This window comes from Pristis pectinata, chromosome 27 (assembly GCF_009764475.1).
Source record: "Pristis pectinata isolate sPriPec2 chromosome 27, sPriPec2.1.pri, whole genome shotgun sequence".
Classification (NCBI taxonomy): domain Eukaryota; kingdom Metazoa; phylum Chordata; class Chondrichthyes; order Rhinopristiformes; family Pristidae; genus Pristis; species Pristis pectinata.
Window position 1 is genome coordinate 27,266,220 of NC_067431.1, and position 54,170 is coordinate 27,320,389.

Consider the following 54,170-nt stretch of genomic DNA (forward strand, 5'->3'; position numbering starts at 1 on the left):
AAGACCTCAAGATGTGGGTGCATGGAAAACTTTCCATTTGTCAAATTCTCCTGAGGTTGGAACAGAGACACATTCTGATGCTCAGCAGTAACCTTACTCCAAAGATAATTCTCCTGAACCTAATCCAAAGTTCACAAAACAATGACCAAAATAAAACATTTACTGAAAATCACTGGGTTAGGAAATTAACAGATAGCATTCTACATTTAATTTACATTACTATTTAAATATTCTAGGATTTATTTTTTCAGAACATAAATCAACCCAGATTAGTAATTCATAGAAAACTAATTACCCAAGTTCTTTATCATAAATGTTTTTTGACAAAAACAATCGTCAAAATATATATGAAAAAAATACAGATGCTGAACAATTCTGCCTGTCACCTGGAAATGTTTTCTTTGGATATTGTCACAAAGCATAGCAGGAATTACTATAACTCCATTAATATGCAGAATCTGTTTCATATCTCGCTAACTTGAAGAAATATCCTGGCATATCTGACCAGAAATGATTTTAGATGATGAATTAACCAAATACTGTGCTGGACAAACATCAATGTCAATACTCAGTGCAAAAAGAACAGAAAACACACTAAATTTAGCAAATTGATAGAACATTCAATGATTATTTTCAAAAAATGGAGCAGGCACGGTAGTGTAGTGGTTAACGTAATGCTATTACAGCGCCAGCGACCTGGGTTCAATTCCGGCTGCTGTCTGTAAGGAGTTTGCATGTTCTCCCCGTGTCTGCGTGGGTTTCCTCCGGGTGCTCCAGTTTCCTCCCACGTTCCAAAGACGCACGGGTTAGGAAGTTGTGGGCATGCTATGTTGGCGCCAGAAGAGTGGCGACGCTTGCGGGCTGCCCCCAGAACACTCTGTGTAATGATGTATTTCACTGTGTACATGTGAAGTACATGTGACTGATAAAGATATCTTATAAATATTCATATACATCTAGCTCATCAATTGCTGCACTGAACAGGTGAAGGAGAAAATAACTAAATAGTGGTGGAACTATGCTTCATAAAATACCAGACACTGCTCCAGTGTAGATAAAATGCAGGAGAGAAGTGTTGACCAAATACCCTTTCCAGCCTATTTCAACTCAGAATTATGAGAGTGAACATGAGAATTACCCTTGCTGAATTATTGAGGGTTGCACTTTAGTAGAACCATTGAACTTATCTTACTGAGAAGATGTAAACTTTAATGCCTTGCCTGACTTCAAGTCTCACTTTACAGTCAATGAAGTGATGTTCGAAATGCAGTTAATGTTGTTATGTAGTAAACATGGCAACTGATCGGGACATCCCAAAGTTATGAAGGGAATTGTATATGTAGTGAATGGTGGTGGAGACAGCGGTCAAGTTACTGGACTGTATACACAGAAACTTGAAATAATAATCCATAGAACTGAGTTCAAATTCTACTATAGTATCAGTGGAATTTTTATACAGCTAGTCTTTGTAACGACGACCACAAAACTACTGGATTGTCATTAACAGCCCATCTGGTTCACTTATGTCCTTCAAGGAAGGAAACGTGCCAGCCTGGCTTGGTCTTACCCATTTTGTCATCCAGACCCATCAAATGTGATTGACTTATAATTGAGCCGGCAAGCGCTCTGCTCATGGGCAATTAGGGATGGGTAATGAACGGTGGCCTTGCTGCTGGTGCCCAACTCCTGTAAAAATGAATTATCAAAATGTATCTGCAAGTTTTCCTTTTCCCTCAAGAGCCTGCAACGGTTCAAGGCACTAACTCCCCACCACAGTCTCACGAGCAATCAAGAATGATGAGAAATGCTTGTCTTGTTAGCAATACACACATTCCACGAATGATGTCATTGGCAATCTCTACTTTCAACTGACTCAGTCTCACTATAATGGAAAAAACTGTTTAGTGCATTGCACTCGAGGTCACACCCAACATGGGGAAACAGATATGACACGTCCCATTCACAAAAAGCAGGACAAATCCAATCCAGCTAAATCTACTTGCAGTCATCTGCAAAGCGATGGAAGGTGTTATCATCAGTTCTAACGAGTGGCAGTCTCTCATTTATCAACAACCTACTCACCACTGCCCACTTTGGATTTTGGCAGCACCACCCAGCTCCAGATGTCATCGAGATTCAAACTTGGACCAAAAAGCTAAACCGCACACCATCTTAACTTGCAAATACAATTTCTACTCCTACATTGTCACTGGGTGTAAATCCTGAAGCTCCCTATCAATGGCTCACATCACTTCCTTAAGGCAGTTAAGGATGGGCAATAATTACTGGCCTCATCAATGATTTCCAGTCCCAGAAAGTAAATAAGCAAACAAAAAAAATAAGTTAACATAGAACAGTACAGCACAATACAGGCCCTTCGGCCCACAATGTTGTGCTGACCTTTAAACCTCACCTAAAACTATCTAACCCCCTCCTCCCACATATCCCTCGATTTTAAATTCCTCTATATGCTTATCTAGCAACCTCTTGAATTTGACCAATGTACCTGCCTCCACCACTCCCCAGGCAGTGCATTCCATGCACCAACCACTCTCTGGGTAAAAAACCTTGCCCTGATATCTTCCTTGAACTTCCCACCCATTACTTTAAAGCTATGCCCTTTTGTATTGAGCATTGGTGCCCTGGGAAAGAGGTGCTGGAGGGGCACTTTTCCATTTTAAAATCAGGCCAAATATTCAAAGCTTTGGAGGACAAAAAAAATAGGGGGCTACATCAAATGGCCTCCAAAAATGGTCATGTGGATCAGTGTGTGACTAACACATACCCATTGTTTCTGATGTAGAAATCACATCAACTTCACTGAGAAGATCTCCATAGAGGCCAATGGCCAGAAGCCCTGAGGACCAGGATTCTCTGATACATGTTTATATATACCTCATATACAGGCTAAGGTCAGTGAATGCATGTTCAAGTGCAATTCCCCACCAGCAACAACCATTTGAGAATACATGATCCAGAATGCACTGCCCAAAAGGGAGGCAAATTCACAAGTAACTTTTCAAAGATAATTAAATTGTAAAATGGAAAAGCAAAAATGTTAGATTATAAAGAGCAGGGGAGTGGGACTAGTTGGATGGTCCTGATATGTTCCTTCTGCAACATACACAAGTTGGCCACTCAGCTCACGATTGTTCATGGATGATCTGATTGTAACTCTGCATTCCCATCTACCTGCAGTAGGGCCTTGCTCCCTTGCTTATCAAGAATCTATCTACTTGTGTCAAAAGAATACTCAGGCTTGGCCTTCACTGACTTTGAGAAAGGAGTCTCAAAGACTCACAACCATCAGGAGAAAAAAAAATTCACCTCATCTGTTTTAAATGGGAGTTCCCATATTTTTAAAGCCATCCCTAGTCTAGACTCTCCCATGTAATATCTCCTCCACATCTACTCTGTCAATTCCCTTTAGGTTCTAATATTTTTTAATCAAGACCCCACATATTATTTTAAAGCTTCTGTGGTTATAAGCCTACACTGAATATAAAATTCACAAGCAACAGATTTTGGATGAATAAACCTCATGATGGAATAGGAAGCCAATTTGCCTCAGGGTTTTAATTGTCTGGAGAGGTTGTAGCCTTTAATCAACTAACTCACTTGAAATTAATAAATCAAGACCAGCTAGTTGCAATACAATTTGTATCTGAATTCTGTCAGAATTATCATCATTTGTAGATATAACATTCATTTTTAAAATTCAAGGACATGGCCACATCCAAGTTTGATATAAAGCAAAATCACAAATTAAAATTCATATTACAAAGAACATGCACATTAAATTACATACTGAATTTGTTCCAACAGAACACAGAGAGTACAGCACAGGAACACACCCTTCAGCCCATAATGTCTGTACCTTCCATTATGCCAAGCTAAACCAATCCAATCTGTCTGCACATGGTCCATATCCCTCCATTCCCTGCCTCTCCATGTGCCTGTCTGAATGCCTCTTAAATGTTGCCACTATATCTGCCTCCACCACTTCCCCAGGCAGCACGTTCCAAGCATCTACCACTTTATGAGTAAAAAAAAACTTGCCTCGTTAGTCTCCTTCAAACTTTCCCCTCTTGTATTTGACATTTCCACCTCGGGAAACAGACTCTACGATCAAACCTCTCTATGCCTCTCATTATTTTATATACTGCTGTCAGATCACCCCTCAGCCTCTGACGGTCCAGAGAATATAATCCAAATTTGTCTTTGTGACTAATATTCTCTAATCCAGGCAACATGCTGGTGAACCTCTTCTGCACCCTCTCCAAAGCCTCCACATCCTTCTTGTAATGGGGCAACCAGAACTATACACAATACTCCAAATGTGGCCTAACCGAAGTTGTATACAGCTGCAACTTGACTTCTTGGCTTTGATACTCAATACCCCAACTGACGAAGGCAAGCCTGTCATATGCCTTCGTTACCACCTTAGCTACCCATGTTGCCACTTTCAGGGAGGGGCTATGAACTTGTATCCCAAGATCCCTCTGTACATCAATGCTCCTAAAGGTCCTGCCATTTCCTGTATACTTTCATCATGCATTTGACTTCCCAAAGTGCAACACCTCACACTTGCCCAGATTAAACTCCATCTGCTATTTCTCTGCCCACATTTCCAACTGTCCTGCTGAACCTTTGACAACCTTTCTTGCCATCCACAACTCCACCGATTTTTGTGTCATCTTCAAACTTACCTGCAGCCCACCTACATTTTCACTACTGGTCACAGACCTCCAGTTAGAATAACACCCTTCCATCTCCACCCTCTTCTATGACCAAGCCAATTTGGAAAGGATCTATGGAGATTTGGTGGATTCCAATGTACCTTAGTCTTCTGGATTAGCCTACCATGAGGCACCTCATTGAAAGCTTTACTAAAGTGTATGTGTACAACATCCACTGCCCTACCCTCAAAAATCATGTTCATCACCTCCTCAAAAATTCAATCAAATTTGTAAGACATAACCTGTCTCACTCAAGGCTATGCTGCCTATCCCTAATAAGCCTATGCTTTTTCAACTGTAAATCCTATTCCCAAGAACCCTCTCCAATAATTTCCCTACCACTCACCAGCCTATAATTTCCCTCTATAGCCAAAGGAACAACACTGGCCAGTCTCCAGTCTGCTCGGATCTCACCTGTGGCTAAAGAGGATACAAAGATCTCTGTCAAGGCCCCAGCAATCTCCTCCCTTGCCTCTCTCAATAACCTGGGATAGATCCCATCAGGACCTGGGGATTTTCCACCTTAATGTTCTTCAAGAGTCCCAACACCTCCTCCTTCTTGATAGTAACATGCACTAGAATATCAGCATACCTGTCCCTGATCTCGCTATCCTCCATGTCTTTCTCCATGGTGATGTTAAGTATTTGTTTAGTTCCTCACTCACTTCCTCTGGATCCAGGCATAAATTCCCTCCGTTGTCCTTGGGCGATCCTACCCTCTCCCTAGTTACCCTTGTTTTTAATGCACGTACAAAATGCTTTGGGATTCTCTTTAAACCTACTCATTAATGACATTTCAAGGCCCCTTTTAGCCAACCTGATCCCATCTGAGTTCTCTCCAAGTCTCCTTCCTCAAGGGCTCTGTCCGATTTCAGCTTCCCAAACCTTACATATGCTTTCTTTTTCTTTTTGACTAAACTGGCAACATTTCTTCTTCTTCCAAGAATCCAAAATCTTGTCATCCTTATCCTTCTACCTCATGAATACATTGGTCCCGAATTCTGATCAACTGGTCTTGAGGTGACTCCCACACGTCAGATGGGGACTTGCCCAATAACAGCTTCTCCCGATCTACTCTCCCCGGTTCCTGCCTAATGCTATTGTAATTAGCCCTTCTGCACCTTCCCCAGACCTATGCTCATCCAGAATGATCTAATAGTGGAGTTATGATCACTGTTCCCAGAATGCTCTCCCACTGAAACTCCCGATCGCTTGGTCAGGCTCATTTCCCAATACAATGACTTGTATAGCCCCTTCTCTGGTTGGATTATCTACATACCATGTCAAGAAACCCTCCTGGATCCACCCAGAAAATTCTACCTCATCTAAGCCTATGGTACAAAGGGAGTGTCTGTCAACATTAGGGAAATTAAAGTCATCCATTACAGCTGCACTGTTGATTTTACATATTTCTTTAATCAGCCTACTGCTGGCTATTGGGAGGCCTAAAGTATAACTCCGTCATAGTGATTGCACCTTCCTTATTCCTGAGCTCTACCTACATTGTCTCACTGGATCAACGCTCCAGGATGTCCTCCAAGTGCTGCTGTTATGTTTTTCCAGATCAGTAGTCCAGCTCTCCCGCTATTGCATCTGAACTGGTGTAAACCCAGTGAATTAAAATGAAGTTTGAAAAAAAATTGTGGGGACAGAGGTTTAAAATGAACTTGATCAAAAATATTGTTAAATTGTAAATTGAACTACAGATTTTAAAAAATCCTTTAAAGCCCAATGTATTATACTGAAAGCCATTATGATGAAGTTTAGGACTTCTCAAATCTAAAATGCCCTCCTCTTCAAGACTGCTTTCAAAAAACTTGATTTGGTTAATAACCAGATAAAAGCTTAAAATTTAATAGTCTCTTTTGCACAGTGTGGTTTGTCAGACATTCAGCAACAGCCACTGAAGAGCTGATGTTATTAAGACTATCTCAGGATTACACAAATATGAATAAGGAATCCAGAATGGTATTCAATAAATTACAATGTAATACACTTGAAAAAGTCAAAAGTACATCATGGAAACATTCCTTAGACACTTGCAAGCTAATGTATTTGGAGGATCTAGTTTTTAAAAAAATCAAATAGTTTCAAAGTGAATGCAATGGAAAAAAATAACATTGGTAAATGAACAGGCTATTGTAGCGACTCACTGTCCGAGCAAGCGAACCGGCTCGGCGGTCGGGTCACGCGTCGTCGGAGCAGCGAGGCCCAAGATGGCGTTAGGCCTTCGTCTTCCCCGAGCGACAGTGAGAACCCACGTGCGGGAAAGGTTTGATGACGTAGCGTGTACATCATTGCTGTTTTAAGTGGGCGAGAACAGTCTCTCTTAAAAGGCCCGCGCAAGGCGGGAAAATAAACCAGTCTTGTTCTGAAACCCTTCGACTAGTGTCTTGTTTTCACATCGCGGTAGCAGCCGCTACACTATATTACAATTACCCAAAAATCAAACACGATCATAAAAATGTAGCAGGCACCAAAAGCAAGTGTACATTGGGCACAAAATGTAGTAATTTCAAGGTGTCACATCTCATGGTCAGATATGAAAAAATTAATGACAATGACACATTTCTTTGTAATTACACGTTCAATTCGAAGGAAGTCAAAGCAGCAAACTTGATCAGTTTTTTTTTAAAGAAAGACTGCATTGTGGAAAGATGATGTTATTTCTATAAAAGCATACACACCACAATATGCAGTATATAATGGTAAAGAGCTTTATTTATAATTTCCACACAGATTATCAACTGCAGTATTATTTTATCAAACTTTATACAATGCTACTTGCCTCTTGTGACCATCATGAGCATGAAAATAGAATATGTGAACTTTTCCCTATTTATATACAGACAGACACACGCACACACACACACACACACGGAGATAGACAGACTGACAGACAGACAAACTCCACAACAGGATAAACAAAGTAAACCACAGCCAGGATTTTGCAATGTATTTTGCATTTTGCTCTGTTTTACAATACCCTCCTGTTATGGGGTCATGCTGGTGAAAAACAAGGATTACAAACCAAAAAAAAAATTCCAATTTACTGGCAATCATACTATCAAAAATTCCATCCGAAATCTTTTGCTCAACAGATTAGCAATATTTCCAAGTCATCAGACTATACAGTATTTACAAGCAGGTGACCGCAACAGGGACACTGAAGGCTCAGCTTTATTAATGTCCTTGAAATAGATAACGGCAGTGATGGGAATACAAATTTAAGATCACCAAAATGTAGAGTGTCAAAGTGCTGCACTTCCAAAGAATGCAAAGTAATATAAACACAATTAAAAGATGCACATTTTTGAATACAGGACAAAGGAACTACGTCAGCATTTAGTACTACCGATACACATATAATGGTTAACTTCAACCATGCCCACATAAACATACAGGACAATTACTGTAGCATCATTGAATGTACCAACAATTCTCTTTTAAGTTTTGAATAGTGGCCAACATTTACAGTTGATTTAACCATTCACCCACACTGGTAGAATAAAACCTTTATAATAATGGAAAACAATTATAAACCATTAATAAATGTAACAAGATATAGCAACTTAGTTTAACAACTATCTACTGTTGCTAGTATGTTCCTGCTTAGGCATCTGGTTCCCTTAAGTCTACATGAAGTGCTTTAGGATGTTTCTTTGTAAGTAGATGCAATTTGTTTTCCTTTAACTACTGTATGAAACTATATCACAGCTAGGAAAAGGTTTACCAATTACATTGCTTCTGCAATGTACAGAGGTTGACCAATTGGCATAATGGACAAGATTATCCTGCTGCCTACCAGCAGTAAGCCTCTGCCAGAATTGCAAGAAAGATATTGGAAGTCAGAATTAAAAAGCCTCTATACAGAGAGTAATAATTGGTATTTTGAAATTTAAATAAAACTAAACTGTACTGCTACAATGCTGGCTACCCAGATTTTATAACTGAAACCCATTGCTGTGCATGACCCACCTCTTTTATTAGATACGTCTATTTTGTTTCACATTTCCATACAAACAAACTCAATGAGTTGAATGGTCTCCTCCTATTTCAGCTCTCTGAATATTCCCACCAGTCACATCCTCAACTTGATTTGTTGTTCATCTAATAAGTGTTGATTCACATAACAAGGAGGCCTAAATGAATTCAAGGTAGTGAGCACTATTAGAAATTGTATAAAAACCGTTCAATTTTAATATCTTAATCAAGAAATAATCAAAAATTTGGGGGATGGTGGACTGTCATTTAAAGAACGTTAATGTATTCGATACTTTAACTGACCGTGTGTATACAAAATCTTTCTACCAAAAATTGGATTAACTATTCACCTTTAACATCAGGTGTTGAAACACTGAACTCAACGCATGGATCGGAGTTGCACTGTGGCCAACTCCCAAAATTAATACGTGAACAGAGGCTTTTCTGTCTACACTTCCAGCATACTTTAACCTTTTATTGCAGTACAGGATATTCTGGCCGCTACCCAGGCAGGTATTTTCCAGTATTGCTGGTCAGGACAATGTATACCGAAATGCATTTATTTGAATAAGCCCAAACCATCAATGTTATCTGTGCTTTATTCCCAGGAGTGCTACTTTCTAAATATTCTGAATACCAAGACTACAGAAGTTACTAAAAATAAAAAATTAAAACACACATGCCTTAATCAATCACAGCATGCCTTCAGATTGTCAAAATATTACATGACCCTATGCACATGTTAACAAAAGGATCAACAATTTTAATTAATACCTTTAGAAAGGTGAACACTTCACAAAACAGCAAATTTTGTAGATTGTTTAAAAAAAAACTTAACAGCTGTAGAAATCTAAGTCTGAACATTTAAGCTTAAAACGAGTTATCTGTTAGCACAAAAAACTTGTTTTAGAAAAGTTTGCAATAAACTACTGATTGAACAACAGCCAAGGCAAACAAGCTCCCTGAAAATACTCTTCACTAACGTGCCACCAACTGTGGTGTCAATGTCAACGCACATCCACAAGTTACAAGAGACTAAAAAGTAGCTAAACATATCTGAAGGAGATATGCATTCACTTTTACTTCAGATTAATAGTAAAATATTTACTGGAAAAATGTCCAGATATTTCCAGTTTTAAATCACGTCAATGTAAGAAGGTCACACTTTGGTGGCAACAGCCCAGAGCCAAATATTTAATGGCTCTGAAACCAACTCCTGACTGACCCCTCAAGGTTCACTGCATCACTTCTAGCCCAGTTGGCCAAGAAACTAATTACACATTAGTTTTACACTCAACAGGCATTAATTATCTCACTGTCCAATGCTGAATGTAGTTCTGCTTTCCTGAACTGGAAAAAGCAGCGACTGGAACTTAAAACTTTTCCCACCAGGAATGCAAGAGTCAAATGGCTTTCAGGAAGCCGGATGCCCGACTACAAATAACTCATGGCTTTTGACTCTTCCCTTCCCCTGTCTGTGTTACTAGGTGACCAAAAATCATCTGACTTTAGAAGGAAACATGGTATAATTTGGAGTGCATGAAAAGATATCCAGACTAATATTTCTATTTACAATGCCAACTTTGAATTCTTATTGATAAAAAGATTTTTATTATTGTACAAAGTTACTTTTTTTGCTGAAAACAAAATCCCATAATCTGGTGAAGATTTTGAAATTTCCTACCCTGTGAACATAATTTAGTTGTAAGAGAATATTCAATTTGTCTGTCATAAGATTATTTCCGTCAGAGAACATTTAAACATTTGATATATTTTTTCAGTGACTTAATGAGATTGTTATCCATCAATGCAGCATTTTAAACTTTGATTCTAAAATATGTTCCCGGATGCCAATGTGACAAGGCATCCAGTATTGGCAGCTTTATTAAAGTATAAAGTAAAACATTGTTGGAGGATACAGTTCTCTAGATACTGTTCAAAAGTTGTACCACAGCTTCTTCCAAAGTCCTTGACTGCTGTGTGAATTAAGAAATGTGTGGTTTAATGTGCTTGTAATTAACTGAAGGCCCACAGACTTGTCCAAAACCTTTGATAAACAAATAATGTAATGTTGACCTATTTTAAATAAACGTTCAGAGTCTGGAAGAAAAGCTCCAAGAATCATTTGACCCAGGTCCAGGCACTTTCTCCAAAAGAACGGAAGTTTAACTACCAGGGCTAATTTAGCTATAGAGGATATGAGGTCCTTCCTCTGGAGAACCCCTCTTATGCAGATCTTCTCTTACACCAAGGATTCCATTTACGTCTGAGCCATTTGTCTTCTGCTCTTCTATTATTTCATCATCCTTGTTCATGAGACCAGCCAAGTGCCCAAGGGGGAACGCGCTGTCACAGTTCTGTGTAGAGGATACCTGTGAAATGACTGGCATTTGCACCGCTGAGTTGTTATCAAAACCATTGTCTCCAATGTCATAATGAGCAAGGGCTTCCTCTTGCTCCTGTTTCAGGTAGTCTGGCACTATGAAGTCACTGGAAAACAATCAATTATAACATTTTAGCCTGTGTTCCAAAAGTTTCTCTAAATAGCCAAAACACAAACTATTGCAAGTAAAGATAAACTTGAAATGAGAATTGATTTTTGAAATAAACTTCTTTCTCGATAGTATCAGTGAATTAATATTTAATAAACACTAAAATATGAATGTGTAAACAGCAAAGTTTTATATTCCTATCTTAGAATGCCTAGATACATGATTGCTAATTTTTCAATAAAAACATTTTCTGATTTTTGTCTTTTAACTACCAATAATTTAGTCCTTGGAAACTTTCATTCTTCATAAATAACATGTTTTAATGAACTCAAATTGAAAATCCAAATTTGTGGACAGGTACTGTAGTGTAACGATTAGGTTATTGGACTAATAGCCTAGTGAACCCAAGTTTCAGGCATATTTAAAACAAGTTAAACCTACCCAACTAGAATAATAGGCTGGATTATAAAGCTAATGTTTTTGCCAATTCAATTTGCACTTTGCTTTTAAATGTGCAATCGGGACAAGAAAATCCCCTGGGATTTTAACGTTGATTAAACTGATGCTGGAATTCTCCATTGCCCAGGAATGAATTAAAAGAAAAACAATAAAGAAAATAACTATGGAACATTCCAAGAATTTACCCAATTTTTAAGACGCCTTGTTTAACTCTACTTATTCCTTCCCCTAGCTCAAGAGTTAAGGATTGCCATTCACAGAGCACATAGCAGAAATCCAAACTGAGACCTTTTCCAAACAAAAAAGATTATGGTTGGTTCTAATCTCCTGATGTGTAGCTTGATAAAATTGTGAATACCGAGTAATATAGAAAAGTGGAACGAGCTGAACTCCGGGTGCCATTACAATTTCTAAATGGATTTGAAATTGGTTTCACTGGAGGCAGTGTTACTTAGGCTGTCAAGATCTACGTTTTCAGGGGGCCTATTTAAACCTAAACTTAACAAGTATATTTTACCCCACTGAAATATTCTATAGCATGCTACTTACACCAAGATTAAAAAAAACAGAAACAGGTTCACACTTAAGATGGTGATATATATTCAACTGTTAAAAGTCAAACAGAAAATGACTTCTGCAGTACTATCTACTTTATTGGTCTTTTTATTTAAGGGGACATGTTAATGTGCTAGAAGCAGTTCAGAGGTGGTTTCCTAGACTAATATCTGGAATGTGCAGGTTGCCTTATGAGGAAAGGTTGTACAAGCTAGGCTGTATCTGCTGGAGTTTAGAAGAAGACTGAGAGAGCCCTTGAGTGATGCACACAAGATCCTGAGGAGTCTTGACAAAGTGGATGTGGAGAGGATGTTTCATCCTGTGAGAGAACCTAGAACTAAGTGTCACTATTGAATAAGGAATCCCCTAGTTACGATAGAGACAAAGCAAAATGTTTTCCTCAGAGGGTCATGAGTCTTTGGTACTATCTTCCTCAAAAAGCCAGTGTAAGCAGAGGCCTTGAATCTTTTTAAAGAAGAAATGAAAAGATAAGGCAGGAAGTGTAAAGTTACCAGGGGTAGGCCAGAATGCAGAGCTGAGATTGTAATCAGATCAGCCATAATCTTGAGGGGTCAAGTGGCTACTGTTCCTAACTTGTATGTGCATATGACCCGATAAAAAGAAATAGGAGAATGCTTTTCTTAAGAGAACAGACTAGCTTCCCCTCCAAAGCTTTTCCTTCCCACAACCAAACTCACGCCCTTTTCTCATCCACCACTCTATGCCTATCCTGCTTTAATTTTAAAATGTTCTCTACCCGCCCCCTCTCCTCATTTTCAGCATTCTTCCACTTCTGGCCTCCTCCACACCCTCAATTTAAATTGTCTCATTATGAGTGGCCATGCCTACAGCTAGCAAGACTTCTAAATTCTGGTAGTCCATACCCAACAGTCTCTTCCATTAAGTAAAACCATCTGCCCTGATCTCCTTACAATTTTTTTTACATAACTCTCTCATCAGGGGTGCCATGCATAAATAAATCGCAGTTGTTACTGGAACAAACAGTACTAAAAGTTTTTAAATTTTAAAGATGATTTTAAAAGGTGGGTCATATTAACAAAACTCAACACTAACTGAAAACACCTGAAACAAAATCATAGTGCCATCTACCACATCAAACTTGGGCCAGATCCTTACTAGGTCTACCTAATTAATCCCAATCCCCTACTTTTTCCCCCGTACCCTTGATTTCCATCTTCAAGTATCTATCCAATTCTCATTTTACAGTTTCCATTAAATCTGCTTCTGCCCTTTCATGCAGTATATTCCAGATCACAACTGTGCTATATAGAAATATTTCTTCCACAGGATTCTGCGTTAAATTTCATCTATTCACGTCCAAATGAAGTCCCAAGTTCTCCTCACTGTTTATTATACTACATTGAACTTGAAACCCATGGAGGTCATTAAGAGACATCAGGAACAATTATATAATCCAACCAAGAAAAGGATTCTCAATTCTAAATTTAAAGCATCTTGGATATTCAATATTTCTCTCCCACTTAAAACTGACAATGGAAACTAGAGAAAAATATAAAAGCTCCATCTCAAAATAAGGCATTCTATTTAAAGTGTTAACTTTTCCAATTTACTAATGATTTGCTGCTTATAACTGTGAAATGGCTGGGAATGTGTGTTTATAATACTTATTCAAACCATTAAAAATCTAATTAAATCATTGATTGATAAACAAAAAAATACAGTTTTCTGGTTAATGTTAAAAAGGGATTTCTTCTAATGAGGTACAACTTTATGCCATGTCAAAATCTGTGTCTGGATCTTCACCAATGATGTGCTTCCTATTCAGAGTCAAGAAATACTTGGAGAGCAGACCTCCAGAAGCTATTGACAAAAGTTCCACACAAAATTAAGCCGAATCTGGAATTACTGCCCACGTCTCCTCACGCCTTTAGTTAGCAGATCTCAATGTTACGTTTGTTCATCAAAGCGCAGTGGACTCCAGCACTGTGCCTCGAGTGACAACAGGCGCTCTTATCAATGCCCCTGGAAGCATTGACAGCAAAGGTCCATTCCCAGCTCTGTTTGTTGTAAAATCTGGGGACTCATTTACTTTTCTTTAAATATTTGACATTCAGTGACTTCAAAAAAACTTAAAAATAGGGAATTTCAAACAAACAAACTGAAATACAAATAGTTTAAGACTTTTGACTAAAGTAAGATAATTTTTTAAAAATGCCTTCGCTTTATACATCTGCACCTTTATAATCCTCGCAGAAACCAACAGGGTTGCAAATCCTGCACTCAGCAAGGTAAAGTACTACTTTACCGTGGAGTTACTACATCCGTGGAGTTTTCTCCACGGATGCTGCCTGGCCTGCTGAGTTCCTCCAGCATTATCTTGTTTTTTCATCTAGATTCCAGCATCTGCAGTCCTTTGTTTTTCTAAAGTACTACTGTTTGACTCAAAATGAACTCAGCAGTGGAGCAGACTGACAGATTTGGTCCTCTGACTCTGTCAGTAAGCATTTGACAATACATATGCATATGTCCTGGAGCTCTTTCTGGAACCACTGGCAGTTACCACAAGGTCAGGACCTACTAGTTAAGCTCAAAACAGTGTGGACTGAAGGTGAACCTTGAGCATGAAGAAATAAATACATTTGGCAGATAGGTAGGAAACAAATTGACATGTCAGAGGTTAGGAAAACATGGTTGATGTGGAATATAATTGGTATGTCACAGGGAGCATTGGTGGGACACCAATAACTTTTATTAATGACTTGGATTAAGAAAAATCAGCAAACTAGAACAGAAATTTCTTAGTTAGTAACTGAAATTTACTGCAGTCAAGTGTGAAGTGAAGTGCATAGGAAGAGAAGTAAATGGTAATATGTTTAATCAATGGAATCAAAATTAGCCAAAGGTGAATTTTAAGGAAATGAATGCTTAGAATACCCAATATGATAGATTTGGAATGGTGAGAGAGCAGTGATTACGTTATCAGATGGGTAATCCAGAGACCAGAGTTCAAATTGCTCCTCAGCAGTTGTGGAATTTAAAATGAGTTAATAATTTGAAAATCATCAACTAGTCTTTGTAAGGATGATCATGCAAAATACAGGACCATCATAAAAACCCATCTGGTTCACTAATATGCTTCAGGTGAGGAAATCTGCCATTTATTACCCATTCTGGCCTCTGTGCAACTCCAGACCCAACCATACGGTGAACTCCTGGATGTTCTCCGAAGTTGCCTAGCAAGCCACACAGTTGTACCATTACCATCACCACCTTCTCAAGGGCAATTATTGCTGGCCAGTAATACTAGAATTTTAAGATGCTATGGTCATAGTACTTGAGTCTTGTGTCCAATTCTTGCCACAGATACCAGGAAAAGATTTAAAGGGAGAGAACAATCCAGAAACATTAAACTTGCTCTTAACATCAAAAGATACTTGGGCTCTTCATCCTTGAAGTGATTTCAGAGCTAAACATATGGAAATGACAAATCCAAAACAATAAAAAAAATCACTTAAAATTATGCCAGGTGCCCAGGATAAAATAACCACTGGTTCAAATGTATAGAGCATATTTATAAAGTCAGGACATCTCACAGGGAGAATTATTTGCAATAAACTTGCTTCCCAAATAGGATAATGGTCAGTGAAGACCTGAAAACATTTCAATAATTAAGTACTTAGGAATTGCTAAAGAGGCTTAAATCTGGTTCACCTTCCATCCTCAGAGAGGCACAATGTAATGTAATAAGAGATGTAGACTATAGAGTACAGCATTGAAACCAACCATTCCATGCAAGTCATCACACTAATGTTTAAGTACCATATGAAACTCTCTTCAAACTTCTCTTCTTCATCTTACCTAACCTCCCCTTAAATGCATCAAAGTCAAAACATCTTGAAGTAATGACTTGCAATCTCTAATCTTTAAGAAATTTAAGTTTCTTACTAGATTTATTATTGACTGTCTTAAATATTCAGTACCTAATTTTGGACCCACTCACAGATGGAAATATTTTGTCTATCCTACTAAACACATTCATAATCTCAAACCTCTAATGGTTAGTGACTTTTACCTGTTTTATCGATGCAAATTACTCTATTCAAACCAAAGCATGTGGCTTTTTAAAAAAAAAACAAATATTTAACTGTTATGCCTCACCTGCTCTGGAAATAGGAAGCTAATTCAGATGCTTCATGGTTCAGGCTCCTCAGGTGCACAATTAGGTTTCCAGAATTAGTAAACATGGCGCCGCATGTTTTGCACTCGTAGATCCTTGGCTTTCGGATGATGTGCCTTGAAACACGCATATGGTGTTTATATTCCCCAAAGGAAGTAAAGGTTGCACTGCAAATCTGGCATCGGAAACATCGCTTGCCTTCATGCTTCAGACGATGCATCTTTAAGGAGTATGCTCTTGTGAACTTTTTTCCACATCTATCGCACTGAAAGGGTTTTATACCTAAAGAAAAACCATTAATGTCCCAAAGCAGCAATATCCAATTTATAAAATATGAAACTACATTTCATTCTCAGTTCCCAGTGAGCTCAGAGCAAGAATAAAAATAATCTACAACTAAATATTAGTTAATATACAGATTATGTAAATAGTGAAATTTCTAGACTCTGGTATAAACAATCCATACAACGAACATCGAGAATGCATTAAGATACCATTATAGTCTACTACAGGTGGCAAGGAATTTCTAAATTTTTTTTCTAAGATTAGAAGATCTAGCAATTGCAGCTTTCAACACAGAGCTTGGCTCCAAATGACTTACAAGCAAACCTGCAAATAAATGATGATCCCTTTGCAAGTGCAAAGCTTGCCTGCTATTTGGGTAAATATATACTACAATCAGAATAAAACTAACTACAAATTCTACAACCCAAGAAAAGGTGCACTACAATGGTGCTACACGGGAACCTGTTTCAGTGCTATTAGTATACTGTACCTGGGGCAGGCTATAGATGAAAGCTGATGAGCATGCATAGTATATTTGGGATATTGTCCAACCTATGTGGGATACCTAATAGAATTAATGGCTGGGCAGTGGGGAGGGAAGGTTCCAGCTCCAATTGCATATGACTTTGCCCATCTTTTCCAGCCAATTCCATGCCAATACACAAATCCAACTATGTGACAGCATCTAATAAGGTCACAAGTCCCAATGCAACAAAGGCAGAAGTCACCAACCATTAGAGTGCTGGGCCAGAAGCTCTGACTGCTGCCACCATGTTCTGATTTCCATTCCTGCAGGAGCTTTGACAGTGTCATGGCTATCCAGGGATCAGTCCTCCAGCTCTAATTATTTATTAGTCAGCATTTATTGCCCATTTTGAATTGCCTTTGAATGACATAGCTTACTAGCCATTTCAGAGGGCATTTAAATGTCGATCATTTTGTTGAATCTGGAGTCACACTTAGGCTAGACCAGGCAAGAACATCAAATGTCCTCCTCTGAAGGACACTGGTGAATCAGATTGTTTTTACAACAATCCAGTGATGTTCATGGTCACCATTACTAAAACGAGCTGTTTAATCCAGGTTATTAATTGAATTTATACCCCCTGGTCGCCATGGTGGAACTTGGGTCTCAGAACTGCCACTCCCAGCTCCTGGAGTGCTAGTCTGGTAACTTGACCACTATACCAACATTTCAGTCAGCTCATGCCTGACCTTGGGGCATGTTAATGGCTCCACTGAATATGGATCTGCTGTCCTCTCTCAGAATGAGCGCATTCATACTTCCAACACTGCAACTGTAACAGTACTCCTGCTGCTGCCTGTTAGCCAACAACCCCAGATTGGTACTGCTCATGGTGCGATGTGAAGCCCAGGCAATCGAAGCCAACAGCAGGACCACTACTGCTCATCTACTTCATACAACAAAAAAAGACAACCTTGATCTTTGTGTTCACCCAAATATGTTCCAGGACTTATTTTACTTCACATTTCTTTTTGGCATAGGAAGAGGCCATTCAGACCAATTTCATTCCCCCAAGCATTTCTCTGTAACCCAATTTCTCTCACATGCCCATTAACATCCTCAGTCCTCCCACCAGGCACCTATGCCATAGTTAACTGCTACTATCAATTACCCCAATATCCAGCATGCTTTTGGGATGTGGTAGGAAACCAGAATACCAGGGCAAGCCCTCATGGTCACAGGGAGGATTGCAAACTCTACACGGACAGCACTGAAGGTCAAAATCGAACCGGGGTCACTGGAGCAGTTAGATATCTACACTACCTGCAGTGTCACTGTGCCTGACCTTCCAACACTACTTAATGCATTGAGCTCAATTCCAAATAACTGAGTCAAACCAACGAATAAATAATGATTTCTTTAAATAATTCAGGTGCATGGCTTGCTCTTACTGAGCAGGACCTTTTAGCTGTGCTTGGTGCACAATAACTACAGAGAACCCACATGATTTGACATCATGTGTATATACTACATGTTGTGTTATGCATGGGCTAGAAAATTGGATCATTTACTAAATACATTACATTATGGCAGTAGCATTTAGTAAGCTATTTTACTCCAAAATTCAATTGCCTGGCTCAAAAAAAACATCCAATATACAGATGAATTTCTAGGTCAACATTTAACGTGAACAGGAATTATAGCTGTTAGCATTTAGGATTAATTACTTTCAGAATCCAAATGGGTTTTTTAGTAAAACCAAATTTGTACACCTCTTTGTATTGCCAACTTTTCCTACCCACAAACATTAATCAAACTCCTGGCAGTAATCCAGGAAGAGCAAAATATAACAGTCCAGCTGCCATGTTTCTTCACCCAGTTTACTAAATAAATGAGATATGGATTCATCTTGTAATGGCTGGAACACATATTACACGTAACAATGTCTTTACTAAACCGCACTCATCATTTCTTTGTAAAATTCAATAACCAAAGTTAAATCCCTCTAATTTTCTTTACGTAACCCATTTCCAAGAAAAGGAGCAGGATTGCAACCAAACATTCAGCACTTGTTACACTTGGAAACAAACCACAACAAAACTCATTTATTAACAACCACTAAATTACTGGGTATATTCCCAGTTAATCAAGCCATATTTCTCGATTTATAGTTACCTTGGCATCAAAATTGGAAACAATCAACAAAATTTCATTAACTATTTGATTATGAATAAAAATATTTCTCCCACACATTTTTGCAAAAGAAAATCAGCTAGTACATTATCTCAGGAATACAAATATTACGCATGTGTTGAAAACATGACAGTTAAATAATTTTTAACCAAAATTTAGAAAATAACTGATATAACTTTTGAAGGTTATTTTATTTACTAGCAGATTAAAGTATTAACTCAGTACATATCCACTGTGCAACAAATAGATGACTTTGTTCAGTTATACAAGTTGCCCTACCCACTCATCAACAATCTTATTACTTCTGAAAAATGTCACAAGATGGCTTCAAGGATGTTCACTCCTTCCTCAGCATTTTCTGAAATGCATGATACCAGCACAGTACAATTCACAGTGTTTTTTCTCTATATTTTGCACAAATAGTTTGTTGAAAAAGTAGCGAGAATTGAAATACAACTTTCTCCAAAATGAGACCCAAGAATAGATGAAAAATAGATCGAATAAATCTCGGCAGAAAATCAAATGCTTACATCAAAATTTGAAACTATTATAAAGTCAATTATTTCTTTGGTGTAGGAACTATTCAAGTTTTGCAACAATGATTAATACAAAATCTGTTGATCGATTAGGGAATCATTTTTATCCTTGAATTGGATTTTTACCCAGGACTTGATGATTTTCATATTTTAATATTGGATGAAAGGTGTAATTCTATAATCTTTCTTATTACAGTCTTGAACTTTAACCTTCTGACTTAGAACAGTCAGTACTGACAACTGTTGATCCAGTCAATGCTTCATAGTTAACATTTACCAGTTAGTTTTCGTGCTAAACCACACTTGAGAGCAGGCCAGTTGTCTGCTCCGTCCACAACATTATTGACCTGCCCAGTAAGAATTGTCAAAATAGCTTTCTCCCTGGTGCCAGAGCTTAAATTGGGAACTTGTTAACTGAACCCTACCTTTTCTCATTAGGATGTCGATGTCCATCATATTCCAAGACAACATGGTTTTATTATCTAATTCTGTGAGTTTTGCAAGGTGATGCACTGAACTCATATACTGGAGTTAGATGTACTCGGTGAAACAATGTTCTGCCTGAAGATAACACTTGGCAAGAAATATTAAATATGAAATATTTAAAGGTGGTCACCCCGAAATCGTAGACAATGTGACATGGTACATCCAATAAACGCACAAAGTGCACCCCACCCATTTGTTTCGGTATTATCATGGTTCCAGTTAATCAAATCATAGTTCACAACCTACAAGCTGAATATAGTTTTACAAATTCAGCTATTTTATCAAAGCTATAAAAAGCAATCAACAAAATTTCATTAAATCTCTGAATTACTAATAAGATTCCCTCCAGCATCTCCTTTTGTAACAAAATCAGCTAAATACATCTCAGAAGTAATAAATTGTATGCTGGTAAGCATAACAGTTAACAATCATGAAATCTAAAAAGTGTGTTTTGCAAATGAAGGACACCACATATTGTTCTACCTATCTTGTTTCATCATGCTTATGTTCCAAAACAGACCTTCTAAACAGTGGCCATCTTTGCATCATATTTAGGATGCTCTACCTTCAGTACCAGAACCTCACGTTTCAGAAATCTTTCTGTAAAATTTTAAACCACTCTGGTCTACCTTCCACTAGCTTAAAAAAACACTTTGCCTCCAGGAGAATTTAGTCCTCAAGTCTTTTGCATATTTTGTGCATGTTTGTAAATGCTCAAAAATGGAAAATTCTAACAATTAAATAGCACAAATAAAATTATACAAGTCACAAGATCACATTTTTAAAAGCAGATAATGCTTGCACGTCAACACTTACCTGAGTGAATAAGCATGTGCTGTTTGAGGTTCTGGATGCGCGTGAACCTGGCACCACATGTTGGGCACTGGAAAGGCTTATTGGGGCCATTTGGACTGGGTCTTTCTGTGCCACTTGTGGAAGGGTTGATGTAGAGCTGGTAGGAATACTGTCCACTCTCCAATCTAGAAGATCAGAGAATGTTAATGTAAAAGTGTAACCATTCATTGAGAAGCGAACAAACCTTTGTTTTTTCAAAATACTAAACATTTAAGAGCTCACGTCTTGTAATAGTTGTGTAATGTAGCAACCATTCTGATCAAGGATCTATAACCAGAGCAATACATGGAAATTGAGTCTACTGAAAACATCATAATATATGCAAGGTCAATGATATGAAACAGTTACAGCGTTTTTTTTTCTGAAGGTGCCCAGTTGAGTATTTTCTGTTTGTATTTCAAATTTCCAGTTTTCCACAGTATTTTGCATTTGCGTTTCTATGAAAAAAGTGTTAAGACAGCATACCAAAGTGGTTATAGAATGTAGAATTCAGTATATATTGAATCATCACTGTAACCAGCTTATTCTCAATTTTTCAAAAACAGCATACATTGTCTGAGAAGAGCAACTGAATGAGGAACTAACTTTCATTGAACTGAAATCAGATGTTAATTACCATTATTCAAACTTTGCATACTTGGTACAATTACATGTGCAGTAGCCTAAAGCAACAATCAGTAAATATGTTTTCCCTATATAGTACTTATGTTAGTGACAGATCAAGTATAAAGCTGAAATCCCAAGGCCAAAACAACCAGTACTACCAAAAAGAATCAATGTGTCATCTGCATATTGCAGCTCAGCCATATCTGATGACACAGTCATTATCCTGAAATCTTAGCTCTGTTTTTCTCTCCATGGATGCTGCCTGACTTGCTTAATATTTCCAGCATTTTCTCCTTTTATTTCAGAATTGAAGCATCTACTTTGCCTTTGGGTAACATCATTAAAAGTGGCCCCTAGTTTATCTCCCTTCATACACTTCAGTTTTGCTGCCCATATCCCATCCTGTAGTAAATCTCACTTAACCCTTAGTTACTTATCTAGATTGGCACTTTGTGTAATAACAGCTCAAAATTAAAACCTCTGCCGAGTGTTTGAGCCCCCAGATGCAGGTATGCACCCACCTCCAGAAATTCTCCACCTTGACCAGAGCTTCTTGTGCATCCCTCTTCATCTATGAATAAATGTACTTGAGTTGCACTCTGGGATCCCCCTCTAAATTATATGGAGAGATTATTTCATCTCAAACCCAATCATTAATAGTATTATTAAATGTCTATCATATCATTTTTTCTCTAATTATCTGATCTCTCTAAATGGAATGAATTTAGCAATCTGCAAGCATATGCCATTCAAGAGATTCTAACACTACTGAGCAATTATCCTGCAATTTACTTAAGAAATACCTTAATTACTTAGTCACTTTACTACAGCAAGTGCACTTTGTTGTCCTATAAGGTTAAGAGCAGATTAAGCAAGCATTCCTCAAAGCAGTTTGGGAAAAGACTAGCAAGATGTACCCACAGTATTTTTCATCATGTAATACTCCTCTAGTTATACAATGCACAATGAAATATATTTTGAGCAATGCTATGCAATATCCATCAGAACCAAGTAGTATTCATTACGAATGAGAATAGTACATCACCTAATTTGTCACCTTCCTTGTTGGTTTTGGAGTTTGAGTGCATTGCACTGAACTGAACAAGGAAATGGCTTTAATTTGCCACATAAAATCTCTACAGGGGCAGTAGGTACGAGGGCAACCAGTGTCTTCTGTCTTGCACATGTTGATTTCAGTTTATAAAACATTACTGAATGACACATCATAAAACTGATTTTCAGACAGCTTTCCACGACTGCCAACTGTATTTTTTTCAGCTTTAAAAACCCTAACTGCAACTTCATCTCATCGTATTACTGTGCAGTCACCCTGACCTTATTCCTTGTATGTTATAAAGACTACCTACCTATCATCATCATCTGGGTGATTGTTGGCATTGGAAGTGCCTTGAAGTGTTGGTAGCCCTTCTGTAACTCCTTCATCTACTGAACCTGTTTAGAGTAAAAAGTAAATGACACTGAACATTTAATAGAGCAATAACTTGCAAGTGAACCGTTGTACTTGCATTCTCCACTGAAAGCAAAGATTGTTTAAACTTCAACACACTTTGTAATTGAAACTTCACACTGTGACAGTTTGATAATAATCCACTGAAACAGATTAACAAACTGCAATAAATCAACACACTTTAAGCTTAACCAATTCAAAAAGCAAATATTCACAACAAGAGTCTTGCAATGGTATTAGTGGCAATTTTGAAGCCACAGAGTGTTCATGGTGCCTTGAAGTCCACCACAATCAACAGCTGTGGAGAAATGCTGCTTCTCAACCAGAAAAGACAAACTGGATTGATGGAAATGACCATGAGATCTAGGAATTAATAGTCATGAACACAAAACATTCTTGGACTGACTTCTGAAGTTTGAGATCCACCAAAGATCTTGTGACCTTAAACACAAGTGGAACAAGCACAGGAGGTCCAGCAACAGGCTGATAACTACACACGGATTCATCAGGACTATCAATACCATCTAACATCTGAACAGCAAAGACCCACGCCATTCAGATCCAAGAAGGGAGGGAAGCTCATCAATGTCAGAGGCAGTCAGTGCCAGCTGGAAGGAACACTTCAAAGATCTCAGTTAAGAATCTACCACTGATATCTGTATCCATCATAGAGCACACGATGTGCTGCAACTTTTGCACTACACCAAATCCACCAAGGATACAAAAGGCTATCCAAGACGTAAAAGAAAGCCTCCAGAGCAGACAAAACCCCTGCTGAAGTGTTAAAACATGTCAGAGAAGTATCTCTTGCTCAAAATTCATTTCCTCATCTGAAGAGAGGTTGCTTGAGAATCTCAGAGACTTCAAGAAAGGAGAAAAGTCTGATTATAGTAATCTCCAAAAGATCTCCCTGGAGTGCTCCTCATGGAAAGTCATTGCAAGAATCCTCCTCCCAGTGGCCAAGCTGCTCCTCCCAGAGTTGTAACATGAATTCTATTCATTGATAGGTACAAGACATGATCTTCACAGCACCACAAAATCTAGGAAAAATACACGAGGGCAGCATCAACCTCTATTCACAGCTTTAATCAACTTCACAAATGCCTTTGATTCTTGTCAGAAGACAGGGGTTATGGAGAATCCTCCTCATATTTAGGTGTCCTCAGAAACTTGCTACCATCTGTTTCTGCTACACAATGGTCCACTGCTACCAATAGGTCCACTGCAGACCCAGTCCCAGTGCGAACTGGGGTGGAGCAGGGTCGTGCCATCATACGTAATGCTCATCCTTGCTGCAATATTGTACTTCATCTCCAACTTGTTTCCTGCCATTATAGGAATTATCTACAGGGCAAAATGAACTTATTCAACATCTCCCCTCTAAAACAAAGATCACACCAGCCTTAGTTGTTGATCTACAGTATGTAGATGATACAAGCATACTCACAGGTTCAAAAGCTGATATACACTAACTCTTTCACTGTGGTGTACAAAAGACTGGGCCTCATAGCAAATATCAAGAAATAAAACTCCCCTAAAGTCCCCACTGGGCAACACTGCACCCCCCCACCATCAAAATCCACAATGAGATCAAGATCCTTAAAAACTTGGATTAGTTTCTGTATCTCAGGACCACTTCTCTGGCGGACATCACTGACTAAATTCCTCACCTCCAGCGTGTCAGCACAACCTTAAGCAACTGGAGAAGACCTCAAATCTAACATAAAACACACGAGCTATCAAGCAACAGCGATCTTCACTTCTTGCGTGCTTTAGACACAACAAACAGTGGATACCACAAAGTACTGCAGATGCATTACCAATGCTGTCTCAGCAAAACCTTTGAATTCATTGACATTTGAGTTGTCAACAAATTCAGTGTGATTGGGGCTCTGATTACATGGCCCTCCCCAAATCTGACACCAAACTCCTGAAACAAACACTCAACTTTGAGCTCTGTCACAGCAAGCAACTTCCAGGAGGACAAAGAACATACTTAAAGGGTGTTCTGAAAATCTCCCTATAAAAATGCAACAACCACACTGACTCATGGGAATTCTTGGTTCACAAGTGAAGAAAATAGAGGAGCATCTGGGAGAGCACTGAACTTTCCAGTCTCCAAGATGGTAAAACATGTAGAGGCCATGCACAAACAGAAGGAATGCAGAACATTCCAAACAACATATCCACTTTCTTTGTCAAGTACGATCTGCCAATCTCGCATAGGACTCTTCAGCCACCTGAGTAAAGGTGGAAATAAGTCATCACGACCCCAAGGGACTGACTAAGATGAATAACATCTATTTTCTAGGAAAAGGATACAGGCAGGATTGAAAACATTGGAGAATAAGAAATTATAATAAGTTTACAAAGATGGCAAGAAAATATTTAATAAAAAGTGAACAATTATTATTTACCTAATAGATTGTCTTTTGTTTTGAAAAACAAATACATGATTTAAAGAAATAATGCTTGAAGACCTCCTACAGGAATTACTTCACTTCACCTTGCAGTACAGGAGACTATGAGTTGCACTTAACCAAACTACACATGCCCCGTATAGTTTGGTTAAGTTTAACCATAACTTCCTTCTCAAAAATAAAATTAAAGAATTGTCCGATAGTGAAAGAAGTGGAGAGCAATCTGTTCAACATAGAACTAACTGCTGTCTACAAAACGTTTACACAGGAAGTACCAACACTATACATCAAGGAACTTGGTGTCAATGAATCGATTACCAGCTCAACATTCAGTTATAACATTTTGGCAGCTACTTTTCAAATGTCATGTGAATAAAAAAAATGAAGTAATACTTAATTAAGCTTGCTGATTTAAAAAAAGTGTTAAAATAATTCTTAAGAATTTTTAGGTGAGAATTTGAATTAGGGCAACTCTGCTGCTACGCTGGCACTCACTGCTTAAAACATGGGCAGGATAGCCAGACTGTAACTGTGGATTGATAACCACCTGCAGCATGACCCAGTTTCTCAGAGAGCTGACAGCATTGTGATGAAAACAAAAGGCTCACTTGTCACTCTAACTGACTTGAAGGAAGACTACATTAGTTCAGCAGGGATTATTGCAAGTAAACTTCATATAATCTGAGATAAAAGAGTATCATTCAACATGCAAATTACTTTTGTTCCTTCCGAAATAACCACTGCTAAGTAATGCTAATTGACTGTTATACCATCACTGCTTTCTAAACAGCAAATAACATGTAAGTCACATGAACCAGGGCTAAAATATGACATTTAAAATGTCATGGAGATTTTGCAATGCCTTATTATAGTGGATTACTAAACCTAATACATGTGTGTAAACCTGTTTAAAGTTCAGTGGTACATACCAATAGAGGAAGATTGGGGACTAATCAATAAATCCTCCTGAGCCTGCTCACTTCCTGGTACAGTTTGATGGTCACTAAGTGAACTCTGTGAAGCACTGACAGGCTGTGATACAACTTCATGACCTTCATCATCACTCAACCTTTCAACTTTGATCCTCACATCATCTTCTATTACTGGGGGGTGATGTCGCTTTTGTACTCTCACAGGCAGTGTATTCAGGCACTCTCCCTGTAACCTCAGTGGTTATGGGCTGTTCCACAACCCGAACACTCTCTGTTGATTTTGTTTTCTCACTGAGAGTCCGACGATCAGCACCCACAGGGTGTGTCCACTGAAATGACAGCGATGAGTCCACAGATTGCTGGGCCCTATTGTCTGAGAAGGTCACCGATGGGTTCACAACTTGTGAACAGTTGGGCTGCACAGCAGATTCTGTGGGACTCTCCGGGGACATCATTATGAAGTTCTTGCGCTTTCGGCGAGATTCCCTGGGCTTACTTTTCTCAACAGAACTGCATTCTGAAGATACGGGAGATAGACTGTCATCATGGGACTGAATGATGCAAGCACTACTGTTTTCTTGAGGGAGTGCAGGAACAGGCCCTGGCGGATTACTGCTTGTATTCCACAGGATACTTGATTTCATGAACTCTGAACAGGTGTTTGCTACATGGAACATCTGCATATAGCTAGCAGCAGCCAAGACATCAATAATGTTCTCTGTATTTATGGCAAGTGTAGCTGTATATGCATACTCCAGCAATGGAGAAAATCCACTGACAGTTACATGATTCAAATCCAAAATGCACTCATCTGCATCCGATTGATTTACAAGTTTTGCCCTGAAGAATTCACTGCAAGCAGCAAGGACCACTTTGTGAGCTCTGAAGACCTTGTCCTGGACTCGAATCGTCACATCACAGAAGTGTCCTTCGTTGCGCAGTTTATTTAACTTTCCCAGAAGTTCTTGACCATGGACTGGAGAATTGTGTGTAAAAGTTTTTAGACCCATTATTTTTCCTCAGTGTTCAAAAGTTGAAGTACCTGAAGGAAAGACATTGGCATTTTATTTTGAGTTTTCAAGTTCAATACAGTCTCCAGCACATTAACTAGTCTGTCAGCCATCAAAAGAAACCTTAAATTAAAAAGTTAATGCTGGGCACATTAGTTGATATTGCACTTTACCAAGCAGCAACTTTATTACTGTATTGTATATTCATTTTTAAAAACCACCTAATTCAGCACAGTTAATCTTATAATAGCAATTTAATCTCATTAGATCAGAATACAAAGGATTAGTCTACACAGCACCAAAAGAACACAATTGGAATATGCTATTATACTTCTCGAATCATTTCCAACAAACTTTAAATCAGACTTTCAGGGTGATGAACAATTTATGTTCCCTTCACCTTTTAGCAGAAAGCTTCCACCTTTTGTACATTTCCCTTAAGCAACCATTTTAATAATACAACCAACAATAACTCAGTACCAGCTAGTATTACCTGTGCTACTTAGTAATCACACACTTACACATGCATGATTAGTTCCTAAATATTGTAGTGGTGGGGAGAATTCAGAGCCCAAGGAAGTAATAAATGCATATTGCTAATATATATTGAAAACATGAATGAAACAAATTATTTTGCATTTAACGTGAATTTTTAGTATATTCATTTTGTTTAAGAAGCAATAAGGGCCTTTTAACTGTGAAATCCAGATGGCAGTCAGTCAATTACTATCCTGATAATCCTGATATACATGACAAATACAACAGACAAGAAACTTCTGTCAACAGGCTGAGTTGTGATTGTTCATAGGTATGTCCATATCACAAATAAAAAGATTGATTTAATGGTCACCAGAAATTACACAGGTATTCAGAAACGTCTTAATGAATCAAAAACCTTCATGTTGTGTTAAATTCATATTCAATAACAATTGCTTCGTAACATTACTTTTAGAATGCAGGATCAGAAGCTCAGTGAATGTGACTTCTTTATGTTTATCTTCCAAGCTTTTGGAAGCATACTGACTTGTGCAGTTCCAAAGTAGTGGCTGTAATGTTATGAATGCACTAGGCAGCTTGGTTCAGTCACTTTATTACTTTAATAAGCAATTTTAGTTAAAACTTTTTCTTGGGAAGTATCAAAGCTTTGACTGCTTGATGGCAGTAGGTGAACCAAAGAAGCAGAAGCAGGGCATGAATGGAATGATTTAAAGTACCTGCAGCTTTGAATTCAAATATAAAGTCAACAACTTGGGTCTTCACTGAACCATTCATGCACACATTTCAATGTTTTGTGTATATGTTTACTTGCTTGGAATTTTAACAGGGTAGATTGTTTGAAAGTGGGAAATATAAGAGTCCAGGATATTTTGAGGCCATTCAAACCCTCTAGAATGTACTGACTCTTTCTAAGAGCTGTCCTACTGGCCCTCTGATCTGCCCTTTCCATCAATGGTGCAAACATTTCACCTTCACATTCCACAGCATCAGAAATGTAACAGCACAGATGACTGCGATTCGGCCCACTGAGCCCACGCCAGCTTTTTTTGTACAGCAATCCAGTTAATTCCATTCCCTAACACATTCCTTGCAACTCTGCAAATTAACTTCCCTCAGGAGCCTATCCAACTCCTCTTTGAAAGCCTTGATTGTATTTCCACACCCTTGGAGGCATTGAGCTCCAATCGTAACCACACACTGCGCGACTCTATTCACTTTGGTAACTACTGACTCTAACTAAGCAGTACGTAGCTCATAATGAGTAGAATTACCTCTATGTTCAGCTCAGTGAATCACTGGGAGCTGAACAGCAACAAACACCTATATTTTAAATAGACTGAAATGCATACCTCAGGGGGATTGCAAAGTGCTTTTTGTAGCCAATGAGGTCAGAATGCAGTCCAGTCTCTGTTGCAATGGGTTAAGGGGAGCACGGCAAGATCCCACAAGGAAGTCATGCGTTTCAGGGATGCTGAGCAGCGACCCAGGACACCAGGTGAAATTCCCTGTCTGGGTTCATCCAGTACCCCCCACCCATACCTGGGATCATTCACATGTCCCTTCTCCCCTCCTGGGATCATTCTTGTGCCCACCCCCAGGGCATCCCATGCCCACTCCCCTCCCTCGCTCACCTGGGATCATCCCGTGCCCGCACACCCCCCACCCCAGGATCAACCCGTGGCCACACCCCCCCCCCCAAAGCTCGGGATCATCCCGTGCCCACAGCCCCCCCCCCGGGATCATCCCGTGCCCACAGCCCTCCCCCGGATCATCCCGTGCCCACAGCCCCCCTCCCTCCTGGGATCATCCCGTGCCCACAGCCCCCCCCGGGATCATCCCGTGCCCACAGCCCCCCCTTCCTGGGATCAACCCGTGGCCACACACACCCCCCCCCCAAAGCTCGGGATCATCCCGTGCCCACAGCCCCCCCTCCTGGGATCATCCCGTGCCCACAGCCCCCCTCCCTCCTGGGATCATCCCGTGCCCACAGCCCCCCCCGGGATCATCCCGTGCCCACAGCCCCCCCCTTCCTGGGATCATCCCGTGCCCACAGCCCCCCCCTTCCTGGGATCATCCCGTGCCCACAGCCCCCCCCGGGATCAATCCCGTGTCCACAGCCCCCCCCCTTCCTGGGATCATCCCGTGCCCACAGCCCCCCCCTTCCTGGGATCATCCCGTGCCCACAGCCCCCCCCTTCCTGGGATCATCCCGTGTCCACGGGGGTGCTGGCCCACTGAGCCCGGGTCGGGTCGGGCCCCGCGCTCTGCCCACTGCCCAGGCTGGGCGCGGCCCGCCGCCCGGTTCTCTCTCCCATCACCAACCCGCCTCCCCCCGTGGCCCAGGCGGCGGGGCCGGGCCGGGGCCGGCGCTCGGCCGATCGCGGCCTTTTGTTGACGCGAGGCCCGGTGCGGGGCGGCGGAACCCCCGGCCGCAGGCCCGGAGCCCAGGCAGCGGGGAGGAGGCGCGGGCCGGGGCCGGGGCGGGGGCGGCGGCGGGTGGAGGGTGAGGGGAAGCCCCCGCCCCCGGCCGCACCGTCACTCACCGTGTGTGAGGGCCGCCGGTCGCCCCGCCGCTCCCGGTCCCGCCGCCGCCGCCCGCTCCGCGCTGGCGTTTGTTTTGTTCCCGGCCTGCCCCGCGCGCCTGCGGCTGTCACTCAAACCCGGGAGGGGGCGTGGCCGGCAGGTGCCCGGGCGGTGATTGACAGGCGCGCCAGGCAGCCCCGGGGACTGCATTCACCTGGCGCCCGCACCTCCCCGGCGGGTTTGCTGGCTGCTGCAAAACGTTGCAGGCGGCACCGTCCAGCAAGCTGCAGTGAGATACTGACCGGGGAATTGAGGAACTGAAAATAAATACAGAACATCCGGGAAATGAGCAGCAGGGCAGGTGGCAACTGTGCAGAGAGCAGCACGTCTCAGGTCGCCCTTTGGTCGGGATTGTATTCCTGATGTTTCAGGGGTAAATATCAGGCTGGATTTTGAGGAGGGCACTCCGAACCGAATATATTTAACGCCGGCTCAGTCTAAAATCTTACCAAATAACTGCAAGGAGGAGGTTGCCTTTGGTTGGCTGTTGGTTGCACTCAACAGTAGTAAATGCCAAGGACGGAGAACATCTTCAGCCAATACTCATGCATGCCCTTTGCTCTAGCACTGTACTGCTGCTGCAGAACAACAAATATCACGTCATTTAAGTCAGCGGTAATAATTCTGATTCACAAGACAAATATTCACTGAAATGTCCCCACAGACTTTGAGGCAAAGTCTCTGAACAGATGAAGGTGCAAGCCCTATTTCAGAGACTTTGCCTCAAAGTCTGTGGGAACATGTCCAGCATGCTTTCAGCTGACAGAAATTAGCATGCATGTGTATTAATGAGAAGCAGCCTAAGGTTTTTGAGTTCAAGTCTCTGGAGTGGGGCTTGAACCCACAATTTTTGACTTCAAGACTGAAACACTGAGCTATAACTCGACAGTACTACAGAGGGGTTTGCCACTGGGAAAGTCATCGCCAAAGTCCTTCTCAACCACTTCCTCCCAATGGCTGAAGAGATGGCCCCAAAACCACAGTGTGAATTCTGTCCATTAGAGGCACAGTAGACGGGATCTTCACTGTGTGACAACTCCAGAAGAAATGCAAGAAGCACATCACTGTACATGGCATTTTTGACTTGACAAAAGCCGATGACTCCACCTACCAACTGTGAAGCATTCTTCTGAAATGTGGCTGTCCTCAGAAATTCATCTCTTTCTTACATCTGCCACTTGATGGTATGAAATCTGTGATTTTAACCAATGAGTCATAAAAGATCCAATCTCTGTGTGCACTGGCATCAAGAAAGGCTCTGTTATTTCCCCAAAACCTTTTCTCCATCTTTCTTGTTTCATTTCAACAACCTTTTTGCTGGAACAGAGTAGACAAATGAAAGACTCTTCATCTACTGTGTCTCCACACCAACAAGGTCACTCCTCAGTCATACAGATGAAGCTTGTTCAGGGTTATGGGTGACTCATTTACTGAGGCATCTGAGGGAATGTGCTTCACACTTAACAAGCTCAAACAAGGGACATCTACCAACCTGCCTGTACTGCCCCGGACACCCCAAAACATGGACTGCTTGGAACCCCTCAGCAAAGGCATCCATTAATAATGAAGTTCAGCATTGCCTTTAATGCACTAGAGGGTGGCATGGTAGTATAGCGGTTAGCGCAACGGTCTCACAGCGCCAGTGACCCAGGTTCAATTCCCGCCACTCTCCGTAAGGAATTTGTATGTTCTCCCCATGACTGCGTAGGTTTCCTCCCACATTCAAAAGATGTATTGGTTAGGAAGTTGTGGGCATGCTATGTTGGCGCTGGAAGCGTGGCGACACTTGCAGGCTGCCCCCAGAACATTCTATGCAAAAGATGCATTTCACTGTGTTTTGATGTACATGCAACTAATAAGATATCTTTTGGCTGTCTGAGGAAACAAGTGTTTAAAGATCAAAATCTCAGTCACATTAGTCTCTGTGCAGCAATGATCCATGCCCTTCTATACACTTCTGAAATGAAAAACATCATGCTGGAGGAACTCAGCAGGCCAGGCAGCATCTGTGGAGAAAAGCAGGCGGTCAACATTTTGGGTCAGGACCCTTTTTCAGAACTGAAGATAGGAAAAAGTGGAAGCCCAATAAATAGGAGGGAAAAGCAGAGCAGTGATAGGTGGACAAAAGAGGGGAGGCGGAGTGAACACAGGGAGGTGATAGGTAGATGCAGGTAAGAGATAGTGATAGGCAGGTGCGGGGGAGGAGGGGAGAGCAGATCCACTGGGGGATGGGTCAAAGCTCTGCTTTTCCCTCCGATATATTGGGCTTCCCCTTTTTCCTATCTTCAGTCCGAAGGGTCCTGACCCGAAACATTGACCGCCTGCTTTTCTCCACGGATGCTGCCTGGCCTGCTGAGTTCCTCCAGCATCATTGTGTTTTCATCTGGATTCCAGCATCTGCAATCCTTTGTTTCTCTATACAGTTCTGAGCCATGGACTACCTACAGCAAACACCTCAGGGCACTGGAGAGGTATCATCAATGCTGTCTTTACAGAATCTTTCCAATCCGGTGGCAGGATCCTCTCCCAGGGCAAGATCCTCCACACTGGGGTCCTAATTACATGGAGATGGCTCCAATAGGCAGGACACTTCAATCACATGCCTAATGCCAGGCACTCATCTCGAAACTCCATCACAGCAAAAGACAGGTGGACAGAGGAAAGAATTCAAAGAGTCTTCTCAAAGTCTCTTCAAAAAAGACATAGCATCTCCAGTGATCCGAAAATCACTCTAAATGGACAAGGACAATCTGTGTTGGCACCGAGAACCTTGAGTCCCTTTGTAGGGAGCACACCAAAGCCCACTGTAACCTGCAGAAGGGGCACATCACCTGCCAAACTGCCTACCTGCCATATTATATTTGACCTAATAGAACTTGTCAAAGTGTGGTAACTGGATGAAAAAGTGAATGGTCCCATTTATCATCCTCTTTCTCCCTGCACCATCATCCTTGTTATCGTTTGACCTCCTGTCTTGGCAGGCACAGTAGTGCAGCGGTTAGTGTGACGCTATTACAGTGCCAGTGACCCGGGTTCAATTCCGGCTGCCGTCTGTAAGGAGTTTGTACATTCTCCCTGTGTCTACATGGGTTTCCTCCAGGTGCTCCGGTTTCCTCCCACATTGCAAAGACATAGGGTTGGGAAGTTGTGGGTGTGCTATGTTGGTGCCGGAAGCGTGGAGACACTTGCGGGCTGCCCAAAAGACTACGCAAAAAAGATGCATTTCACTGTGTTTTTCAATGTATATGTGACTAATAAAGATATCTTACCTTTTCTTATGCTTGATCTGAGATCTTCCCTCCCTGTTTCTCTACATTTTAAAACCTGTTTACTTATTTCCAGATTTAGATTGTTTACCTACTTCTTGTGAAAGACCAACTCTCTTTCTCTCTGCACAGCTATTGCTTGGCCTGCTGAGTATTGAAGATTCCCAGCTTGTAGATTATCACTTCTCTTCCAGGAATGGCCACCTTGAGACAGCTCTGCTCATGTCTCTGATGGGATTCCATCTATCTCCCTTACTTTATTCACCCTCACTGGATTCTGTATCATGCTTTTGATAAATGTTGACCAAAACTCACTTCCACAGCTAGAACTCAGTCCATGGCAAATGTTTCCAGCTTGGAATTAATGTTGTTTCCAACTGAAATTCCACCCTTCCCATTTTGCATCAACCCATGATCATGGGTATGATTAAGTCTCTTAGTGGTTCTCCAGTCACCGTTCTTGTTGCATCCTGAGAGTTAAACAATACTAGGCATCAGCTTTGTGCCTGATATTCCTCCCCAATACACCAATTCATTCTCTCTCAAAGCTGTCAAAAAGCCAAAAAAAATGCAGATGTTGGAAAACGGAAATAAAATCAGAAAATGATGGAAGTACTCAGCAGGTCAGGCAGCACCTGTGGAGAGAAAGAGTGGCCATTTTAGATCACTGATATTTCATTAGAACTGGGAAAGGTTATAAGTCAAACATGCTTTAAGCTGCATCAAAGGGGGAGGAGCAAAGTGAGCAACAAGAATGTCTGTGATAAGGTTGAGACTAAGAATGACTCAAAAAGTAGTGGTGCTGGCTGAGAGAGGGCCTGTTAATCATAGCTGATCTGTCCTGAGGAGGTATAAACATGAATAAGGATTCAAGAAAGAGGGAAAGCCGGAATGGTGAGATATAAAATACTGCAGCTGCTGGAAACCTGAAATAAACACGATTTCCCATTCATAAAACCACGTTAACTCTTCTTGATTGGTTTGTAATTTTCTAAATGACCTGCTATTACCTCCTTAATAATGATTTCCAGCATCTCCCCAATGACAGGTGTTACGTTCACTGGCCTATATTTTCCTGCTTTCTGTCTTCTGACATTCCTGAATAGTGGTGTTACACTTGCAGTTTTCCAATTATCTCAGATCTCTCCAAAATCTAGGATTTTAGAAAATTACACCAGTGCGTTCATTATCTCTGTAGCCACTTCCTTTAAGTTAACAGGATGCAGGTCATCAGGTCCAGGGACTTATCGGGCTTTAGCCCCAGTGATTTGTCGCACATTTTTTCTCCAGTGATATTTCTTGTTTTACCTCCCTCACTATAAACATGAAAGTATCCCCATTATCTCTGCCACTTGTCATTATTAATTCTCCAATCTCTTCCTTTACATTTACTTAAGCCACTTTCTTTTTATATAACTGTGGAAGCTCTTACTATCTGCTTTATTAGTATTTCATATTATCCAGTTGACCCTTTACCATTTTTTTAGCGATCCACTGCTGGTTTTCCAAACATCTTTATATAAATTCTCAATTCTAATGAAAGATCACTGAACTGAAATGTTGAATCTCTCTCCACCTGGCTGACCTGCTGAGTATTTTCATATCTTTTGTTTTCATTTCAGATTTTCTGTATTTGTAATATTCTGTACAATGTAAACTTTTTGATTAAACAGAAGAGAGAAATGCAACAGGATGGTGGAGATAGACATAGCAGACACCATTGAATGAACACTTGAGATTTTTTTTTCATTCTTCTGGTCATTACAAATTTTATGGAGCTTGCTCTGCAAAAAATCGCAGCCACTTTTCACCTTAGTATTGCTGTTTATGTAGAAAACTTCTTTGTGGTGTCCTGGGTGGTAACATATAAATTGCATGTTTTCTTGTATCACTGACCTGTAAGAGCTACCTGTCACAAAACAAGCTTTCCATCACTAAAGGCAACAATCTTGGGTGGCACAGTAGTGTAGTGGTTAGCGTAACGCTATTACAGCACCAGCAATCGGGGTTCAATTCCGGCCACAGTCCGTAAGGAGTTTGTACACTGTCCATGTGACTGCATGGATTTCCTCCGGGTGCTCCGGTTTCCTCCCACATTCCAAAGACGTACGCGTTAGTAGGTTAACATGGGTGTAACTGGGCGGCGTGGGCTTAATGGGCCGGAAGGACCTGTTACTGTGCTGTATAAATAAAGTTTAAAGTTTAAAAATTTTATTATCTGATAATTAAGATTCTACCAAGTGTAGCTTGAAATGTTAGCCTTAACTTTTAAATGTTCCATTCTCCTGCTTCTTTCCACTTATTCTGTTCCCTCTGATCTTGCTCATTGAAATCTTTCCTTCTGGCCCGATCTGTCTCCCTTTGGCCACTTCCCTCTGACCCTTCAAGTCTCAGCGCTTGTCTCCTTGCTCCAATTAAAGTATGGGTTCTGTTGGATCAAGAGGATGTGGAAGTAGATTCATGCTCTTCAGATAGAAAAGCAGAGCAAGGCTGGACTCAATCTTGCATAATGTCATGAGCAACAGGGAATATGAACAGGCATGCAAATGTTTCACAACATTTATTAGTGGCCTGGATGGGATCCCAGATTCCTGCTTAGCAGGAAGTCAGTCTACTGTAGAAGTTAGTGTTATACTTTACTTTCACTTTGGGTTTAATCGACAAGATCCAATTTAAGACTAGATTCTTCCAGTCGTGTTCCTGACCTGTTGATTATTTCCAACTTTTTTTTTATTTCCAATTTCCAGCATTTGGTTTTGTTTTGGCAATGATGCAATGGTGTAATGATTTAGAAAACCAATTTGATATTTTCCAATTTGTTGACAAAGGCAACAATTTTGAACTAAAACACAAACAGGCCAAACTTGTTCTCCACAGTAAAGACATCCTCAGGCCACTTTAGTTCAATAGTTTTAAAGGAATATGGTGGAATTCTGGAAACAGGTCACCTGTCTGTCTACCTCCCTGCCTGGAGACAGTGCAAGTGCAAAGAGAGCAGTGAAAAGGAAAAGAATGACAGAAACAAAGATATAAGTGTATCTGCATCAAGAACCATCATTGTATTGAAATACGAATAAAATTGCCATCCCAAACAATTATATGAAATGTTAGACAGGCAATAGCATTAGTAAAGCCCATCTCCATATAGGTGACAGAAATAACAAAAGAATGAATATCCCACACCTTATTAAAAATAGGCACAGTATTAATATACCACTTGATATATACCCTCAGGTGTGGAATCACAAACTTGACAACTATTAATGTACTTAAGTAACAATTTAATGTTTAATTCCTACAAAACAACTTGCATCAAACTGATAAGTGCATTGGTAAAGGAAATTAACCAAAAAAATGATTACATTACATAGTTTGTAAAAGATGATGCCATTAAATAAATTCAAGCTTGTAATTAATGCTGCAGTGTCTATTAATTCATGAGTTCTTCTGCAATGTGGCACAGAAGCATGAAAGTTGAACAGAGTAAAGCACAAGGAATTACCAAACCTTCAATTCCATGTTTATTGCTGAGTGATTTGATGATAAACAGCTTGTCTTATGAAGTATTATTTTTGACTACCACAAGGAGTTGGATTTTTCACATGAGCAGTGACGCATTATTAGAATAATTGGATATTGTCTATTTTGTAAAATGATATATGATGTGTAGTGTTGTTTTATGAATACAATTAAATACTTAATTTGACCATCCCTCCTCTGAAATTTCTTTCACATTTAATGTTTTAATCAAGAAAATAAATTATGTAACTGACTAGTTAACATATATTAGAATCTACACAGTCTTACGATGATCTTGCTTCAGTTCAGTCACAGTGACATTGCAATAAAAGAATTCAATGCATGTCTATCGAACCAATTGATTCAACACTGTATTAAGGATATTTCACCTCGGGCTGCAGGAGATAACTTAAAAAAGAGAAATGGTGAAGATCTGATTGCCTCTCCCTTCCTCAATCCCTATTTTGAGAGAGAACAAAGAAAGAAAGAGACGATGATGCAAAATGAATGAAACAAGAAAACCAAATGTTCTTCCTCTTTCCAATCCTGATGGTGGACTTGAGTTAATTTTAAAGATACTTCATGCAAATTTGTCTCCTGGGAAGACAATGTAAGTTGTTGGTCAGAAAGTTTCAGACATAAAGATTAATCATTCTCTTTCATGAAGATACATTGTCACTTCACGGACACAAACTGGTGGCTTTCAAGATCACTTCTGATGACAGGTTCAGTACTCTCAATGGGGAAACCGACTCCGCTGTGCTGCTTTCAATCCCTCGTCAGTACATTTCAAATGGATGAAAATCTTGCAGCTGTTTTACCTGAAGTGAAATGAATGCCTTTTCGTTCTTACTCTCAACAATGTGGAAAGGATTTCCTAGTGTTTATCAGACTTAGCCCATACAATTCTCCATGTGTAAACATAACATTTCAAAAAGTACTTTTTAATGCATTAGCATGCTGGATATCAGTGTGCTAAGGAACACATTTCTTTAAACTTTTTCAGCAGTTTATTGTTCTCTGTCAATCAAGTTCACAAAAGAGCTTTGATATATTCACATAACTGACTGCCTAGTTGTTTTAATGCTGAAGATAATGTTTGAAGGAAACAAGTTGTGTGTTTTACTCCTGTTTGTACTTTATCTGTTGTGTAGGAACATGCAGAGCATGTAGAGTAATGTGGCAGGAAACACAGCGATGTTTAAAAGTGTGTCAGGTTTATTTTAGGTTCATTTAGACTATGCACATGTGCAGAATGATACACTCAAGAGCAAATATGTCATCCAATGACATCGCACATATTTACATATAGTATGTAAAGTGATCACTTTGTACAACAATGGACTCTTTTTTTGTTCTAATTGTGTTCTTCTTGTGTAATTTTTATAATTTATGTTTTTCTTGTGAGTGTTGTGTCTCTAATGCTATGTGCCTGTGATGCTGCAGCAAGTAAGTTTTTCATTGCACCTGTGCACACCATGTACTTGTGCAGATGGCAATAAACTCCACTTGACTATACAGGTTAGTTCTTAAATTGAGATAGCAGTCAAAGAAAAAACATACAAACATGTTAAGCATTCACAGGACAATAGTATCAACAGTACCTTTCAACACAATGTGCAAAGGTGTTATTTCAGCCCAGTTGGAGAGTGCAACACCCTATCTCTATCTGCTGCCTTTGTAATGACAAATCTATAAATGTTAAAATGAGTCTGTCTTAAGAAGTGGACACTGTCCTAAACTTTTATAAGAGATCATTTTCAGCATACTGATAAAGCTAACTCTATCACCAGTTTCACCCCTTTGTATTGGATCTGTTAGGCACGACAGTAACGGAGATGGCTTCCATTCCACATCACTCTGATATAACAGATACACGCATACCATGAACTTTAGCTCTGATAAAAAGTCATCAATCTGAATCATTGATAAACAATAATCAAACACTGCAGATGATGGAAATCTGAAATAAAAAACAGAAAATGCTGGAAAGACTCCACAGGGCAGGAAGTATATGTGGAAAGAGAAATAGAGTTAATGTTTCAGACAAGGCGGTTTTGACCACAAGTACTAACTCTGTTTCTCTTATAGATGTTGCCTGACCTGCTGATTGTTTCCAACTTTTTCTGTTATTATAACCTGAATCATTGCTTCTCACTTCAAAGCTGTGGCCTGACCTGCTGGTTATGTCCAGCCTATTCTGTTATTATTTCAGATTTCCTACATCTGTAGTTTTCTGCTTTTCGATATTTGGTGATGGCTGGTGTTCTCTGCTTAAAGGCAGTGGGACTTGTAAAACAAAGTAAAACCTAGGAGCATGCGTCAAGTGGCAATTCCATCATCAATAAGTACAATACTTGAGTTATTTTCAACAGAGACACCAGATGTCATCTTTATCCACTACAGATCCCACCTTGGAATTTAGCTTAAAAATCAAACTACTGTTCACAAACAATTCCCAATTACATTAATGCTTCAAAGTAATTACTTTTCTTTAATTCAGCCTTCTTTTTATCCTCTGATTATACATATATGACTTGCCATTCAATTCACTACTTGCATTGCTGTTGAATTAAAAAGTTTCTTTGTGAAAGAGATAATAATCATTACATGAATCATTTCAACCATAAAACCATTTTAAATACTGGTTGTATAACTAAAATACTTTTGTACTCTGATCCATAGATCAGTGATATGCTTAAATATTCACCATTTCTTGATGCATGTTATCCATTTGTTCAGGAAAGTTTTGCACCTCTGTGTGAGCAACCCTGGGGAATTATCTTTATTTCGGTAAGATAAGGCAAAAATTAAGGAATACTGTCAGTAGGACTTCAAACAAATTTGTAAGCTTCATTAAAGTTTTATGTTCCATACCAACTTCCTTGATGATGTAATTGTTTATCACAAGGATTTTTCTTAAGCTGAGTGACCTTGCTGAATTTGGGTCATATGAATTTAGAAGCAGGAAAAGGCCTCGCAACCTCTCATACCTGGTTCACCATTTACTTAAGGTCATGGCCAATCTGACTGCAACCTCAACTCTCTTTTCCCATCTACTCCAGGTAACCTTTCACCCCCTTATTATTAAATATCTGTCTAGCTCTGCTTTAAAAATAGTTGTTTGAAGAACAGAGTTCCAAAGGCTTTTGACCCTCTTGAGGGAAATAAAATTGTCTCTTTCCTAACTGGACATCTCTTAGTTGTAGATACTCCACAAGAGGGAAAATCGTCTCCACATTCACTCCATCAAGACACTGATATGTTTTGATCAAATCCCTTCTCACTCTTCTAACAATGAATGAATGTAAGCCTAACTTGTCCAGCCTTTGCTCATAAGGCAACCACCCATTCCTAGTATTAGGAGCAAAAGACTGCAGATGTTGGAAATCCAAAACATAAAATTTTGAAGCACTTAGTAGGTTAGGCAGTTCTCACCGGGAGAGAAGTACAAACCAACATTTTGTGTCAACACTCGTCCATCTGAAATGGAAAAGTGTGAAAACAAGCATTGATTTAGGTTGCAAAGGTGGGGGGGGGGGGGGGGGAAGGAGAAAGAACAAAGGGAATGTACATGATAGGATACAGATCATAATTGTCAAGGATGCAATTACTTTCAAAACCAGCAAGTCACAGACAGAAGCGAAGAACGATCAAACTGAAAGAGAAAGATACAGACACGTCCATGAACTGAGAGGTAAAAAGGGATGGTTACCTGAAATTGTTAAAATCCATTTTAGGTCCCAAGGGCTGCAGTGTATCCAGACAGAAGATGAGGTGCTGTTCCTCAAGCTTATGTTGGGCATCATTGGAACAATGTGGGAGACTGAAGGCAGAGAGAGCAGAGTGGGACAAGCAATGGAAGCTTATGGTCGTCATTAGGGACTGAATGGATGTGTTCCGCAAAGCAGTCACTCAATCTGTGTAGGCTTCTCCAATGCAGAGAAAACCTGATGGTAAGAACCGAATGCAGTGCATTAAGTTGGAGGAAGAGCAAATGAATTGCTGCTTCACCTGGAAGGACTGTTTGTGTCCCTGGATGGTGAGAAGAGGAGAAGTAAAACGACATGGGAAAGGGCTGTAAGAAGGGGAGTGGTTGGTGGAGATAGAAGAGTGAACCAGGTCATCACGGATTGTTGAGAGATGTATCTGGTGATGCAGAAGGAGAAAGTGGGACAATGGAATAGAGTCCGTACAGGAAGCAGGGTGGGAAGACGTGTGGTAATTCCAGGGTACCACCATTTGTAGGATTCAGAATCTTTTAATCAGCTCAACATTGCACACAATCCTCCTTCAAGGCATCCAGCTCAACCTGAGCCTCATTTGACCGATTCAGAAACTCTAGTGAACAGGTATGGTAGTTACCATGCTCTTTCCAAGACTGTGGCGTCATCGTCTGGCTTGATTGAAGTGGGCTTGTTCTGACACCTCGCACTGAGTTTCTCATCTTCCATCTTATCAGGGGATTCCGGCAACGGCACAGCCATTGTGCTGAACACTCTGCCTAGTGTCATCAAAAACAATCACAGACTCCTCTTCCAAATTGCTTGCTATTGAGGCTTCAAATATTGTCACTGGTCAGATAATGCCAAATCCTGAACTCGGCCAGCACAAAATAGACTGTCCTTCGCTTTGGGATATCTCACCGTGGCTCACTTAATGCTGGGCTCTATATATTTGCCTTTTCCACCTCAAGGTGGCCACTCCTCATGCTATCCCATGGCCCATCTCTGCCAGTGTCCCCCTGTCACTGCAGTAGTTGCTTTACCAACATTCTTCCCACATCAAAAGTAAACACGTGTGCGGCTCATGCAACAGGGAATGCTCAAAACAGCAAGCCCCTGGGTTTGGGAGAATGTTTTTAATGTTCCTTTTTATCCCATGAAGTGTTTTCCTCATTGAGATTTACAGCTCAGATTACAACCCCAAGTCTAGAGGTATCACTTCCATTTACCATCATGATATTTTATCTTATTGCCATGGACAACCCTTGATGCAGGCAATCTTTTGCACACATTGGCCCAACTCATGTCCTAGCTCTCTTCTTGGAAAACCTGTTTTTAGATACCAAGCTTCACCCTCCCCAAACTCCACTTGCTCTGGTGCCAGTAATTTGCTACATGTTCATTAGTCCTCCACACCTTCCATGGAGAAAACTGCCTGTCCTCATGTAGATTCCTCCCAATTTCTACCTTATCAGGTAATGGAGCTACACCCTGGGCTGACAATGTCTATGAACTTAGACGCCTTGGCCCCCAGTGGTCAGGTGCAGTGCACCCGAAAGCTTTCGTAGATTCTGGATCTCTTCTTGGCGTTAAGCCGTGATTTAATTAAAGTACTGTCCTTCAGTCTGAGTAACTCAATCGAATCAATACCCATAATTACTGGGACGAAGCTCTGGCTTGTATCTACGACAAATAACTGGACCACTAGATCTCCACTGGCAGCCCTAATGTTCACCTCCCCTTAACTTGGAAAATCCCTCTTATTATACTGGCGTCCAACACCACTTTGCTCTTCCTCAGTGAAAAAGGTCTGAGGAATTTTTTGTACGTTTGCTGGATGTAAATAGACTGTCTTGCTGCAGCATTAATACGTGGACTCATCATATTATTCCAATTGATAAGGTGGTTATCAATGTACAGTTGTTACCCCTTCCCTCTGAGGGCTTTCAATGAATTCCATTCAACGTGTCCATCTCCACTTCCCTGGTACTGGTCCACGGATGGTATCCCAAGGGGACTGTTCTACACCTTTGCCCCCTTGCACCAGAGACAAACAGAGACCACCTTTGTTACCAGCAGCTTCCGCCTTGAGGATTTGCATTCCCGTGCAATATGTCCTCTGGTGGCAATCACATGGTCTGACTAAAATGAGCATTCTGAGGCCAAGTAACTTCAATAACATCCATGGCAGATCCTCCTAAAGAGCCATAGAGACTAACAGCATGGAAACAGGCCCTTCAGCCTACCAACTCCATGCAGACTGTTAAGCACCCATTTTACCCTAATCCCACCCTGACCCATTTTATTCTCCCCATATTCCCAACTCCCCCAATTCTACCACTCAACTACACACTGGGGGGGAGGGGGGTGCAATTTACAGTGGCTGATGAACCCACCAACCCACATGTATTTTTTTGGGATGTGCGACAGGACTGCCCAGAGGAAACCCATGTGGTCACGGGAGAATGTGCAAACTCCACGCAGACAGTACCAGAACTCAGGATTGAACCTGGGTCTCTGGAGCTGTGAGGCAGCAGCTCTGCTCGCTGAGCCATTGTTTCACCCACGAGGCTCGCAGCCTTCCTCCTTGGGAACTCGAGTGACTCTTGGTTTCCCATTGAACCCACTGTCAGTTCCACGTGAAGAAGCCCCACCATCATTAGCATTTCTGTGGGCTTGCTACCTGTCTGCATCTTAGTACTGTGTCCTGAGTGAACCAGTTTCACATGTATCAAGGGCATTTCCACACGTAGTTTTCTGGGATGTACGACAGGAGTGCCCAGAGGAAACCCACACAGTCATCACGGAAATCAGCACATCATGGAAACCAGCCTCCCCTCCACAGACTTTATCCACACTTCTCGCTGCCTTGGTAAAGCAGCCAACATAATCAAAGACCCCTCCCACCCCGGTCATTCTCTCTTCTCCCCTCTTCCATTGGGCAGAAGATACAAAAGCCTGGAAGCATGTACCACCAGGCTCAAGGACAGCTTCTATCCCGCTGTTATAAGACTATTGAACAGTTCCCTTGTACGATAAGATGGATTGTTGACCTCACAATCTACCTTGTTGTGAACTTGCATCTTATTGTCTGCCTGCACTGCACTTTCTCTGTAACTGTAACACTTTATTCTGCATTCTGTTGTTGTTTCACCCTGTACTACCTCAATGCACAGTTGTAATGAATTGATCTGTATGGACGCTATGCAAGACAAGTTTTTCACTGTACCTTGCTACATGTGACAATAATGAACCAATTTACCAATTCACCATACTACTGTCTTGCCTGCATGCTCCATTGAACATCAGATCCAGCATCAGGTTAAAGAGCTTCGCCTGAATTCTCTCTTTTGCCAATCTACACTGCAAACAATCTTTCAATGCCCAGTCTGAAGAATGTCTGAATATTTCATCTATTAATCTAACCATATATTTGCCAACTGACCTCTGGTTTATGTGCCCAATTTATAATCCATGATAATCACTGAAAGTGTTGAGTTACAATGTCCTCGTGAGATACCTCATCGCCATGGCTCTAGTAAACTCACCAGCTTCACACATGGTTCTGTTCAACTTAAAGTTCAAGTTTATCATCATGGACATCTACACCCAGGGTATAAATGCCATGAAAATGTGCATCTTGCAGCAGCAACACAGTACGTTACAAACATGACAAACATAAATTTCATAAAGTTAAATTAATATAAATTATGCATAATTTACAAGACAAAATAAACAAAACTAGACATTGTGACATTAGTGCGAGTTGAGAGAAGTATAGTCCGAGGTAGAATTAAGGTTCTGAAGGCAGTGGGGAAGAAGCTGTTGTTGAACCTTGAGGCAGGGTCAGACTTACACAGTGAATGGTGGGGCACTGAGGTGTGGGGTAGAACAAAGGGACCTGGGAATACAGATCCATAGTTCCTTGAAAGTGGTATCACAGGTAAATAGAGTAGATAGGGTCATAAAGAGAGCTTTTGGCATATTGGCCTTCATTGAGTACGGGAGTTGGGGTGTTATGTTGAAGCTGTATAAGATGTTGGTAAACTTAAGAGTATTGTGTGCAGTTCTGGTCACCTACCTATAGGAAAGATATCAATAAGCTTGAAAGAGTGCAGAGAAAATTTACACAGATGTTGCCGGGACTTGAGTTATAGAGAAAGGTTGAATAGGCTAGGACTTTATTCCCTGGAGCGCAGGAGAATGAGGGGAGATCTTGAGAGGAGAGGTATACAAAATTATGAGGGGTATAGATAGGGTGAATGCATGCAGGCTTTTTCCCCTCATGTTGGGTGAGACTAGAACTAGAGGTCATAGGTTTAGGGTGAAAGGTGAAATACATAAGGGGAACCTGAGGGGGAGCTTCTTCACTCAGAGGGAGGTGCGAGTATGGAATGAGCTGCCAGCGGAAGTGGTGGATGTGGGTTCAATTTTAACGTTGAAGAGAAGTTTGGATAGGTGCTTGGATGGGAGAGGTATGGAGGGATATGGTCTGGGTGCAGGTAGATGGGACTTGGCAGAAAACCGGCCGGCATGGACTAGATGGGCTGAAGGGCCTATTTTTGTGCTATAGGGTTCTATGACTATATAGTACTATGACAGGCTAAAGTGATATTTACCAAATAGGTGAGGAAACAAATCTCCAAAAATATATGATCATTTGCCTGACTTCAATCCATTAAAAATAATATAGCTGATTATCAGGAGTAAAGTAGGATTACCTGCATCGTGAAAATCCAGTACTTAACAATCAGAGGATGTTCCTTTATAATAAACCTTCTTGATTTCTTTCACAAAGTTATACTCTAGAAGTCTGTGCCAAATTCTACAATGTAGGAATATCCAGGCTTCCAAAATATATTAAATTCCATAAGAAAGTTTATTATTTACATACTAAGGTATGAGAATTCAGTGTATATTGTTTGGAAAGGAAATTAAGTTGTCTGATAGATAGAACTGTAAGGGTCACGTCAAAGTAGTTATTTAGTGAGTGGGAGCTCTTGAGAGCTCAATCTTACATTCCTGAGAGATTCGCAAACTCAATGCTTGTCAGTCAAATAATACTGAACTCCAAGAGCTGTAAAATCAAAGGAGCAAGCTCAGATGCTATGGAGTTATAAGTTTTAATGGCTTCATGATTTACTTCTTTGTGAAAGTTGAGCAAATTGGCATGCTTTACAACCTGTGGATATTGGGCAGTTTCCTAAGGCTTATAGACACATTGGACATTGCTGGGTAGATTGTTGGATTGTTATCAAAGCAATATTAGACCATTTCAGTACAGGCATTTACACTTGGTAGAGGTCACAAGCGGAGATCAGAAGTTAAGTATATCACTTCCTTAATTTCACTTGTGTGGCAAATATTTATAATTAGGTCTGTGGAATAAGCCCTTGCCTCATTTCTATCACAACATGGAACTGAGGATGAAGTTGATATGATGTAAATTTTTTGAAAAAAATCATACTAGCCTGTTTAAGTTCACTCAATTGATGGCATAACTATTCCAGTAATGGAATCAATTCCTACATTGCAGGAATTTAAAGAAAAAAGTCAGTTGCTTATCTCTGTTCTATCATACTGGAACAATACATTACACAGTACAGGTCTTACTGCACATATTTCAGAACCACTAGCCATGCAACTTTTTCCAACTTTTTCAAAAAATTTAATTATTCATCTCATTAATTTGTAATTATTATCTCTGGCCACATTTTGGCCATCTCAGCTGTACAGTAGCTGGGCCCCATATCTATAGAATTGGGTCCCATATCTAAGGAAGGATGTGCTGGCATTGGAGAGGGTCCAGAGGAGGTTTACAAGAATGATCCCAGTAATGAAAGGGTTGACGTATGAGGAGCATTTGATGGCTCTGGTCCTGTACCCGCTGGAGTTTAGAAGGACGAGGGGGGGGATCTCATTGGAAACTACTGAATATTGAAAAGCCTTGATATTGTGGACATGGAGAGGATGTTTCCAGTAGTGGGAGAGTCCAGGACCAGCGGGCACAGCCTCAGAATAGAAGGACATCCCTTTAGAACTGAGATGAGGAGGAATTTCTTTAGCCAGAGGGTGGTGAATCTGTGGAATTCATTGCCATAGATGGCTGTGGAGGTCAAGTCATTGGGTATATTTAAAGCAGAGGTTGATAGGTTCTTGACTAGTAAGGGTGTCAAAGTTTATGGAGAGAAGGCAGGAGAATGGGGTTGAGAGGGAAAAATAAATCAGCCATGATCGAATGGCGGAGCAGACTCAGAGGGCCGAATGACCTAATTCTGCTCTTATGTTTTATGGTCAATAAAGTGTGTAATTCCCTAAAGGAAAAGAGAGGAAAGGAAAAGAACTTCCAAAATGTCCTGTTTTGGAAGTTCGACCAATGGAGCTTGGTAACCAGCTGTTGGGAATGGTGAAGATTCCACATGACTCACCCTCAAGTACCTCTGCTTTTGTCTAACAGATGTCTTCTCACTGTGTAGTCAGAGCATTGTGGAGTTTTCAAACACTGTGTTAAATCTGAAAACATTGCATCAGATATACACCTCGAATGTCCAAAATTAAGCATGATTATGTTTGTTGATAGAATAGTCTGCTCCATTCAGAGTCAATTGTCTTTAGTTGTGCAGTAATTGTAAGGCAAGGTCTGATAGCCATGATGTATATGAGAATAGTGCAGGGCAGTCCTGGGAGGTTAAGGAGTTTCATCTTTGCAGTGATGATACAGGAGAAGAGTTATCACCTTCAGGAAAAGCATATGGTTTGAAATGACAAGGCATTGGCGGGATGGTGTGAATGGTGGGCTAGGGGACATCTACCATCTGGAATGAATGAAGTCGGTTTAGTCTGAGGGATCGAGAGCACTTTTGGATCTGAGCTTCATTTGACAATGGTCAGCGAGCTGTTGCTGCTCATCCTAATTGTAGAATCATTACATCGACAGGGAGAAGTCATTCAGTCCATTGAGTCCATGCCGGCTCCTAATCGAGCAATCTCATCAGGCAAATTCCCCATTTCCCAGCAAGCTATTCTCTCTCAATTGCCCAATCAATCCCCTTTTGAAGCCACCAACGGGTTCTATTTCCACCGCTCTAAAACACAGTGGATTTCAGAGTATAACTACGCTCTGGGTGAAAAAGTTGTTGCTTATATACTGTTAAAATTTTGGGCAAAAATTACTGATAACAATGTATTGGGTTCTTGTCCGCTCCCAGCACAGCAAACTCATCAGTCCCATCCCCTTTCCTATTTCCCTGTAGCCCTCCAGCGTCTTGTCTCTCATGTGCCCATCATCTCCTCCTTGACTCTTTAGCTACTCTCCTACACCAAGGTGTAATTTACCGAGGGCCACTTAATCTTCCAGCACATTTAGCATGTGGGAGGAAACAAGCATCTTGTGAGAAACCCACAAGGTCATAGGGAGACCATGCAAACTCCACACAGACACCATCCAAGGTCAGGATCAAACTTGCATTGCTAGAGCTGTGATGCAGCAGTATCAGCTGCTGAGCCACTGGTCCATCCTGCTTTTTGCTGTTTTTCTAACAGGACATCCACTTATCAAATGCCTAACAACGTTGGTCCTGCTCAAGTGCCTTTCAAGAGACTTAAACATACACCAACATTGACACATGAGTGCAGCATTAAGAGAGTGTTACACTGTTGGACATGATGTCTTTCAGATGAAACAACTCTCTGAAGCAGAATCAGAGGAGTTATGTTCAATGGAGACACAAGAGGTTGTTTGTTGTTCCAGATTCCAGCATCTGCAATCTGCTGGAGGAACTCAGCGGGTCGAGCAGCATCTGTGGGGGGAGAGGAATGTCGACAATTCTTTTCTCCCCAAAGATGCTGCTCAACCTGCTGAGTTCCTCCAGCAGATTATTTGTTGCTCGGGCTAGGTTCAAAATCCTGCTTGATATTTATACCTCAAACCAAGGTCCCAAAGAACTAAATTATCTGGTCTTTATCATGTGAGACCGTGCTGTGTGCAAGTTATCTGTGTATTTCCTGTTTAGCAACAATGATCATGACAGAAAATACTGAGCTAATTAGAAAGAGGTTTTGACCTCCGGAGTATGTGAAAGGTACATTCTTTCTTTCTTTCTTTACAAACTTTGTAATTCCAGGGTACAGCTCTAACTGGAGCCTGCAGATAGTGACAATGGAGGTGAAGAGGAATATGACCTGGCATTTACGATGATGGAGCAAATTAATAGTTTCAATAGAGACACAAGAGGCTGCAGATGCTGGAATCTGGAGCAAGAAACCAACTGCTGGAGGAACTCAGCAGGTCAGGCAGCATCTGTGGGGGCAAACGGACTGTCCATTTCCCTCCACAGATGACGCCTGCCCCACTGAGTTTCTCCAGCAGTTTGTTTTTTGCTAATAATTTCAATTGTTGATGCTTCTCAATGATTGCTGCAAACTATTGACTGTTTCCCAGTGCCTGAACACTCGAACACTTGTAACAACCTTAAATATCCCAGGGTGCCTGTTCCTGGGAGCTGTTTCAAATTGTCATGGGCGTACATACTCGGGGTAGGAGTGCCATGAAAATTAGCTCTTTGCAGCAGCAGCATGGTGCATTACAGACAAACATAAGCTAACATGAACTATACATAACTGACATGACAAGATAAACATAACAACATTAGCGCAGGTTAAAAGAGAGAAAAAGAAATATAGTTCCATCTGTTCGGTATATTGGTGTGTGGCGTGGTAAGATTAAAATATACTTCAACTGAAATGTCCTGCAGTTGAGTAGCCAGTTGGCATTCATTGTCTGGTGTTGTAGTAGGATGAGAGGAGGAGGGTCACACAACACGGATGTGCTATTGGACCAGGCAGTCAGCACTGTGGAAATGTATCCCATTTGCAGCATCCCCTGTGACTAGAGCTAGCTGGAGTGGATGGAAAACTTTGCCCTTTTACTATTTTTAGAAGTTTAGTTCCCTGGGACTATTAGATGATTAAAAATGAAAATATGGCTGACATCATGTAGAAAACTACAGCTTGTTAGCAACAAAAAGGGGTTATGTCTTGGTTTATATTGCAGCAAGGGTCTACGTGTTTGATGTTAGTTTAAGTTCAAAGCTCTATACAGTAGCTGTTGGATATTGGGATGAGGACCAGCACAAGGGAAATTGAAAGAATGGATGTTTTTAACAGCAAACTGTTTTGTCTATTAATTGAGACTTTAATTCATTCATTGAAGTGAAATTTTTAAATTGATTAAATCTACAAAGAAACAAGCAGATTCTGCAGTCCCCATGCTGTTTTATAATTTAGTATGCATTATATTTACTAGTTATGAAAAAATACTATATCAAATCAACATCATGCATGCATAAATAACCACATTTTCTGTGTAACAATAGACTATGATTATCAGCGAAACATTAATAAATTTTCTTGCAGGTAATTGTGGTGAATTTACATATGGCTTTTTTGTCTGGTGCAGGAATTTAAAATGGAAAGCTCACAAAGTCAGTATCGGCATAAGATCTTCGATTATATCACAGATATAAATTTTTTAAATTATGCTAAATCTTGGTATTTGACCTTAATATTTTTTAAACATTCCCGTGTTCTGTGGGAATGTCTTATGATTCTATTCTATGGCAATTTGAATCTCGTCTATAAGCAAATGGAGAGGGATTGACTATCATTAGGAGCAGTAACACAGATTAACATTGAATTCTAATACATGCACTTAGAATTGATGGAGGCAAAACTCCTGCTCATAAAGGGTAACATGTGTCACAAATTCATTCCAACCAATGTAGCAGTGCTTTTACGATGATATGTAATAATTCAATAATAGCAATTCAGCTTGAACTGGTGCGATGCCATGACTGGAATTTATATTATCAGATCAAAAGAGCTAATTTGTAAAAGCTTTTACCACATTCACCTTAATGACATGATGTAGTCATTCATTCTGATCAAAGGCACTTAATATACTTCACACAAAAATGAACAAATTTCTGCAGTTTTCTGTTCCTTCATTGTGATTCAGGCAATGTACCAAGTTTATTTGTTTTGAACATTAAAAACTCACCCAGCTAAAAGTAATTACCTCCAGTTTAAATCAGAGTGCTGCATTAAAGGGTTGAATTAAGATGAGATGCAGTGAGTGTTTGGTTTGGTATACAACCTGGGCGAGGTTCACATCTGTGGGCTGCAACACAGCTGTTTGAACTTTACTATAATGTGGATTATGTACTTGATCTGTCATTATCCAACATACTTGGGTGAAGGTCTTTTTCCTTTATCTTTCTCTGGAAGCGGTTGCTCATTCTGAAACTAGGTTTCCAGCCACTCAAGTGTCTAATCAAAGTGGATACTGTCTGCATCTGTAGTCCAAGTGTGACGACAGGCTATTCATCATGTGCAAAGCTAATCCAACTTTGTTTCCCCATGGAACTTAAGACCATAAGACACAGGAACAGAACTAGGCCATCCGGCCCTCTGAGTCTGCTCTGCCATTCGATCACTGCCAATTTATTTTTCCCTCTTAAACCCATTCTCCTGCCTTCTTCCTGTAACCTTTGACGCCCTTACTAATCAAGAACCTGTTACATTAATTGGAAGATTTTCCTTATGGTCCATATGCGGAAAAACACCACAATCATCTAAGTCACATTAAAATTTGACAGCACTCTTTGCACACTGGATTAAGCACATAATCCATTAGTATTCAGTTAAATTAATTTTCTTCCCTCTCGGCCAGAAAACCACATGACCATTGGAGGGTGGCTCTTCACAGCAGTCCTCAGTAGAGCCTGGTTACCTAGCCGGAGCCCACCTAAGACTATCTAACCCCTTCCTCCCACATATCCCTCTAACTTAAATTCCTCCATATGCTTATCTAACAATCTCTTGAACTTGTCCAATGTATCAGCCTCCACCACCACCCCCAGGCAGCGCATTCCATGCACCAACCACTCCCTGGGTGAAAAACCTCCCTCTGACATCACCCTTGAACTTCCCACCCAATACCTTAAAGCCATGTCCTCTTGTTTTGAGCATTGGCGCCCTGGGAAAGAGGTGCTGGCTGTCCACTCTATCTATTCCTCTCAATATCTTGTATACCTCTATGATGTCTCTCCTCATCCTCCTTCTCTCCAATGAAAACAGCCCTAGCTCCTTTAATCTCTCCACATAATCCATACTCTCCAATCCAGGCAGCATCCTGGTAAATCTCCTCTGCACCCTTTCCAACGCCTCCACATCCTTCCTATAGTGAGGTGACCAGAACTGGACACAGTACTCTAAGTGTGGCCTAACCAGAGTTTTGTAAAGCTGCATCATCACTTCGCGGCTCTTAAACTTGGTCCCACGACTTATGAAAGCTAACATCCCATAAGCTTTCTTAACTACCCTATCCACCTGCGAGGCAACTTTCAGTGACCTCTGGATATGAACCCCCAGATCCCTCTGCTCCTCTACACTGCCCAGAATCCTGCTATTTACCTTGTACTCCGCCTTGGAGTTTGTCCTTCCAAAGTGTACCACCTCACACTTCTCTGAATTGAACTCCATCTGCCACTTGTCAGCCTAGCTCTGCATCCTATCAATATCCCTCTGCAAGCTTCGACAGCCCTCCACACTATCCACAACACCAGCAATCGTTGTGTCATCTGCAAGCTTGCTAACCCAGCCTTCCACCCCCTCATCTAAGTTGTTAATAAATATCACAAAAGTAGAGGTCCCAGAACCGATCTCTGCAGTCGTGGTAATGTATTCCAGCATATAATTTTCTTAATGCTTTGGTGATCAGATTAAGCTCAGTTTACTTTGTAAGCATTATAATTTCAACTTTGTTTTTACAAAAACTTCTGTGTTACAAAGGTTGTGAAAGAAACACTGGTGAGAGGGGAAAGATTTGAAAAAGGGACCCAAGAGGCAACTTCTTCACATGGAGGGTGGTGAGTATATGGAACAAGCTGCCAGAGACAGTACTAGAGAAACAAAGGACTACAGATGCTGGAATCTAGGTGAAAAACACTATGATGCTGGAGGAACTCAGCAGGCCAGGCAGCATCCGTGGAGAAAAGCAGGCGGCCCTTTCCCATTCCATCATATATATGTTAGTCCTCAGAATTCTCCTGGCAGTGGAGGAGGCCAAGTGCAAACTGGAGGAACAGCACCTCATTTTCCATCTTGGAACCTTGCAGCCTAACTGCATGAACATTGAATTCTCTCACTTTAAGTAACCCCCACACCACTATGCCTCTTCTTCCCTTTCCTAGCCTCTTGTCTCTTTTTTCAACTCCCCCTTTTTCTCTCCTTACCTTTGACTCATCCCCCGGTGGATCTACTCTCCCTTCTTCCCCCGCACTATCTCTTACCTGCATCTACCTGTCACCACCTTGTGCCCACCCCACCTCCCCTCTTTTGTCCACCTATCACTGCTCTGCTTTTCCCTCCTACATATTGGGCTTCCCCTTTTCCTATCTTCCCAATGAAGAAGGGTCCTGACTGAAGTGTTGACCACCTGCTTTTCTCCACGGACGTTGCCTGGCCTGCTGAGTTCCTCCAGCATCACAGCGTTTTTCATTTTGCCAGAGGTAGTAGTTGAGGCAGATACAATAACAACCTTTAAAAAGAGGTTTGGATAACTACATGCATAGGAAAAGTTTAAAGGGACATGGACCAAACACAAGCAAATGAAACTAGCTTCGGTGGGCACCTTGGTTGGCATGGTCCAGTTGGGCTAAAGGGCCTGATTCAGTATTACTGTATCAGCCTGTATTACTCTAGGACACTGAAAAATCTATTTAGGAGAGAAATTTATTAGGGACTATGCTAAGTGGACCTGGTCGCTTCTGACTGTTGGTTATTTTTCAAAGCACGAACTTTAATACAAGCCAGGATGGATTGTGAATATCTGGTGAAAGATTTTGGCTTGAGAGTTGAATGTCTTACTAATGCCC

At 40.6% G+C, this 54,170-nt stretch overlaps 1 protein-coding gene across 1 annotated transcript; it reads right to left on the minus strand.

Moving 5' to 3' along the window:
- Positions 1 to 7,439: 7,439 nt before the first annotated feature.
- On the minus strand, positions 7,440 to 30,818 carry LOC127583772 (zinc finger and BTB domain-containing protein 44-like). The gene is given in 7 exon segments (XM_052040103.1): positions 7,440 to 11,213; positions 16,370 to 16,670; positions 21,171 to 21,334; positions 23,183 to 23,267; positions 26,633 to 26,801; positions 26,803 to 27,677; positions 30,686 to 30,818. Coding segments are annotated over 6 exon segments (1,869 nt in total). The 5' UTR covers positions 27,646 to 27,677; positions 30,686 to 30,818; the 3' UTR covers positions 7,440 to 10,906.
- Positions 30,819 to 54,170: the final 23,352 nt, after the last annotated feature.